The sequence below is a fragment of the Podarcis tiliguerta genome (assembly GCF_965153285.1).
Source record: "Podarcis tiliguerta genome assembly, chromosome: 7".
In the NCBI taxonomy this organism is placed as follows: Eukaryota; Metazoa; Chordata; class Lepidosauria; order Squamata; family Lacertidae; genus Podarcis; species Podarcis tiliguerta.
In genome coordinates, this window is record NC_139540.1 from 19228041 (window position 1) to 19300129 (window position 72089).

General features: G+C 42.6%; 2 long non-coding RNA genes across 2 annotated transcripts; one reads left to right on the top strand and one right to left on the bottom strand.

The window, feature by feature from the left end:
• Positions 1 to 24753: 24753 nt before the first annotated feature.
• On the bottom strand, positions 24754 to 26600 carry LOC310681085. The gene is made up of 2 exons (XR_014513106.1): positions 26476 to 26600; positions 24754 to 25039 (listed from the first exon to the last, which is right to left on the bottom strand). It is a non-coding gene; the product is annotated as an uncharacterized lncRNA (long non-coding RNA).
• A 145-nt stretch (positions 26601 to 26745) lies between these two features.
• On the top strand, positions 26746 to 37219 carry LOC310681804. The gene is made up of 3 exons (XR_014513636.1): positions 26746 to 26816; positions 34998 to 35093; positions 37097 to 37219. It is a non-coding gene; the product is annotated as an uncharacterized lncRNA (long non-coding RNA).
• The last annotated feature ends 34870 nt before the right edge of the window (positions 37220 to 72089 follow it).

Below are 72089 nucleotides of genomic sequence, written 5' to 3' on the forward strand. Positions count from 1 at the left end.
GCCGCCCTCCCCTTAATGCAAAGGACCACAGTGGAATGGCAGAGCATCTATCTGCCTTGAATGCTGAAGGTCCCACATTCAGTCCTTGATGTCTCCAGCTGGGTTGGGAAAGGTCCTACCTGAAACTCTGGAGAGCTGCTGTTCGTCAGTGTAGACAATACTGGGCTAGATGGAACAATGGTCTGATCTGGAATAAGTCAGCTTCCCAGTTTTCTCTCTGCCTCTATATCCAACCCCTGCCTCTCCATTCAGACAATTACCTTCCTTGTGGCTGGACAGAAGAAAGGCCTCTTTCTGCTCTCCCTCCTCATCTTGCCCCTGGTATGTTGCCACAATTGCTTATCAGGAGCCAGAAAAGCAGGGGAATATCCAGTATTACCAGGAAGACTATACTTGTAGCATTTCTTCTGCCAGGCTCATAGCTGCAGCTCATTAAAAAGGAGGCAAGGACAAAGGGGTCTGGTGAGAATCTGGTCTAAATTCTGAGTTTTGGGGTAAACAGTTCAGATTGCCAAGCCAGATTCCAGGTACAATTGGGAAGTTTGCTCCATCAGCCTTGTTCTCAACCTCACCAATTCCCTTGTTGTTGGCCTCATTAGTGCCCTTCAAGGATACATTTCAGCCAGGCAAAAGGAGGGACTGCAGCAGACTCATTGAGAACATTATTTTTGTTGTTATTGATTATTAAATAAACAATAATTTTTCTTTATTACATTTCTATATTGCCCTTCACCCAAGGATCACAGGGTAGTTTACAATATAACAACACAAACACACATAACATGTATTTGTTCTGAGGAGATGTTTTGTGCCTGGGGGAGCTTCCAGAGTACCAGATAGAGAGATTTGGAGGGCTACATTCATTCTCTGGACCTGGGGCTCCCCACCTCTGATGAAAACACACAGAGAGAGAAGAGGAGAGAGAGAGAGAGAGAGAGCAAAGCAAACAGAAAAGCAGGCAGAGCATTATTAAGAAAAAGAAATGCAGAACTTCAAATGCATCACAGATATGCAAATATATCAAACCTGTATGAGGGGATCCTCATAACTTCAGTTCAACTTTTATTTCATTCTACAAAGAAAACCCCTCACATACCTCAGACTTTGAGAGAAACCAAATCTGCTTTGAAAATTTTATTTCCCAACATCAGCCCAGCAAAATCCTCAAGAGGAGGCAAACCCTGCGCTGAACAACACATAAAAACAAGACGGGGAAATATCAGAAGCCTTAAAATACATTTTAAAAAATGGGAATTCCCCAGTGGAGAAAACTACAAGAGTGCTTCAGAAAAAAAAAAGAACTTTCTAGCCATAAATTACACAAGAGCATTACCTTCCCCCTCATTCCCAGAGGAAACATTCGTATTACAGCCCAACAACTGTTTGAAATCCACCGTCCTCCTGACTCCCTCCAGCCAATTAAATACAATGCATTTTAATAAATAATAAAGCCACTGGATTTATAGAGAAAATAGACTGTTTACATGACTGGAGAAAGAAGCTGATGCATATGAAATGAGAAGCATTAGAAAGAAAGTTATGGGATCACAGAAGATAAGAGAAGTAGTTTGATAAAGGAAACAGTATTTGCAGAAGGCACAGGATACAAATGGGCTCTCTTTGCCAAAGAAAATACGTTGCAAAGGTTGGGCACCACCCCCTATCTCTGCCAAGTAGTAGCAAGACTCCAGGGGTTCCAGGGTTGTGTTTCCTTTGTGGGTTCACAAACAGCAGAGGCTTCAGCATTTTAAGATATTTGGTTTATTTTCCATCTAAAGTCTTCCATGGAGGGGGTGCAGAACATTATACCTCAAGTGTCCCTCATTGTCGCCCTCACAGCTTCAGCCTCCTCCAGCCAAAGATTGTTCTGTCTTGGTTCTCCTTTCTTGTTCCCAGCACACCTGTCACCTCTCACACATACCCCTTGGCAACGTCTGTCTACCCAGGCCCAAGGTTTTGTCATGTTAATGGCTCGGCTTATCCCCAGCCAGCAATGTGAAGCTGCCTGGGCTTGCGATCCTAAACTGAATGCAACAACGTTCATCAGTTTGCTCAAATTCTAGCTTTTTTACTGACTCTAGAGATTGTAGAGAGTCTGCCCTGCACCAAACTCATAACCATACAAACTGATATTGGACACTGATATCCCGCATCTGTTGCCTTGCAAAGTAGTAGTGGACACTCCCCTCCCCCCACATTTATACTAGAAAGCCATTGCATTCTAAGCCAGGTGCAAGTGTCATGGGCCAGAATCCATTTCACCTGCTGCATGGCAGCCTGAAGGGGGAGAATGCAGAATGACTCCACCTGCAGGTGATCAGCCTTCAGGGACAGGAGGAAAAGGCACTTATGAGAACCAGCTGATTTCAGCTTTCTTAAACTGAACTCTCAGCAGCTGTCAGATGCTGGAAACAATGCCTGTGGTTCCTGGCCCTATCTGGGTGCTTCCTGTTCACCATTTGGGCCCTTGGCTCTGTGATCATGTGGATGTTAGAATTCCTGCTCCGTGGCTGCAGTCATGGAATTTTTGTCTATCACATGACGGTGTATGTTTTGACTCCACAAAGTGGGAAGTGATGGAGACAGGATGTTTGTGTTACTGTGTTCCGTGAAGTGGGACTATTGTCCTTTGTTCTTTCCTTTTGCTGTCTGATGCTAGAGAGAGGGAGCCATGTTGCAGTGCTCCGTGTGTGTTTATATGTAAATAAAGTAGATTAGCCAAAATGCTGAGTTGCATTACACAAGCTGCGAAGCCTCTACGGATCCCTAAGTGTGCCGATGTCTGTTGGCATCAGTTGCTGTGATGTTTGGGCTGAAGAAACTTTTGAAGCTCCAGAACAATAGACCAGGAGGGAGAGAACATGCCAGTCAGGCATGTGTCTCTGCCAGGGTCCTACTCGAGTGTAGGACAAGCTCCTGACAGTGGATTCCCTGACTGCTGAACTGGACCCTTGGGTCTGTGGCCATCTGGGTTCCCTGACCTCTGGACTGTCTAAACTTTGTAGGTGGATTCTACTCTCAGGCAAATGTTCCTCAGCAATGAGACTCAGTTGGGGCTTCAACACCATATTGCCATATGACAAGATTACATAAAATATCCATTAAATAGACCAATGAAATCAGATTCCAGAAGCAATCTGACCCTCCCCACCAAAAGTGTGCTACCTTGGGTCCAGTGATGAAGGATAGGAATGTTTGAAAGCAAGGCTTTTACATCATCCGATCTTTCCATGGCTTGGTGCTCTCCAAATATTTTGATTAGAACTCCCACCGTCCCTAACCATTGGTAATTCTGGTTGGGGCTGATGGGAAATGCAGCCTGGAACAATTGGAGGGTACTTGGATTAGGAAAGGTTGTCTCAACTGAAAATGCCCGCATGAAATTTACCACTGAGATAGGGTTTTGTCAGGACAGATGAAGACGGTACTTCTTCATGCAGTGCATCATTAAGCTACAGAACACACTCTGAGAGGCAGGGATGACCACCAACTTAGATGGCTTTAAAACAGAATTGGATAAATTCATGGAGGAGTATACTATCAATGGCTGCCAACCAGGACTCTGCTCCCACAGCTGGAAGCAGCAATGCTTCCACATACTAGTTACTGGAAACCACAGGAGGGCAGAGTGCTCTTATACTCAGATCCTGCTGGCTGGTTTTGCACAGGCATCTGGTTGGCTACTATAGAATAGGATGCTGGAGTAGATAGGTCACTCGCCTGATCCAGCAGGCCAATGCTCTTAAGCTTTTCTAATATTATGTTCACTGTAGCACATTCCTAAGTTCAAATTTAAGCTTGTTAATTTTCTTATAATCATGGTTCATCAACAATGGAAGATGAAATTAATCATTACACTGCATCACAAAGCACCAACGAAACATTCTGTTAAATATGAAGGTTAATTTGGACATTAAGACAGAAAATGAGCTTCCACCTTTTTCTAAGCTTAAAACATAGCAATTAAATCAAATTATCATTAGTATAAGACTAACACATTTATAAAGAATTTTATGTCACAACAAGTAAAGATGTCCTGTTGGTGACACATTTATCTTGATCTTCAAAGCAAAACACAATTTAAAACTCAGAAAGAACTCCAACTACTTTTTTATTTTTAAAAAAACAGTTATTGCCTCCCCACTAAAAACAGCAGTTCTTGGCTCACCATATAATGGGCAGAATAATAAATAAAGTACAATATCCTCTGTTTCCTCCCTGCTATAGCTACACAAACTTTGCTCACGTTTTATTTATTATTTGCTAAAGAAACGCAGACAGCGTAGCTTTGAAGTGCAGCCTTTTAAAAGAGATGCGTTGGGTTGGAATGTAAGATAAGTTTAAGCATGGCTGTTCAATATGGACAGAGTTAATGAAATGATATTGCAAGGAAAACTGGGAATTAGAAATCACTTCAGTCCAAAGTTGTGAGCCTTCTCAAAAACTGTCTCATTAATTTTCCTCTTCTGAGTCATCTTATCAAGTGTGCTATGAAATTCCAAGGGTAAACCATACTGTGAGAGAAGAGTTTCACAATTATAGGCTGCTCTGACAGACAGAATCAATAGAGGATGGTTTGGTGGGGTGGCAGTTCTCACCTGACTTTCCAACAACCAAGTTACTGCTGCTTCCTGGAGGGAGAGAGAAAGGGGTATGGTAGCAGGGAGTTCAATGTGGTGAAAATGCACCAGGAAGAAAAGAGCCATATGCAGCATTATTACATAACAACCAGAAGACATTGTCTCTCTATTGGAATATATGAAAGCTCCCAAGAAAAGCATTATCCTTTATCTTACAAACGAAAATGGAAAACCTTCCCTTCCGATTAGGGGAAGGGCTAGAGAGCATTTGCCTTGTATGCAGAAGGTATCAAGTCCAATCCTGCGTAGGGCTGGGGAATCTCTTCTGTCTGAAACCCTGGAGAGTTCCTGCCAATCAGTGTAGACTATTTGTATTTGGGACCGTGTATAATGAATGTGCTGCTCTACTAAGCAGTGTGCCTGACCTAAAGTACAAAGGGGAACTGTGTGGAATTTGAATCTCCCAACTTCGTAGACTCAAGCCTACCTGGAATGTGAGAACTCTTCCACTGAAACATATTAGGTGGCTAATGTGCATTAAAGGAAGATATGCTGGCCAATAAAAGATCTGGGGTTGATGAATGAGGTGAAACAGGGTGATCTCCATGCCCCTGAAGCCTAATGCCTCTCCGTTTCTGTACTTTCCCATACCATATGCAATTCAATGTTATTTCTTATATAATAGTCTCTAGCAAGCAGTGAGGCTCGTGAGTGTGTGTGATTGTTTGTGTGTGCACAGAAACACACACAAACATTGGGGAGTCTGTAAAGTTTCCTGAAACATCTCAGATGAACACTTCTTTTTCAGGGTGATCTATTGCAATTTAATTTCTTGAGTTGTTCCATGAGCAGAATTTGTTACCTTGCCAAATCAAACAGTCCCTTACCTCTATTGGCTTGCAAAGGGAAGCCCTCCAGATAGATATTTTCCCATCAATGTCTGTGCTGAAAAATGAGGCAAACCCTAATCACAGAGTCTCCCAGCATCACTTTATGCTTTCAGATTGCTCTCTGCCTACTACAAAGACCTGGTGTGTGTGAGCTCATGGCTCATTTTCTCCTGGTGAGCTATCATTCCATTTGTCAATTCAGAAGGCTTCCGCTACATTTCAGAACAAAGCAAGGGATCTCTGACTGACTGCTCATTTCCTTATCTCCATCTTGGCAGAGATGTAATGCTGTTCACCTGTATTATAGCAATCAAATTTACAACCACAATTGGGGGGGGAAACCGGAGTAGATTTGCAGGATAATTTTTGAGGTGGGAGTTCCATCACAAAGTTATCTTTACCTGAATATAATGGAGCTGGTAGACAGCTGCCCTGGATGCAGAATTAACCTCCACCTCCATGGGCAGCTGTGAACCCCAAACAACCCCCTGGAGTCTTCTGCAATGCAATGCAAATGGGCTTCATAGCCGACTTGGTTGTTTTCCTCCCTAGGCATGAGAAATGCAGAAAGCATTCCCTAAATAGTTTCTTTTCTTTCTTTCTTTCTTTATTTTGAAAACCACTATATGAGATGATCTGCTCTACTCTCATAGACATTAATGAACAGGAGAAAGAATTTGCCCATGTGAAGACTATCAGGTGGAAACTCTTACACATATGGTTCTTAAATGTAAACTATATGTTGATCTCCACCAGCAGTTCCTAGATCTACTCTGCATCCCCAAATGGAAACCAGAGTTAGAGGTCATACATTTTCTATTATTGGGGGGAAATCAGGAGCTCACCAAGTTAGTGGCTAAAGATCTTTATCTGGTTTTTTGTCGTCGAAACACATTGCAGATGTCTGATCTCCCTGGAGACCTAGAGATGTAATGTTAGACTGCTTTGCCTCTTTCATTTGACAAATGTTTTGTGTCACTGGGAAGGCGGTAATTCTGTATTGATTTGCTATGGATCTTTGTATGTGATGCCAATAAAAGGTTTGATGATGATGACATTAATGAACACCTACGTTACAAACATGGGAAGTGCCTGCTGTAACAGACCAATGGCCCATCTAATCTAGCATCTTGTTCTCACAGTGGCCAACCCAATGCCTTGAGAAACCAGAAGGAAGGACCCGAGCTCCCTTCCTATTTGTGACTTCCAGCCACTGGTATTCAAAGGCATGCTTCCTCCGGCAGAACACAGTAGATGCAGAACACAGCCACCATGACTAGTAGAAAAGGGCGGGCTGGTGTAGGCATTAAGTCTGTGTATCTTGGTGTTGTGAGATATTTCTGTTCTGTTGGATCCAGTGCCCTGGAAGCACACATACACATCCTGGGAAAACCACAACTGAACAGAAGCATGGTATTGAATAATCCCTTCAGGCAAGGACTGCCTCTTATTATGTGCTTCTCCTTTCCTGCTCTTGATGTTAATTGACTCAATGTACGTGATCACCCTACAACAAAGTGAACAGTAACAAACAGCAACACCAAGCCTCAATGACAGTACGCTTAATATGTCCTCAGTGGAATTCCCCTCAGACCAAATTCTTTTAAAATGTGAACTCATTTCCAGGCTTGCTCTCATCTCCTCAGCTTGAGATAATAAAAGTCCCCCCCCCCCCAAAAAAAAGATAAATTAAATTTGCAGCTGCTTGGGGTGAATTTAGAAAATATTGAATCAGGCAGGTTTCCAGCTGGGCTACAGCTGCAAGACAGCTATTCCAGTCCTCCTGTGGAAAAAGCACACTAATCTGCTTCTCTAAACTGCAGTAATCTACCCAGAATCATCCATATGACACATTTTAAAAAACAACAACAACCTTTGCATACATACAAACAGTTGTTATGCTGGAAATGTATTCTGAACACAGTGCTCCCCCATCCTGCCAATGCAGTTATGTTCTTAAATGCAAGCTGCAAAGCAGAAAATGACCCCACAAAAGTTTTGTATTCAGGACTCTGCAATATTTGGGATGTGCTCAATGGCATGCAGATGGCAGGGTGGAGGTGAGAGAAAGAGCTATTTGCCATCAAGATTACCAGAAAGAACAAATATACTGCCCCTTTTTATTGTTAACATGCACGTGCACTTTGATTTCTTTTTTATTATTATTAAAAAAATTCTTGATTTACAAAAGTGTGTGCGATGTCTCTCTCATATTTCCCACCCCCCATGTAACATTTTTACAAATCAGTTTCATTTGTTGAGACATTAGGAAGAAAAGGGGGAAAGAGGTGGGGGGGAGATAGGTGGGGGGTGAGGGCGGGTGGCGATATTTCTATTTTACTTATTATATGCAGGGTTTGGTCTCAGCGTTGCTTGTGCAGGTTCTCTGTTGTTCACTGAGAGCCAGTGTGGTGTAGTGGTTAAGAGTAGTGGACTCGTAATCTGGGGAACCGGGTTCGCATCTCCACTCCTCCACATGCAGCTGCTGGGTGACCTTGGGCCAGTCACACTTCTTTGAAGTCTCTCAGCCTCACTCACCTCACAGAGTGTTTGTTGTGGGGGAGGAAGGGAAAGGAGAATGTGAGCCGCTTTGAGACTCCTTCGGGTAGTGATAAAGCGGGATATCAAATCCAAACTCTTCTTCTTCTACTACCTGTGTTCCTTTGGTGGTGAGAGAGGTTGGGATTGGCCTATGGTGTGGTTATTCATTTGTGGTTGGTTGTGGTGGTCTTTGTTTTCATGTGTAAGTGGGTGGGTGGGTGTTTTGGATCAGGTTAGCCGTATTGATTCTCATGCTGTTGGTGGATTTTTGTTATTGTCTTGTTGGGCTGTGTATGTGATAAAGGGGAGCCATACCAGGGTGAAGGTGTCTTCTTCTATTTGTCCCCGTGTCAGTTGCATGACACTTTGAAACTGCACAGCACTGCTCTCCTGCTCTTGAGATACAGAGAAATATCATTAAGTTTGCATTTGAAGGTGAGCTTAACTAATTCACATTTCCAAAATAATATGTGTTCCAAAATAATAATCCACACTTCTTCTATATAATGAAATGAAGGTGTTTAAATGGGTTATTCACAAAAGGCCCAAAGCTTTTCTTATGGGGATAATAGGGACAGATGTTCCAAAAAAGATAACCAAATTATTTATGTACGTGACTACAATAGCTACAATGTTATATGCACAGAAATGGAAAGAAGAGGAATGGCTTTTAAAAGTAATGGACTATGCGGAAATGGCGAAGCTGACATCAATATTAAGAGATCGAAATGATGAACTTTTTAATGGAAGAATGGAGGTCTTTTTTTGGACTATTTGAAAAAGTATCATAGCCAAATGAAATTGCAGGCAGGATTCGAGATAGGAGCGACAGAAGAAAAATTCAGGGATTTTTGTAATAGATGTTTGATATATAATGTGGTAGAAAAAAGTTGGAACACTCTGGAGGTGGGGGCAGGGAGTTAATATATAAAATAATGTAATTATTTGAGTTGACCTCAATATGTGAAACTTTGGAAAAATCTAATAAAAAATTAAAATACGAAATCTTCACTTGTTTGAATTTTGCAATGCAGTCCTCCAGCCATATAATGTCTATAAAATGCATTTACTAACCCAGTAGAGTCTTACACATGCTGCAGAACTTGTTGTGTTAAAATTAAAGTGAACCTAGTCAACTATATGAAACATGTCTTAGCATGTTGTTCCATGTAAGGGCACAAGCTGGCATCCATGAATGATTTACCCATCTTACAAAGTGTGCCAAATGCATTATGTTGCCAAAATAAACCAGAAACTATATTCCATTATTATATAATACTATCTGTTATTTTGTATATTATTATAGTATAATAGCTGTCTGCTTGGCATTGACCCATGGCAGGTGGTTCCACATTTATGGAATGCCTTCCCTAGTATTAACATTCAAGAATTTAAAAAAAATTTCTGTTCACCCTGGCATTTAATGGCTGAAATATCCTGTTCTGGGAAATCTTGAAATTATTAGCTGTGAGAACAGGTATCAATTTTCAGCTGTTACTAATTGCTCAGAATATTTAGTTACTTGGTAAGTTGGTTAGTTAGTTATGGTTTGTTGTTTGCTGCTCTGGGCTCCTTTGGAAGAAAGGGTAAGATCGAAATAAAAGAGATGCATAAATGAAACATTATTGTTAACATTAGCATGGGCCTTAAAAGACAATGGGAGAAAATTTCAATTTCGTACAAACCTCTTACATTGGTAAAGACATACTGACTTCAGTGGAACTACACCAAAGGAAATGACTTCAGAGGCTCACTGCAGCCAAAGTAAAGCTTGATATTGGATGCAGTCCAAGAGAAAGTAATATAATTTTTGTTGGGAGATAGGAGTCCTTTTATTATTGCTATATCTGCTGTGGTATCTGTTATGACTAGTGCACTGACAATTCTGTAGTATATTAAAAATTTTCTTGTGTGATAACTTGATTAGGGATATAGAAGGGCTGTGTTGTAATATAGCTTCTCAGTTGCTCCTTTCCAACACAACACACACACACACACACACACACACACCACTGTTCCCTTTTATGTAATGATAAAGTACTCTCGGTTATTCTCATAGCAAATGCGGTAGGGAATCTAATTTTTCTGAATGATGGTGTTTTGCAGCATCTCAAGTAAGACATTTCAGTTGGACTGGGAATATATTGAATCCTAAATCTGCTTGCCACTTTCCCTTTCGGCTCAGCCTGGTGTTCCTGGAAAGACATCTGGAATTGATTTAACAAACTTCATTGTACTCTCGTTTCATATGTTATATAGTAATTTCAAATAAATTTAGAATGAAAATTGCAAGTCCATGGTGCAATTAGATATTGAAGAAATAATAGGAATACCAATGGAATAGCAATCTTCCTGAGACATTGACTGCCATTATTCCCTTCTCACTGAAGGTCTCTAATCGAAAAACTCCACCATTTCTCAAAAAAAAAAAAAAAAGTGTGGAAAATCCCTACGCAACAGGATCTTTTCCTCAAATTCGCAAATATAATTTCCTGTCAGTCTGCTTTCTGGAATTTCTCAAGGCAAAAGCAAATGTTAGGGACCCTGAATTAATCCATTATTGACACAATAAAATGAAATCTATCACCATGACAATATACTCCTTCCACATTTTAAAAGTGTTAAGCTATTAAATTATGCATTTAGAAATGTGTGTAAAATGCCAGGCATATTTTATTTTTGAACTTTTGGTCCCTTTGTGTTGAAGTTCTTTTTCCACAAGTCCCCTGCTGACACATGGTGTCTAAGATGTACCATCTAGTTCCTTAGTGTGACAGGGTAAAGATTGCTGAGTAAGTGAACTTTGGCAGGAAACTAAAATAGTACCATAGTAGTGCAGGTGGAGCTCAGGGAGAAGGTAGAGAAGCCAGAGGGTTGGTCGACTCATGCCACAGAAAGATGAGATGATAAAATAGATTGAAGCACTTCAGCCTACAGATAGGAATCACATTCTTACTTGCTCCCCTACGGCAGTTGTTCCCAGGGCCAGCACAAAACATTTTGCTGCCAGAAGCAGAGTAGAAAATGGCATATCAACCCCCATCTCCCACCCCAAAATTAAAGGGACATAGTATTATTCATAGTATTATTCAGGGATGCGGGTGGCGCTGTGGGTTAAACCACAGAGCCTAGGGCTTGTCGATCAGAAGGTCAGCGGTTCGAATCCCCGCAACGGGGTGAGCTCCCGTGGCTCGGTCCCAGCTCCTGCCAACCTAGCAGTTCGAAAGCACGTCAAAGTGCAAGTAGATAAATAGGTACTGCTCCAGCGGGAAGGTAAACAGCGTTTTCATACACTGCTCTCGTTCTCCAGAAGCGGCTTAGTCATGCTGACCACATGACCGGGAAGCTGTATGCCGGCTCCCTTGGCCTATAAAGCGAGATGAGCGCCGCAACCCCAGAGTCGGCCACGACTGGACCTAATGATCAGGGGTCCCTTTACCTTTTTATTATTCAAATGCAATCAGTCTTAAGAATGCAAGAACATATGAAGAACCTTCTGCATTAGGCCAAAGGACCATCTAATCTAGCATCCTGTTCCCACAGTGGCCAACCAGATGCCTACAGGAAGTCTGCATATAAGAGAGAAGAACTGCCAATGATGATTTGGAAACATATATCTCTCCCCACTTGACATTAATGGAAACCATTTTGCTTGTGGTTTTTGATGTTCCGCTGAACATCCATGCAAACACCACCTTTTGTTTTCAAAAGCCTGATTTCAGATTAGGCACCTCCATATTTCTTTGGACCTGAAAGCAAGTTTAAAATGGAAGGAAGGGAAGAGTTGTTCAATAATGCTCTCTATGGATGGCTGCTACTGATGGCATTTCAGTGAGCTTTGAAGCAGAACTCAGTGCATGTGTCCTGTTGGGAGCAGGTCACTAGAAATCATCTCATATAAGGGCTCCAGCACCTACAGCTTGCATTCATCCTATAAATAACTGAATAATAATAATAATAATAATAATAATAATAAATAAATAAATAATAATAAATTTTATTTATATCCCGCCCTCCCCACCTGAAGCCGGGCTCAGGGCGGCTAACAACAATAAAATAGTACAACATTCTAAAATCATTTCATTATAAACTTAATTCAACTCAAAATGATGGCAACCATTAGGCTAAAGTTCTGTGAAGATTACCAAAGGAGGGAGTCAAGCTGTGCCCTGACCAAAGGCCTGGTGGAACAGCTCTGTCTTGCAGGCCCTGCGGAAAGATGTCAAGTCCCGCAGGGTCCTAGTCTCTTGTGACAGGAACTGGTCGTCACCTGTAAAGTTCACCATGTTGTAAATTTCTCAGTTTTCCAGTTTTAAGTTCAGTTCTCCACATTTCTTTATCTGTTTGTGATGATGATGATTACCATATTTCACTGCATAATCGTCACCACCACATAATCACCACACCCCTTTTTCCTGGCCCTAAAATTGGTCCCAAAGCTTTTACCACAGAATCGTCGCAGGGTATAATTCTCAGTGTGCACATTCTCAGTACGTGGTCAGGTGGCAGTGGCAGCGACAGAGAGAGAGCACAGCAGCACTACCAAGCAGCCTACCAGCCCAACCCCTTCCCCTTTTGCTCCCCACAAGCCAGCCAACTCCACCCTGAAGGCCCATGAGGGGTTTCCTCTGGGACACGCCAGCTTCCACCTACCTTTCGCATAATTCACAGCATCATGGTAACAACCCCCTTTTCTGAAAAGAAAAATCAGCATAAAAATGCAACGATTATGTGGTGAAATATGGTATTCTTACAAAGTCCCCATGAAAAATTCTTCTCATATATTTTTGTGTGTGATTTTCACTGATATTGTCAGGCTTTGGGGAATCAGCTTCTTCCCCCATGGCAGTAAACAAAGGATCAAATGAAAGGAGTGTCTTACCAGTTAGAATCTTTAATAATCACAGTGAGAGAACAAAGAACATGTCTCCTTCAATGGCGGTGCTCCCAGTTAAGGCTCATACCCCATTCCATCCCTATTAATCCACATCACTCCTACGTCTTGTAATCTGAACTAGTACACTCTGCGCTTTCTGTTCTGAGACTTTCTGAGCTCTTCACAACCTTGGGAAGGGGAGTAGAGGAATGCTGTCCAATGACCGTGAATCTGTTAACCCTCTCTCTTCCAGTGTTTCTTCTCCTAGCTGTTCCCTATCCAGTATTTCCCAGCTTCTGGCTTCTGAACTATGCCCCTCTGCAAACCACTGCTCCAAATCTATACTGCCCTCTTGCTCCTGGGAAGATTCAGGATCAGGATTAGGATCAGGGGGAGGGGGTGGCTCCCACCATTCCTCCATCCCTACACAGCAGTAGGAAAACTTCTAAAATTGCCCTTACTCAAATTCCTCACTCGATTGTGAAATTCCAAGTTACCTGAAATTATTGTCTTTGGAATTCTTGCTTTGAGATATGTGTGTCCCGTTTGAAGAAGCTTTCATGAAATAATTATGTGCATATATCAACTTGCTTTGAATTCTACAAGAGCCAAAGCCTGCTCTTTGGATCACTTTTCAATTTTAGAAGCTTTCCTCCTGAACCATTAAGGAAAGGTTATATGGCTTCCTCCTCTAGGGGTAGAGTCTTCAGTGAATTAACAGTCTTGCACCTTCACCTCTATATTCAGACTGACTAGGCAAGACAAAAGAATCAAGTTAATTAAAATGTTTTAAATGGATGCCAGCTAACGTGCTTTCCTTGTGTTTTCCTCTCCTTTGAAATAAACATCACTTGCCCTTAGAATGCAGACTTTTCTGTAACATACTCTGTCTTATTCCAGGTATGGTGGCGGCCATTATAAAATGAGTGAGCGGGATCTCATCAAAATTATAGGGGTGGAGAGGAGAGGAATGAGTTCAGAGAAAATATTCCTCTGATTCCAACCCCCCTCCCCTAAGAAGGGCAGTTCCCACTCACAGCTTGAACTACTTCACAGCTGCAGCCACTGACATACTTCCGGAAGCCAGTTCTGCACTTGCCCGGAAACCAAAAGAGTGTAAAACCCAAAGACATGTGTTTTTTGGCACCACATTCATCTGTTCCTGCTGTGCCACCTCTGGAAGTAGTCATGTGTGTGGTGTATGTCTAAGTGCACACATTAGCATGGCAGCGAGCAGTGGGTGGCAATGGTGAATAAAGGTGGTCAATGGTGAGATGGGGGGGGGTAGGGGAAGTGGCGTCTCCAGGCCAATTTGCCCTCCCAGGATGTTGAAGGCTATGAGTTATTTCCAAATTGGGCCTTTCTCCAACCCATCAAATTGTCAGGAGCTCAGCCTACACTCGAGTAGGACCCTGGCAGAGACATATGCCTGACTGGCATGTTCTCTCCCTCCTGGTCAATCATTCGGGAGCTTCAAAAGCTTTCTTCTGCCCGAACATCACAGGGACTGATGCCAACCAACACTGGCACACTTAGGGATCCCCAGAATTTGTGTACCATGCGCATGACAGAACCCCAGCAACTCAGTATTTTGACTAATCTACTTTATTTACATATAAGCACACATGGAACACTGCAACATGACACCCTCTCTCTCTAGCACCAGACAGCTAAGAGAAAAAGAACAAAGGACAATAATCCTACTTCACGGAACACAGTAACACAAACATCCTGTCTCCATCACTTCCCACTCTGTGGAATCAAAACATATACCATCATGTGATAGACAACAATCCCATGACTGCAGTCACAGAGCAGGAATTCTAACATAGCAAGGAGCTATGGTTATGCCCAGGCAAATAATTTCCAGATGATTGTGCAATATCTTGTGATACAGATTATGATATTATGTTGTGAACAGCCCTGAGATCTGTGGATGAAGGGCAGTATACAAATTTTAATCATCATCATCATCAGGCCATGATGACTCTTGCTGTGGGATGAAGATCCAATCCAATGTACAAAGGTTTTGACATTGCCCCAGGGAATGTGCCCGTCTCCACCTTTCCATTTATGTGAGCTGCAACGGCTTTTGACTAAATGTAGGTTAAACTGTCTGCAGCTGGCACAGGTAAAGGGGCATGATAGGGCTCAGAACAGGGTAATTAGATATTGCCAAATGGGCTGCCTTAGGAAAGAGTCTTGATAACTGCCCACTATACTCAGATCTAAGGATCCATTATCTGGAGCCCCTAACAGCATGTCATAGTAATCCTCTTTCTATTGGGTACAGATTATTAAATGTCATGCAGAAATGTCAAAATTGTTAAATAGACCGTGGTGAAGTGAAAGCTATTGACTTCATCCAAAGATCACGCAGATTAAAATAAATTCATTGCCCTGCTTTTGGGAGGGAATGCTTATAAACAGTATTTCATTGTCATGCATACCATATGTACCTACACTACTGCTTAGTTTTGCTTTGTGGTGTGTGTATTGGTATGAATATGTGTAAATGTGAGAGCTGGTTGTCTAAATAGCAACAAATTATTTCAGATTTCAGACCACCTTGAAGGTACAAGAAGCACGACAAAATCTATGTATCCCACCCATGTGAATTTCTCCGTATTTTTCACTCCCATTTCATAATTTTTGAAATTCTTTTCTTATAAATGGGTGAGGAATGGCATTTGTTGTTGTTGCCATTGTTTTTGGGTTTTTTCAAAAGCAGGTAATGAATTTTCAGCACATCACTCATCCAGGCTGAGTTTGCATGCATTTTAGTCCCATTGAAACCAATGGCTAAAGTTTTCCCATTGATTTCAGTGGGACTAAATCGTGACTAGCTGAGTCTAATTTCAGAGAATCATCTTTATGCTTTAGTTCATTGGCATACTCATGCTTTTCATCTCTTCAGCAAATCTTTCCCATAAATGACTATAATTCTCATTTTACGTGTTGGGGCTAAGAGTGGAGTAACTAACTATATTCAACCCCATATGGGCAAGTTGGAACTAGAATCCGTATCACTTTTATGGCCAAGTTGGAATTAGAATCTGTGCCAGTTTGGTGTAAATCCCACCAGCAGACAGTGTCGGCTCAGTGTTGGAAACAGTCAATAATTTTTAAACTCCTTTTTCATGCTTCTTTTCTCTGAACCTTAAGGGCATTCATTTATAAAAGATACCCTGGTTTCTTTATAACTAATGTTTGTGTGAGAGTGTCTGGAAGAGAATTTGGTAGAACGGACTGTAACTTTCCATGCACATTTCTTGGCACTTGGTATTATCAAGAGACCCACAAGAGTGTGCTTGGCTGCTGGATGCGAAATCATTGAAAGGACTCTGAGCTTCCTGTGCCATATTCTTCTGGGGTTTGTTAAGATACCATTTCCGTGGGTTGTGAGGATTTGATTTTCATCTAAGCATCTTTTCCATATGGATCAGGCTTGCAGTGGAAGAGCACTTGGCGGCAGTGAAGATTTGTACTTCGTGGAATGGAAGCTTATAGGCACACACACACACACACACACACACACACACACTTTTTGAACATACAGCTTGATCTTTTATCAACAAAAGGTATAAAACTGTTTTCAAACCAGCTCGATGGTAGATTACATTTGATGTGGTTGCAAGTACTGTCATGTAGCCCAGATGACCCATTTAACAAATAAATCCCTCACTATCTTTTCAAAGGAGGAATAACATTTGAAAAGGCAATGAGTCCCAATGAGTCCCAATGCTTAGGAAACCAAAGAGGTTTAACACATCTAGGGGTACTTCAAAGCCACTGCCTTTACACATGTTGGTACTGCAAACTGCTGTACTCAGGTAACAGAAGATAACGTATACAAACCTTTGTTTACTTTTCTTTTCTGTCACCTGGTTCCTTGAGGCAGTGGCATAGGAAGGGGGCTGCGGTGGGTGCAGACCTCCCTGGGTGTCATCACTGAGGGGGGTGACAAAATGGGAAAAATATGTGTTTTTGAAAAAATAACTCCTGCACCCACCACACGCCCCTTCCTACGCCACTGCAGGGGCACTCTCCCCTCAAGTGATTTCCAGAAACCAGAAGCATTGCTGCCTCCAACTTTGTAGGCAGAGCACAGCCTTTATGGCTAGTAGCCTTTGACAGTCTTCTCCTCCATGAATCAGCCTAATCCAGAGGCATAGCTAGGTGAGATGGGGGACCCTGGATGTCACACCACGGCCTAAGCCTCGCATCTCTCCTGAGGGAGAGGCGGCGGGCTGGGCTGCCTGCAAGCTCCACAGTGTGACGTCCAGTGCCCCACATTTAGCCCACTCATATGCAGGTGGGTTCCTGAAGAAAGCTTAGGAAGCACCTGTATCTCAGACCTTGCTGGTAGTACATACACAGAGGATGTAGCTTGTCTGTCACCACAGCCACTGGAACTCTCCAGCAGATATTAGTCTATTAGGGGGAATGTGGTATGGCCCCACCATGCTTCATCTGTCCTCAGGCAGACCCCACCAGCCTCCAGTGGCGTAGCATGGATTGCCAGCATCCGGGAGGGGTGGTGTGAGGGAGGGTAACAGAAGGAATATGCATGCACATTCAACTGCCTAATGCCGTCTGTGCCATCCAGAAGACCACAGCCACCGAGATAAGAAAAGAAGAGTTTTCTGTTGTCTGGAGAGGTCACTTCCTGGTTCGCAGGGAGAAACCATTTTCAACAGAGTCCAGCTCCAGAAGTGTGCAGCTGTATTGAGGCAGAACTGGGTGTTGAAATTTTGTGCCCCTTAACAATTTTGTGCCTGGGGTATCTGCACCTGTGCACCCCTCCTTAAGAGATGCATGTGCCCCTGGGCCTTAGGTTACCCATCCATGTTCCATAGAGAGCCAGTGTGGTATAGTGGTTAGAGTGCTGGACTAGAACCTGGGACACCAGGTTCCTAACTCCACTCAGCCGTGAAGCTCATTGGGTGCCCTTGAGGCAGTCACTACCTTCCTGCCAGACCTACTGTACCTCACAGGATTGTGGTGAGGTTAATATGGAGAGAATGGCAACCATGTACATCACCTTGAGCTCTTTGAGATGGGATATAAATGTCACAATAAATCATTGAAGAAAAAGGTATCTTGCTATGCGATCCCTTCTTCTCTATATGCTCCAGTCATCATCATCGTGTGCATTTTTCTTGTTAAGTGGTAATATTAAATGCTTCAGGGGTCCTAGGATGTTTGCCTAGGATTCTAAAAATCTGAGGATGGAATTCAAAGAATGTTGTGCCCCTCTAGTATTTCCTCCTTCTAACTACAGTTAAAGACCTCATCCCCTGATTTTTCATAGCTGCTTTTCTCTCTGGTAGCATGAGAGCTGTGTGAGAAGGGAGGGGCGGAGAAGCCCCACTGTGTACTCACAGGAGATTTGCCCAAGGCTTTGTGGTTTCCAGTCTTAGAGGGGGGATTCCAATTAGAAAAATCAATGACACATTGTAATTACATTCGGGAATGAAAAACCTGTCTTACATGGATGCTCTAATCCTCTGTCTGAAAATATGCTCTGCTCTTGCTTAGGGCTACTATCCTTTTCACATTTAACTGGAAATGGGTGTTTGCTATAATACATCAATGTCTAGGCTCGCATTAAAACATCTTCCCCGAGGGCACAGAAAAGACTGGGCTACCATTAACTGCTAACACCGGCATGGACCTCAATCTCAGCACAGTGTTTGCTACACCAAAAAAAAACACACGCTGCCTTGAAGGCCTCCTTTTGTAGCAGTTTTGAGGTGCAAGACCTCTTGAAAAATGTCTCCACTTTGTCCCTTCCTCAAACTCTAGGCTTGTAGGTCTCAAGATGCAATGAAGATTACAGGCTCACCTAGTCCAGCATCCTGTTCTCACAGTGGACCAGAAAGGGAGACTTAAGCTGAATCCTAAACTCAGTCATCTTGGTCAAGTGACCTGCCAAGGTAGAATATTATTATAATGGCTTGCTTTCCCTCTGCCAGGCTTAGGAAGAGCAGCAGCTGCAGCCCTGGTACTGAACCGGGTTACTTTATACTGGCTGAACTTAACACCAATTTGCTTTATGCCCACTGCATAGGATTGTTCCCTTAAATGAGCAAGGCATGAGGATACCTGCCTGATCTCTCCTGCTACAAACCAGAGGAAGATGTGTATCATGGTATCAATGGCTTATTCCCAGGTAAGCAAGAAAGAATAGGATTGAACTCTAAACGTATTCCATGCATATGAACATGCATGGTGGCGTGAATAAATTCAGTTGTGTAGAAGACAGAATCATTGAGTGAATCTATGATTCAGACTTAATCTTTGCTCCTGCCACCACTCTAAACAGAAGATTTCTCTCTTTTTTTGCCCTGTTCATCAGCCCTCCCAACTATCAAACTAAAATAAGTGGCAGGGGGATGCATTTCAGAAGGAGTGTTTTTAAGATGTGTCCCAAATTCATCTCAAACATAATTTACAGTTATTATTATGCAACTCTCTGTTTCACAGGCATAATATAATTGAATGGGGTTACAGTACACAGACAGTTCAGTCCCTGCCTTCTCATAATGATGCAATTCACTTTGGTTTCTTCTCCTGTCCTAGCAATTTATTAGCCTTTATTTGCTTTCCTTTATATTGATGAATGGTACCCCAAATGGTAACATCAAATTGCATCCCTATTTTTCTCAAAATGGCAAAACAGAAGAGAAAGATATGAGGATCCTCACTCAGAATGAGACATAAAGTCTTTCCCATAAACCTTTGGGAAGAATGTTAAAAGTACTTGCATGGAGGAGGGAAGAATTACAATGTAAAGAGTATTTGGAAAGCCTGGTATTAAATCTCAACTGCTGAGAAAATAGGATACTGACATTTTTGAGATGCATGCAGATAGCAACTAATACCAGAAAAAGGAGCGCTAAATAACATCAGAAAATATTAATGGATGCTAAATGTAATGGTAATAGTGAGCACAGCTTTTCAAAAAATGAAATGCAGTTTTGCAGCAAGACGTTAAGGCAGCTCAGTCCGCTCCCCACCCCATGGCTTTTTCCATTAAACACAGACACACACAGTGAAAATAGGGCCACAATCCTCAGCAGAATATTGTGTCTGAATTGTAAATGGGAAACATGGTTAGGGGGAGCTTGTGGCCCTCCAAATGTTGTGGGACTAAGACTTCCGTTATCGCTGACCATTGGCCATGCTGGAAGGGGCCAATGAGAGTGGGACTCAGATCAGGAGTAGCCATCAATGCACTTGGTCTTCTGGCAATGGAATGACGGCTGCTTACCAGGAGGAGGAGCGAGGCAGCAGAAAGGTTGCCACAGTGTGGCTGCAGCGGCTGAGCCCCATTCTGGTGTTCCCCACCACTTCACCTCTTCCAACCTCCTCCTGGTAAGTGGCAATGGTGACACTCCCAAGAGACCAGGTACATACCACCATCCTTCCTAGCAAGCAGCTCCTAACTCTATCTATATCTGTTATCCTAACTCTATCTATATCCTATATCTATATCTATATCTATATATCTATAGAGCTGTTATATCATCTCTTTAACCCTCCAAGCTAGACTCCTGTAATTACTTGACTTAATCTGCCTGTAGATTCATTCTGATAAGAAGCATGGTTTCTTCATCTTTAGAGGAGGCCCGGCATTGTGCTTGGAACAACAGTTTGGGTAGATTGTAGGTAGCAGAGTGTGGCTTGGCCTCTTCTCTATGCAGGCCCAGTCAATCAGAAAGGTGTTGTGAAGAACTACAAGTGATCTGGCTATGCTGCTAATGGCCTGGCTGTTGAATGGTTAAACCATAATAAGTGCCCTCTTCCTTTTCATCCTAATGTTGAACAAATGACACTGATTTGTAAATGATGGGGGGGGGGGATACGAGAGAGACATTGCACACACTTTTGTAAATCAAGAAAATCTTTAATAAAAATACATTAAAAATAATAATAATACGCACCCTCTTGAATGTTACCAAACCATTCACAGGTGATGAAATCGCCACTGTGGTGAGGCCTCTAGAGGACAAAAGATGTCAAAAGCTGGTCATACAGTAATTCCTGTGGTGGGTGCGCTCCCTGCAGTCTTGGTGGCAAGCGGCTTTTTCACTCAACTATCTCCTAAATTGAGGACAGGAAGCATTTTTTCTCACTGTAATTGGCTCAAGAATGCCATGATGCTCAATATAGAATGCCATGAGACCTCTTCCAGGTGATCCACTGGCATAAACGGAAACAGAGAATGGTCCAGACATGATTTGAAGAGTCAAATATTAGATCATGCAAAGAAGGACATGATATAATTTTAGAAAGCAACAGCCCTGAGAAAATTGCATGATTGTATATCAGAGGTGAGTGAACAACAGTGTCTCATAATGTGCTTTATCCTCTACCTAGCTATATTAGTGCCAAAAGCCCTCCGTTTGTCTGGAAGAAATCCATAATTTAGCATATTGGTTTCACATTTCCTGGCCCAGTTATTCTCTGTAGATTTTAGCAATCTGCTCCTAATATAGCATTTCTTTGGTAGTCTCACTTCTTCCATCTGCTGTGACTTCCACCAATATGAAAGCAACACTCCTTGTGTTCAAGTCTTAATGGACAGAAGAGAATCAGAGTAGGTCATTTGTTCTTACTCTATCTCCAAGATCAATGTCAGCAGAGAGAGTTTTCACTGAGATCCCTTACTGATATCCGCATACTGTAATTTAAAACAAAGTCCTTCACTGTCAACCAGATGAAAGGCAAGATGCAGAAGGAACATAAAATTGTTGTTGTTTCTATCACATATTTTGATGGTTTAAAATGACACATTGATCTATGGTGCTTTTTCCTTTACAGAAGACTGTCTGTTTTTTCCTTGTTATCTTCAGTTTCTGCCCCTTCACCCAACCCACCAACTTTCATAATGGAATACATTTTTGAGAGAAAATCCAATAAACATGATATGGGGGGCCTTTTTCCACAACCTTTGAATGTATGACAGTGTTGTGAATAAATGAGAATAACCAGGTAGAACAGGGTCCCTCCATTCTGAACATTTGCTGAAACGTTGGCAGGCAGAATAAATCTTCTATTGCAATATGTGGCATATTAAAGATGCAGCAATAAAACAGCTAGCACATTTGCAAAGCAAAGCAGGGTCCGGTATGGTTTTCAATTGGATGTGGGACTGTGTGTTGCGCTCTGTGCATTGCAGGGGGTTGGACTAGATGGCTCTCGGGGTCCCTACCAGCTGTACAATTCTGTGGTTCTATGACAGATGCTGCAGGTGTTAGTGCCCCTTGTGGTGAACCATTGACCTGCAGGCAGCAGTCCAGAAAGGGGAGTATAAAATGGTCTCCTGTTCTAACTGATATTGGGGTTCATCCACACTTAACTTTTGCCCTGCAACAAGATCTTCCTGATCTCTGGTGTGTTCCTGTATTAGTTATTCTTAAGCTTGTCTGCTGACTTGTCCCACAGCCTCTGCTTCCTGACTTAGCTAAGGGTGGAATTTTCTGAAAAAATTAGGCCTCAGTTTACCCATGTTGATTCCCCCCCACCCCATTCCTGTCTCACTCACTGAGCTTGACAAGAAGCAAGATTTTATTTTTTTTTACTGGTTCTCCTAAAAATACAAATACTTTCACATATTATAAACATTTTATATGTATAATATCATATGTATATACATTCCAGGTGTCCTAAAGTAACCAGCATACGTACAAAAAGGCACATAGCAGTATAAAAACATTTGCATATTAATACATATAAAATTATGTTGCAGAAAGATAGTACTTCATAGGGCTTGACTCTTTTATATGCTGCATATGTTGAATATATGTGCTTTTAGGTGTACAATTTTACACATCATTAGTGGACTTAAAAAAAAAACCCCTGACAATACACAGGAGGCTCAAAAACAAGAGAACACTCAATTCAAGAGTTAGTCAATGCAAGATGAGAACAGTTGGGTTGGAACTGCCAGATACCCTGCATGAATCTATCAAGAATTGATTTTTTCCTTCCATCTCTACTCCTGGTTCACTTCCTACAGACTTGGAATGCACTGATCAGCTTATTCTGTCCCATTTCAGTCGATCAGCCGTGGGTCCATTCTGTTCTACTTTTTTGCGGATTATTTCAAAAGAATCCACAAAAATTTGATTTGCCCACATGTTATATGCACTTTTTACAGAAATACACACTTCACATTGCTTTTCAATTCATCCATTTTGTATCCTGTGGGTTCTGATGCTCACTTTTTTGCAAAACAAAGATACGGTGTACATAAGAAGACATTGCATTCCTCCAGCAACTTTGGGAGCATTGCATTGAGTTGATTTGCTCGTTTGCTAGGTCCGCTCACCTTTTCCCAGTGGGCAGCGTTGTGGCAAGGCAGCCAGGTCCCTTCCTAACGGTAGAAGGTTGCCGCCTCTCTCCTGCGTCATGCCGGCCGCATCATCATTGCTGAGGGATCTGCCCCTTGTGGGACAGCCCCCAGCCAATCAGCTTCCAGAGTATGTGTGGCTGCGGGAGATTTAACCACGGTGCTGCTGGCTGACACCCACTCACTCGCCCCATCCCCGGATCACCCAACCCACCCACCCTCTTTTCATGCTTTGCTCAGATATGACCTTGCTACAGACAATTGTCGGTCGCCATATTGTTGGGGCCGGGTAGGAATTTTTCCACTTGGCAAATTGGCACTGGCCATTTGGTTTTTGCCCAGCTAGTAGCAATCATCACAACTTTTGTGAGGTTAGGCATTGGAAAAGCCTTCGTTTGGATGGAGGGGAATTTGTACCCTTCCCCAGTAAGAGTATCCTGTTAAAGGGATCTGGGTGTGAATCCTGTCCGATGCCTGAACATGGGCTAGGGCCATGTCACAGCCCCTACAGGGACCCCTTGGGGTGCCCCTATTTGATGTAAGTCATTGGGTGCCACCTATTGGTGGATGTGGCATTTGCCTGTTCTTTTTTAAAATGTCTGTACAGGGGGAGAGAGAGAGTTAATAGGGAGACCAATAGAAAAGCCAGTTTATAAAACCTGTTTATAAAACGCTTTGCCCGAGGTTTTAATTGGTTGGTTGATTGGGAAAGGCAGTTGGGAAAACAGTCGGCAGATAGTTGGAAATAGATGGAGAGTTAGTGCTCTTGGTTCTTGTGTGAGGGGAGGTAGAAGAGTTAGAGACAGGATAAAATAAGACTAAGAAGGTAAAGAGTAACAACCTTTTGAATGCAGTTAAAGTTTATTTGTGTTTGCAATAAACTACACTCTTCTTTGTTAACTTAAGAACCTGACTGAGACTAAGTGATTTACCGGGGAGGACCTGGTTGGTGGCAGCGGATTAGTGGTATATGGTCAATAGTCGGTGAGACGACCGGGGGCTTTGTACAAAAACCACAGTGGTTTACCCTTAAGTGGACTCCCTGCAGATGGACAGGAGTCAAGACATAGCTTGGCTTCACCCCAATGCCTAAGCCAAACTGCTCACATCTGTAACCAATAAAGTTGAACCCATAAACCATAATACTTTGGTGTCATTCTAGTTCCCCTGATGCCACCTTGGCAAAAAAAGAAGGCATAAACTACAGGAGTGGAAAGCGCTCCTGCTTGTGGGTTTCCTGCAGGGATCTGGTTGGCCACTGTGAGAACAGGATCCTGGACTTGATGGGCAATTGGCCTGAATGATCCAGCAGTTCTTAGGCTGAAGAAAAATGGACCCAATTTCTCCTCCATCCCTATTCAGATTGTGTCAGGGCTGGGCTGCGAGCAGCAATCAAAAGCCAGGTTTTCTAAATGCCTGGTTCTAAAGGATTTCTCTGGTGGTTTTGGTAAGGGCATAGTTTTGAAGCTGGGGATTGAAGGTGTTCATAATAAATAAATAAAAGGATCATGCCTATATGAAACTGTGTTGAGAAATAATGGAATCTAGTGTTGCATGAATAGAAAGGTCAGCTGAAGTGTTGTTGTTGCTGTTTTTATGCTGGATAAGCATCCTGAGAATATAAGCCATATGCTGTGCTGAAAGGTTCTCTGTTTGATGAAAAAACAAAGGACTGGCGGGTCTATCCATGCTCATCCTGCCATTTAGGTAGATCTCTTCAAAAATCCGCTTGTCCTTTGGAGTGAATTTGGTCTCGTTCATGCGACATGCATCTCTGCTGAGGAAGCTGTGCCTGGAGATTAATTAAGATGTTAATGGCAGAGACTTAGTTGTTTTGTCTAAAAGGACAGTGTTGGTGAACTGTCTCTGGGGAGAAGATGAATTCCCCTCCCCTTTTGAAATTCTTGCTTTAGATGCCAGACACAATCAACAGAAGCTTCCCAAGAGGAGACATTAATATTTGAATTAACAGGAGGAAATGCACGTTTTCCAAACCATCTGTTTCTATTCTGCTTTTGATCTGTATCAGATATGATGTTCCATGCTTCAGACTTAAACTAGCATTTGAATATTTTTTTAAAATCCTCAGGAACATTTTATGAAACCTGAATTTTTATATTTTGGAACCAGTTGTTTGATATAGGGATAGTGCCAATAGCTACAGAAATACACAAGCTATAAATTGACTGTGTGCTACTTGTAATCCTTCCTGTATATTGTCAGAGGTGCTGGGATGTCAATAAAATCTATCAGTTTTGTTGGGTTTGCCTCCTGGGATTGTTTATGGATAGGGATAGAGTGGGCACTCAGGTCCATGCACTGACAGCCTCAAGGCTGGAGTACTGAGCTGCATTTATATTTAAAGCACTATGATACCATTTTAAACAGTCATGGCTGCCCCCAAATAATTCTCAGAGCTGTAGTTTGCTAAATGTGCTGAGAGTTGTTAGGAAACCCTATTCTCCTCCTGAGAGCTACAATTCCCAGAGTTCCCTTTGAAAAGGGATTGGTTGTTAAAACACTTGGGGAATTAATGAGAAATTCGGAACCAGAGTTTCATCACTCATCTGTATTTACATCCCCCTCCTCCCAGAAACATGACTCCATTTGACAGCTACTGAGATGGTTAAGGATTTAAAATCACAACAACAAATCTAGGCTCAGAAATGCAGTTGCTTTTCCTATCCACTGAGATTAAAGTCTCTGTTCACTCACACGTCCATCGTCCCATTTTTCCTCCAAGTGTCCTCAGCGGTTTTGCAATAGGCTTCCAACATGGGAAGGTGGGAGGGAACAGCATGCAACCCCTAATAATTGATGCATTAATTACAGTGTTGCAGAAAGCCACAGTCTAGCATACGCCCAGCAAAAAGAAAAAGGGAATAGAAAGGTCAGCAAGAAATACCACTCCTTTGCTTGCATTGTGTCTGAAGTCCCAGGGCTCAGAGTTATAATTAAGTAAGGACCAAAGCCAGCACTAGTTCATCACTGTTAAGAGTAAGCTCATTTACAATGGTTGCTTGTGGTGAAAGAATGGCAGTATGGATTATGAAGGAAGTGGACTTTGCTTGTAGGGACTGTTGTGCACTATATGAGAAAACATTTCTTCTCCGTTTTCTGTTTGTTTTGGAATTATGGGGATCTACTCCAAAGAGTGACCTGGCATTCTGAGGAACCTCAAAGTGTGTTGGGGGCTGTATTCTCTCTTGGTCCCATCTACAAACTCACCTCCTAGCAGACACATCAACTCCTAGGGGCTGAGGCAGTGTCAGCCCCCCCCCAAAGTATTTTTGAGGGGGCCAAGTCCCCTCAATATTCAGGGGGTGTTTGGCTCTGCCCCCTGGCTCCTCACAGCATCACATATGCCATGTCAGGGTGTCATGCAATGCCACACATACCTCATGACATTGCACAGAGGCGCACAGCACCACATGCGTGATGTCATAGTGGTGTGCCCATGATGTCATGGGGGCAGTGCAGGGTGTCACACATGGGTCCCCTCAATCCTCTTAAGAAGATGGCGCCTCTGCCTCCTAGAGAAATGTGTAACTTTCCTCATGGTTTTTCTGGTACTTTCCCTGATTTTCTTCTTCTTTGTAGCCTTAATGTAGTGAAAATAATTCTGCTTCCCATTTTGAGATGGATTCTAACTATTCTTAATGGCTCTGGGAGATAGTGATAAAGTAATTCTATCAATTAGGAGCTAGAATAGAGTTTTGCATGACCTCCTAAGGGTAAACATATGGCGTACCATTCCCAGCATGGAGACCCCTGGGAATTCTTCAATTACACTCTGGGGAAATAAAGGTAAATTACCACAGTAATTTCAAAAATGCAAAGAAGTCTCTAACATACCTTAGGCTTGTTTGCACATTATGTTGTGATAGCCATAATTCTGCGTCTCCAGAGAAATCCTACCTCTCCCTCCCAAGGTAGGATGTTCTTCTTAGGACAGATGGAGTTGTGTAGCAATTTCTAGGGTTATATAACACACCGTTCCGTAGGTAGAAACAAATCTGCATGATATTTCAATGCAGCAAGTTCATGACCAGGGATTGTATCCAGAGTAGACCCATTGGAATTTATAAGTCTATGAAATGGACCTGCTGTGCATAGGGCAAAATTTGGATACAACCCCCTACATCCTGTCAGCATGTTGCATAACATATAAAAATGCCCACTGAATGAAAAATTCAGGTTCATTGCACCTCCCATGCCAGAGTCGGGGAGCCTTAGGCTGTGGGTGGGGTGTGAGCAAGTGTAGCACTCCAGGCTTCTATATCTGACCTAAGAGTTGGCCTTGCAACTACAACTCTCTCACCACAATAAGAATCATTTTCTACAATAGCACTTACTGTGATCAAGTGTCCCTGCCATAGCCCCATATCGTCTCTGGTTTTAGCCTCTGAGATATTGAATTGCTTTTATCTCTAGATTCAGGTAGGTAGCCGTGTTGGTCTGACACAGTCAACCAATTTTTTTATATAAAATAAAAAAATTATCCAGTAGCACCTTAAAGACCAACTAAGTTTGTTCTTGGCATAAGCTTTCATGTGCATGCACACTTCTTCAGATACCTGAAGAAGTGTGCATGCATACGAAAGCTTATGCCAAGAACAAACTTAGTTGGTCTCTAAGGTGGTACTATCTCTGTGTGAACTTCAAGAGACTTCTACAAAGTCTGCTTGGCTTTCTGCATCAAGTTCAGATCCAAGGGCCTAAGACCAAAAACAGCTTTCTATTTTACACATCTGTGCACAGATGGAAGAAGCTGGTGGAGGGGGGATGTTTCCGCTTTTCAGACAAGGGAAACAGAAAAGGTTAATCCATCACTGCCACCCTTCCTTCTGCGTGTTGACATTAGACCTCCTCGCAACTGCAGAGTATGTCACAAGGATGTAGCCTTCCCATTCTCTTACTCTTTGAACTCACATATAACTGGCACATTATGCTGACTCAAAGAGCTTATATTCTAGCTCATGCAAAGTCTCAGCTTTGGAAAAGTGCTGATGAGGGATATTGAAATGACTCATCTCACCAGAGTCCTGGTTCAGGTGTACTTATTTTAATAGGTCTTATTTAATGTGAAGTACGATACCTGGCCCACTTTTGGCCCAGACCATTAAACGATCCAATTACAAAACAGCCCAACCTTTCCCCCATTGAAATACAAATGTCTCCAAGTTTTTGCTTTTTTACAGGAGAAACAAATTACATTAATTGTCTGTAATATGAACAAAGAATGCTTCCATTTTAAGAACTGAAAATAAGAAGGACAGCCTAGCACAATGAGAACACTAGATCTGATCTTCCTGCTTGCATACTCTTATAATGGTTGATGGAGCTATAGCTCACTGGAAGAGCACATGGTCTCAAGTTCAATCATTTGGAAAGTGTTTTATATAATGAGTTGGACTATTGGTCTGTCTAGCTCAGTATCGCCTACATTGAGTGGTCACAGCTTTTCAAGGTTTCAGGAAATGCCGGGTATTGAATGTGATACCTTCTGCATGCAAAGCAGATATGATATGTCCTTTCCCGCAATGTTTCCAGTTAGTATCTCCAGTTAATGGATCTCAAGAAGCAGAAGAGGGATGAGGGACATGGGACAAAACAGGAGGGACATAGGACATCACTTTCGGATTTTGTAAGCAACCTCCTATCTGCAGCTGCTCTTTCTATTTCAGGAAAGTCTCCATAGACACCAATGGAGACTTCTCTTGAAATGCAGGCACAGTTTAGTGTGCATTTGTAGTGTTCATATGGAGCCCCCGGTCATTTCATGGAGTATTGACCCGTTCACCACTAATCCGCTGCCACCAACCATGTTCTCCCTGGTAAAACACTTAATCGCAGGTGGGTTCTCGAGTTAACAATTAAGATTGTAGTTTATTGCAAACACAAATAAACTTTAAATGCATTCAAAACACTGTTACCCTTTACCCTCTTAGTCTTATTTTATCCTGTCTCTAACTCTTCTACCTCCCCTCACACAACAACCAACAGCACTTAACTGTCTATCTATTTCCAGCTGTCTGCCTACTCCTTTTTCCCAACTGTCTAAACCTCTGGCTAAGCCTTTTAAAAACAGGTAGGCTCCGCCTCTGGGCTTTTCTATTGGTCTACCTATTAACCCTTTCTCTCCCCCTGTACAGACATTTCCAAAAGAACGGGCAAACGCCACAGCATCTCTCCTAACATGCACATTTTTTGCAAGCAATTTCCCCTAATATTGTGCATTTGTATATGTTACTTACACATGCATTTTTAAATACGTTGCCCGTAACATATGCATTTTTTTTTACATGTTATTTGGTTGGAAAACTGCATTGTAAAAGATAGACAAGTGTGAATTTCAAATAATTCTGACCTCATTTTATCTGCATTTTCAGTCCTCTGTCATTTCAGGAAGTGCAGATTTGTTAGATTCACATTCAAATTATTCACATTCATATTTTGAATATGTATTTTGTGGTTTTAGATTACGATTCTATCTTGAGAACTGAGACCTGCGGGTATAGGCCAGTATACAAATTTAATAAATAATAAAATAAAAGGTGCAAGCCAAGCCAAATTTCTTATGATTGGTGACAAAAGTACGATTCAGAATCTTGCATGCAACAGGACTCTGGATTGCTTTAGGTGTTAATTCTACTTGTTGGAAGGAGCAGACATGACTACTTTACACCCATTATTTTCATTGGGTCTAATCTGAGTAGACCACAGTTCACCATAACTCCCAAAGTACTATGAAGCATTGTGACGTGACAGACCATGTTAACCTTTGATAAGGGCTGTGGAAGGAAAACCTAAATACTTAGAAAGCCGGCAGAAGTTTATTTACAGAAATGAGAATCTCCTGGGCAGGGAAGGGGTAGCAGCATTGCTTAGTATTATGGGAGGAATATCTTAGTCTTGTGCAATATTTTAACTGCTCCACAGAAGCCTATGAGCAAAGCTTTCCAAACGAAAGTTGCAAATGCTTCAGCAGCGCATATCACCAAAACCCCTGATTAGGTTTCCGATTTCACAAGAGGCACGAGCTTGAAGGTGAATCTGCTTCCTCATTTGCAGCAGGATTAGAAAAGGCTTTCCTAACACTGTGACTTCAAGGAGGGGGCTTAATGATGCATTAAGAGACAAATTTGTATGTGAATTGCACAGTGAGCATTTATAAATGAGACTTTTAACCGAGGAAAACCTGGCTTTCAGACACACAGTAGAAACTGGAGATGCTGTGGAACACGACAAGGTGCCTTATACTGAGTCAGACCATTGGTCCATGTAGCTCAGTGCTGTCTGCTCTGACTGGCAGCAGATCTGACAAGCCTGTAGCCTGATAACCCCCAATATATGTAATGTGTGGACTACTTAAAGTCAATGGCACAGGGTTACAATTTTCAAGAGATTTGACACCTTTGTTACAACCATGCAGCCCAAGATACCCTGTTTTCTAAAGAATATTGCAATGTTGCTGAGGGATTGCTATGGTTTTTCTGCTTTCTCTCCTATTATATATTATATATGGGAGTTCAGGATCCACGTGTGTGTGTGTGTGTGTGTGTGTGTGTGTGTGAAATGGAAAGTGGAGTGGCAACTATACAGATGGAATGCAGATGGGCCTGGTGTAAGGAACTACCTGGAAAGAGAAAATGTGAAGAGAAATCTTTGCTTTACATGAAGGTTAGGTATCTAAATAATGGAATCTTCCAGCACTCCAGAGCTAAACTCTTGTGTTCTCTCTCTCTCTCTCTCTCTCTCTCTCTCTCTCTCCCTCTCTAATGAAAGTTTTATTTTTATGCTCGCACATATTGTTCCATTAAGCATTGCTTGTACCTCCTGAAAACGATATGAATTAAATTACATCTTTAAGACTATATGGAACATTTGGTTTTCCTTGAAAATGCAAATTATGCTATTACAAAAGCATGTCAACAGGGACAATAATGACTCCAAGGTGTTTCAGGCTTACAAGGTAGAAACCGTGTCTTTCAGCCTACAGGCTGAAATGTTAATTCATTAACTATGCACATAACCCTTTGTCCACAACCTGATGGTTTCCAGTTTTATTATACAAGAATTATTATTGCTAACATTGAAATATACTCTCCATGCTTTTAGTGGCTTTGATCAGCACAGTGCCCAAATATCCTCAGCTACCTTCCTCGGCTTCTAGACTCCATGTAGCATCATACTGAAACAATGGAGCATTGCAGCAGTTCAGGGCCTCTAGCTTAGTCTCAAAGCATCTACTTTGAATGCAGAGGTTCCAAGGTTCAGTCCCTGGGAACTGGGAACCCAGGTAGGGCTAGGAAAGATTGTTATGTGAAACTCTCCCAGTCCCTGGGAACTGGGAACCCAGGTAGGGCTAGGAAAGATTGTTATGTGAAACTCTGGAGAGATGTTGCCAGTGAATGTGAACGTCTGAATCAGACCATCTAGTCCAGCATTCAGTTATCACAGTGGCCAACCAGTTGCCTATGGTCAATTCAGAATTGGGACATGCATGGCAAACAGCCACATCTCACAGCACAGGGGTGCCAATTTGAATAAAATATTGTTGGGGCCCAGGTAACCCCTGCTCACATAATTGATCACATGACACAGTGCACACACACCATGTGAATGGGAATGCCCATGTACTTTGTGGGGGCCTGCCCCCTGCAAATATTTTCTTGTGGAGGCTGAAGCCTCCGCGACCCCCTAGGAGTTGGCGCCTATGTCACAGTAGGTCATAGGGACCACTTAAGATTAAGCCATAAGAATGTAAAAAGAACCTGTTGAATCAGGCCAATGGCCCACCTAGTCCAGTATCCTGATTTCACAGCAGCCAGCCAGGTGCCTATAGGAAGTCTAGAAGCAGGAGCTGTTGTAGATATTAATTTTGCACAGCTTGAAGTGACTGGATGCACAAGAACTGACTCCTTTGGGGATAAATCATTGTCCAGACCTATTCAAACTTTTACTGGCAGAACTCTTTAAAATAAACCAGAATACAGTAAATGATTCATCCAAAACATCCATACAATGTCTTGTGCTGTCCAGCACAGGCTCAGCATCTTATAAATTTGGGAGAGCTTCATTTTACGTCTTCAATCCATTATATTGGGAGAAAAGACTCAAAAGCAATTCCCTTCCAAATGGAGATTTTGCAACCTAATACCTCCCACATGATCTAAAGTTGCAACACTGACATGTTAGCTACCAGAGAAACAACCATCAGTTAGTTAATCATTAACTCAACAAGAGCTGAACAAGAGCTCTCCTTGGCTTTAATATAGCCCCCTGGAAAAACGCCATGTCAAACTTTCTGCAATATGTCTTTAGCCATTTTTCATTTTTGTGTCAAACCATTATACTTAACGGGACCTGAGCACTGATCATTTCCATGACCAGCTGTTCTACAGCAACAGTCATCTCAGGTATCTAGAAATTGTAGATCTGTGTGCATGCATGTACCCAGTCTAGATAATCAAGGTAAAGGGACCCCTGACCATTAGGTCCAGTCGCGGACGACTCTGGGGTTGCGGCGCTCATCTTGCTTTACTGGCCAAGGGAGCCAGCGTACAGCTTCTGGGTCATGTGGCCAGCATGACTAAGCTGCTTCTGGTGAACCAGAGCAGTGCACGGAAAAACTGTTTACCTTCCTGCCGGAGCGCTACCTATTTATCTACTTGCACTTTGTGCTTTCGAACTGCTAGTTTGGCAGGAGCTGGGACCAGGCAATGGGAGCTCACCCTGTCACGGGGATTCGAACTGCTGCAAGCCCAAGGCTCAGTGGTTTAGACCACAGCGCCACCCACATCCCTATAGTCTAGATAATACTGAGCTAGATAAACCAATGGCATGATTTGTAATAAGGCAACTTCCTACACTTGTCGATAATCTAAGGCAAACCTTTTTATTATGACTCCCAGTTTGATTATGGCATAAGCTTTTATGGACTACAGCCCACTTCATCAGATGCAAGATGAAACAAACACAGTCATGCCTCTGGAAATGGTGACAACCCCTACATGCAAACATTTCCCAGGTGCTTTTTTCAGCTGCAACACTTACCCTGCTGGTATCAACCTCTTTTAAAATTTACCATCCAATTTATATGTACAGTGAGAAATCCCAGAGCAATGTTTTGTGCTGGAGCAAAGAAGCTTTATTATTTTTGTACAGAATCTTGGAGAGGGGAAGGGTTCGGCCTTAGGTAGAAATTCTGAAGTCTAGTCAATCAGTGTATAGATATGTGCCCTCAGGACTACCGAAACCTCAGCTCTGTAATGAAAAGCCGACTCTCAGCCAAGTTGTAAAAGGCATTGCCTTGTTGGGAAGTAGGCAAGCCTCAGATGACCCAAAACACATGATATGGTAATCTTGAAAAGCAGGTGCCTGTCTCAGAAATCCTTTATTTTTCAAGCCTACCCACTGTGCAATAAGATACTCTGCATTATGCCTCTGGGTACCAGCTGCTGGGAGTCACAGGTGGACAGAGGGCTCTTGTGATCATATCCAGCTTACAGACTTCCTACAGGTTGGCCACTGTGAGAATGGGATACTGGACTAGATGGGCAACTGGTCTGATCCAAGAGGCTCATCTTACGTTCTTAGCCTTTCAAGATGAAGAGGATGGATGCCTCTGAAGTCAGCAGTATTGCCAATATTAATATTGCACAGTTTGAAGCATAAAAGCTGAGTCATTTTGGAATAAAAACATTGCCCAGGCTGATTAGCTATTATTCAAACTTTTACTGGCAGAACTTCGTTTCTTCAAAACAAAACTGAAACATCAAAGATACATCCAAAATGTCTATAAAATGTCTCGGGCTGTCTTGCACAGGCTCAGCATCTTAGAAATAAAATAAACTTATAATCAGAGCTGACAAACATAGCTCTCTCTGTGTGTCTTTCCGAGGGTCCATTGCCTGCATTTCAGCCTGCATCTTGTCTTAGGCTGCTTAGCTGGAGATCTTGATTTATATCCTCACTCTCAAAGAGCTTGAGAACAAAGAAACTAGCCACCACCCTTCTAAGATGGTGAATTAGCAATTCAATACTTCTCACATGATCTAAGGTTAAACACTCACATGTTAGCTGCTAGAGAACAACATCAGATAATTATTAACCAGTTAAAGCTCAGAGAGAGAGAGAGAGAGAGATTCTTGCTGTTCTTTAGCTTCAATGGAATCTTCCAGTTAAACCCTTTCACCAATTCATACAGGCATTCCCATCTCAGAAGCAATTAAACCAATTATGCTTAACAAGCAGCTTGGACCTCTCAAGCATAGAGCCTGAGCTATCTTCTCCAATTACCTGCAAATTCTCTCCCCAACATCCCTTCTCCTGAGATAGCAGCAGATTCAGAAAGGCATCATAATGGAAGGTTTGGCCCTTTAAGAACCTTCTAGCATGCAGCTGAGGTGCAAATTCTAGGTAATCATCAGGGCTGTCCTTGTAATGAGCAAGTGTAATGAGCATCACTTCAGACCTCTGTCAAGAGCAACCTGCCCCTTCCCTGGCAGCCTGCTGGAAGGGAGACAGAGAGAGTTGGGGGTACAGTGGCAGGGAGGGAACTTAATATAACAAAAAAAATTCTCTGCTCACTGAGAGGGAGGCCTGTTTTATCTTATGACCACTGAAATACTCTCCTAGGGACCATAAGACCGCAAAGTAAATGTATTTTCTATCCAAGTACACTATTCTAAATGTATATTCACTTAAAATATGCATTTTACGTGCATGCTTATCCTTCTTCTTAGCTGACAATTGAACCAGAACATCTGGAAAGTTCAAAAACAGAAGATAGCCAAGTTCTGAATTCCAATCCATACATTTGTCTGGGAGATGACACTCAGGTCAGTTTGACTCAGAATTTGCAGTGATCTAATCCCTTGAGCATTCTTTATGCAGCGCCCAAAATTATACCTGGTTGTTCTGCAGTTGATCTTTTGGAACAGGCCATCAATGAAGTAAACCATCTTCAACTGTTATGCATGCATTTTATTCATCTCCCATCCTGTCCCTTTCATTTCCCTTAACTTTCATTTTCTGATTAAAACATTCTTTATGTTTTAACATTCACATTATGGCTGCAGCATATTTTATCATTCTGCCATGGAGTTGTTTAAAAGATTTTGCATCTCAGAACACGTTTGGAACTATAGCAATGGGCTTCAACAACTTGAGAGATTTGTCTCTAATCCCACATAGGATTTTTCACTTATTAATACTTTATTTACGCTTTTTCTTCAATCCAAATTATGACTCACCGGGGGGGGGGGGTAGATATTGTTCTTGCTTTAAGCAAAAACAAAGCATATAATCTTACCTGATGTGACACTTCTGCATTTGTTTACTAATGTTTGCTTCGACTCCTGTAGAGGAGATTAAGTCAAGTATCGACCACACACGGTTTTAATGTCTATTCCTATAATGTGCACCTTAATTATAACCATTATGAATTTTGATAAGATCAAATCAGTTTTGCCCAAAGATTCTGGGCAGGAGATAAACCATTTTCTACAAGGAATAGGAAAGTTAAGCCGACAACAGAGAATAATGGGGAGTGAACGCATACATAATTCACGGTGAATTTTCAAAAAAGCCTTTTACAAAGCTCTTCATAAAATATTTTTAAGGGGAAGAAACAGTTGTGGGCACGAGGCACATTACTATCCAAGATTAGTCACAGATCTCTATTTATGAATTTACTTATTGAAGATAGAATGGGAGAGGCTTTCATTCACTTTGCATTTGTGAACAGACTCGCCTTATTCGCCTCACCTGGATGTGAGTGCACAGATCAGAATACAGATATGTGGAATGGCCCTCATAGCTATGAACTTTGGGGAGGGGCATCACTCAACTGTTTTGCCTGCAGTAGCTCCCAGGTTCAATTCCCAGCAACTCCAGGCAGGATTGGGAGAGAACCCTGGAGAGCCAGTGTAGAGTAAGTAGACAATACTGATAGGGATGCGAGTGGTGCTGTGGTCTAAACCACTGAAACACTTGGGCTTGCTGATTGGAAGCTCAGCGGTTTGAATCCCTGTGATGGGGTGAGCTCCCGTTGCTCTGTCCCAGCTCCTGCCAACCTAGCAGTTCAAAAGCACGCCAGTGCAAGTAGATAAATAGGTACCACTGTGGTGTGAAGGTAAATGGTGTTTCCAGGCACTCTGGTTTCTGTCACAGTGTTCTGTTGTGTCAGAAGTGGTTCAGTCATGCTGGCCACATGACCTGGAAAACTGTCTGTGGACAAACGCTGGCTCCCTTGGCCTAAAAGCGAGATAAGCGCCACAACCCCATAATCGCCTTTGATTGGACTTAACTGTCCAGGGGTCCTTTAACTTACTTTAAAAAAAAAATGATCTGAAATCCCACAATACTAAATCTTTCTGCACACAATCCAACAACTAAGAGTGATTGTGAGGCGACCCAAAAACTGCTTGTTTATGTATTTCTTGGGGGATAGGGGGGACAAGCTGCTCTAAATGCACCATATGAGAAAAATAGATATATATTTAAATGTTCCAACAACTGGCCATTTTGTGCAATCCCTTCCTAGGGAATTGTATGAGGGGAAATAGCTGGTCCCTTGAACTTACGTGTGTGGTGGCGAGGTGAGTAATCTATCTTTTTCTCTGTATAATTCCCCAGGAAGGGTTTGCTTGTTATGATGTATGGCCAGCTCCTGGAGCATTTATGCATTTTACCTGTGTGGGCATTGTGTGAAATTTAGAATGGTGTCACACACACTCCTGCCACAATAGCTGAGGTCTATCCTGCAAACAGGATGTTGGACTAGATAGACATTTGGACTGATCAACTGCTTTATTCTTCTGTTCCTCTGGTTCCCACCCAGGTGACCATTCAGAGATGCAGAGAATAAAGTACCCATGACAAAGTGAGAAGGAACGCCATGACAGGCACAAATAACACAACACTTTCCAACGCACCTTTCTATGTGCACAAGGTGACGCAGAAGACATGGTGTTCAGCTAGCGAAAGTGTACATTTACATGGTTAATAATGAGCCAAGTGCAATTTGCTTCTAGACTAGAATTTCAGACTGGGTGGCATTTTCAAAGTAGGCAGCACAAGCTCTGCTCTGCAGCAGTCTGACACCTATAATAAGGAATGTGCCATATGTTAGTTATTGTGTCAGGTTTTAAAGTTGCAGAGGACTCCACAGAAACACAGAGTGCTTAAGACCTGTCAACTAACAATGCTCCGGATGCTGTAGAAATCTCACAGTTATTCATTGCACTTAAAATAAAATCAAGATGAAAATAACTAGGTTAAAAAAGCCATACCTGTCTTATCTGTTAAGTGAAAGGAAGTGTCACCTTTGTGCAACGAAATTCACTGGAAGTCTGCCCTTTAACTAAAAGAAGTGGGGGGTGGGGGGGGAGTCATGGTATTTTCAGGTTGAGGGAAATAAGCTCTTTGACAGGAGTGATTTGACAGACTGCTAAAACAGTGAATGTTACTGTTGCTTCTTCTGCCATTTCAGTCTCAGGCAGAAACTAAGCTATGGACTGGTTGCTAGATGCAGTGATGATTTTGAGAGGACTGTGATGAAATCGATGGCACAGAAGCTTCTTTCAAAGAGTGCTTAGTGAGTCAATCTCTCTCCGGAAATCTTTACTGTTGACATTTAATCCCCTGATGGTGTAAAATGAATTGTTATAACATCTAACCAGGTTTACTCAAATGCAACTAATTTTTTTTTTAAAAAATTGGAATTTTATTTACAACATAACACAAACCCCCACAACCCAATACACAAATCCACCCTCATTAAACGTGAACATAACATACAGTGAGCATAACATACAATAAAAACAACCAAATAAAAGACTTCCTTTATTCTGTATCTGGCCTCCTTATTTACTTCTTATAAACTGTTTCCTTTATGAATAATTATTAAGTCCCCCCCCCCTAATTATAACTTAAATATCCACAAAGTCTCCTGCAGACATTAATCAAAACAAACCCACGTATTTATTTTAGGGCATTGTTTTGTGAAGTATTCTCTGCATTTTCCCCATGCTTTTTGAGACTCTTGTCTAGTGTGATCTCTAATTGCCGCTGTTAATCTAGCCAGTTCAATATACTCTAACAGTTTATTTTGCCATTCCTTTTTTGTTGGCACAATCCCCCCCCCCCCCCCCAGTTTTTAGCAATTAGGATCCTTGCCACTCCTGTGCAATAGAGGAATATTTTCTGATCTTCTCTGTGTCCGTTATCCCTAGTAGAAAAGCTTCTGTATTTTTCATAAAGTTATACTTAAACATTTTCTTATGTTCATCATACACTGTGTTCCAGAAGCTTTTGATTTTTTCACAGGTCCACAACTAATTTTTTTAAAGAAAAAAATTGAAGTGATATATCTTGACCCTCCCCTCTCCTCTCTACCCCAAAAGGTGTGTGAGAAAGAATGAGTCTTGAAAGATGAGAAAAGAATTAAGACAGATTCCCAAACAAACCTACCTTCAACAAGTTTCATAAAAGCCCCTACCCTTTCATGATTTTTACTCAAAAGCATCTTACCAAGATTAATGGTGTAGTGGTTAAGAGCGATGGACTCGTAATCTGGTGAACCGGGTTCACGTCTCCGCTCCTCCACATGCAGCTGCTGGGTGACGTTGGGCTAGTCACAGTTCTCTGAAGTCTCTCAGCCTCACTCACCTGACAGAGCGTTCATTGTGGGGGAGGAAGGGAAAGGAGATTGTTAGCCGCTTTGAGACTCCTTATGGGGAGTGAAAGGCGGGGTATCAAGTCCAAACTCCTACTCCTCTTCTTCTTCCCAATGTGTATGCTTAGGGATGCAACCCCAAAATTGTAGTTTGTTTATTTTATTTATAGAAATATTATTATGCTGCCATACCATTAAATATAAAGGTGGTGCTCCTCAGACACTCTTCCTTCCCAGGTGGATCACTCAGATGCAAAGGCTGTCCGAGAGCAAGTAATATGCAACATTGAGAACAGCCAGTCTGAGCCATGGCAACAGGTCACTCTCCTTTTCCTCCTCCTGCTCCTGTGGTGACCTGAGCTCTTCCTAGTGCTTAGCTATGGTGATTGAGGTCTGGCTGAGGGAACAATAGGTGCTTAGGTGTTAAGGTTGGGTGCTGAGCAAGTGCTCAAGCTCGGCGAAGGGATGTGCTCCAAGAAGAGCAGCACAATGGTCCAGCCCCAGATCCCTAATGCTCCATAGAGACTCATGGCAAAGGCCTGTCACAGAGGGAAACCTACTTGCCCTTGTCTGCACCAACAGAACTTAGAGAAGGGCCTCACAGTAGTCCACAGCCTGGGGCCTCTTGAGCAAATTCATACCCCACTGAGGGGTTACTTACTCCATCATGGCAGCAGCGATATTCCAGCCCATAGATTCTTGAGGCTGAGCTGCCTTGTCCAGCAGTCGAGACAGAGGCTTGGCTAGTGGTGGAGACAGAAGCCCCCCTAGCTCAGGCTATCTAGTTCTGCTGGCATTAGGATGTGTGTCGTGTGCAGGTGTTCAAGTCAGTAATTTTCTAGAGTAATTTTTCTGTTCACAGGGAACTCTGGGAACTGCAGCTCTAGGAAGGGGATCTATGCCTCCTCTCAGCACCCCTAACCAACTGCAGCTTTCAGAATTCTTTGGGCGAAGCCATGACCATTCAAAGTGCTTTAGATGTATGGTGTGAATGTGGTCCTAATAAAAAAGGCTGCCATGGAGCTTCAGTTGATAAGAAAATAATGTGTGAAGCAACCTCAGTTACTTTCTTGTTCTCAAATATATATTTCTCTTCAATGTCCACCTCTCTCTCTCTCTCTCTCTCTCTCTCTCACTCACACACACACACACCCTTACACCAGCTTTATGTTGCAATACCTTTCCAGAAGTTTCAGAAGTTTGTGTTTTCCTGGAACACAGCCTCAGGGGAGCCAAGACACCAATTGTTTGTGACAGATTTCTAAGTACAGACGATGCTATCTAGGTCTCTGCTTGGGCTCATATGATCTAACATAGTCTGATATTTTCTCCTGGCTGTTAGTCCCCATGTCTTTGCCCATGAGGTATTTATCTATTCTGAGGTTTTGGTTGCATGGAGAAAAAAACTGAATGCATCCCCTCAAACCAACAGAACCTTATCCTTTATTTCATCCTGTTCTTTGTCTCTGGAGTCATGGATATAGAATTGTTATTACTGGAATCCTACTGTTATTATTTTTAAGGTCCCTCAACACAGCTTGGTGAGTTAGATTTCAACTTCATAAAGTTTTGCCATCACCAATATTATCCAGCTGCCACCTGTTTTTGATTAAACCTCATTATCCGATTACCGTCTCTGCTGTCTAGAGTGGTTCAGAGACACTTATCACTTTGATAATCTAAGCACCTAGTCAACATGATAAACAAACCATCGTCCTAATGATCTTGACTGTCAAACCTCACATACTTACTGACTGCAGTAGGCCAAGTGGGAATTGATTAAATATGCCTTAAATGAAGCCACAGATCTACTTGGAAAATAATGATGCAGCCCAGTTCATAACATGTGGATCTGAAAGATCTTCTCAGTGGTGCTTCCCACGTTAAAGCTTTAAGACCTGAGACCATCCGCACAAGTCACTCTTGCAGCTGAAGATGTTTAAGGATCCATCTCCACTTCATAAGTGGCCTATGATGCAGCCTACAGTTCAAAATCACACCCCTAAATTAGCTATATACTCATTCAAAGCATGTGTTGAAGGGAGGTCCTACCAATGTCCTGACCCTCTCTGCCAGACAAAGAAGTCAAACTCCCAGCTCAGTTTCTTCCAAAGACCTCATTGCATAAATCGGATCAATACATAGGCAAGGCAAAGGTTAACAAGATGCAGATAGAGGGATGAATGCCGAGTTAAGACATTGATCCAACAAGCAACATGCCCCCTGCACCCTTCTTTCAAAGAGTGGGGTGAGCACAGCTCTTAGCACAGTAAGTGGCCAAAGTCTCAGGACTGGGCAAACAAGCAGGAACGTTTTTGAGCAGGTTGGGTCTGTGAGGTTTCTTTGCACCAGCCCTGGTGTTTCTGTGTCCTTGGAGATGGAAGCGGTGCTAGTGCTGGAAGCAGTGTTAGAATCTGATTTACTCTCAGTCACCCAAAGGAAGAGGCTCTTCACTGACAGGAGGAGATGTCAGGGGCAGCTCCACAACAGGAGGTATCTGACTAGGGGTGTCCAATGTCACAGGGTCAGAACATTCCTTTGCCAACCCATTCCTAGATCCACAAGCAGGGACGCGGGTAGCACTGTGGTCTAAACCACTGAACCTCTAAGGCTTGCTGATCGGAAGGTTGGCGGTTCAAATCCCCACAACAGGGTGAGCTCCCGTTGCTCTGTCCCAGCTCCTGCCAATCTAGCAGTTCGAAAGCACACCAGTGCAAGTAGATAAATAGGTGCTGCTGTGGTGTGAAGGTGAACAGCATTTCCATGCACTCTGGTTTCCATCATGGTGTTCCATTGCACCAGAAGCGGTTTGGTCATGTGGCCAGCATGTCTGTGGACAAACGTCCTCTCCCCCGGCCTGAAAGCAAGATGAGCACCACAACCCCATAGTTGCCTTTGCCTGGATTTAACTGTCCTTGACCTTGATCTTGACCTTTAGATCCACAAGCTCTATTCCACAAGCTACTAGTTTCCTCCCCAGGCTCAGACACCTCTTGGGATCCCAATTTCACCTCCCCAAGCCTACCAGGACACTCCCCAGGGTCATCAATCTCCAACCCCCTGAGCTCCTCCCATCAAGACCCAATCAACCCCATCCATAACACTTCCATGGGACTCACTTGCAAGCTCTATACCTTCACACATTGGGCTTCCAATCATGTGGACTAACCTGGGCAGATTCAACCTTCAGACCTCCCACCCAAACATCCAAAGTTCCAGGTATAAACCAGCAGGGATAGTGATGTGTGTGGAGGGGAGGTCCCTTCATACATCCTCTGACAATACACAATCTAGTTTCTGAAGAAGGGTGGTAATGTAGAAAATGTTCATTTAAAAGCCTGTCTGTGGGATACTAGCAAAGGAGTGTTCCAGCACAGCCTTATTGCTGCGCTAGTCTTTTACTTGCATAGACTTCTTACAACACATGACTTGCTTCTGCTGATTAGGGCTGCCCCGATTTTTTGGGAGGTTCATTTTTCTCGATGAAAGATGACATTTCTGGGAGTACATTTTTCTCTGCAAGAGTAGCACTGCCCTAGAAAACACTGCCTTTTGCTGCAAAATCACAATGCCTCCCCCCCTCCCTTGGCAAAAGGTCACCTTTCACTGCAAAACAAACCTAGAAACCACATGAAAATTTGGTGTAGCTCTAATAATCAAGATGTATTGGGGAGTGGGGGACGGCTTCCTGCATTCTATGTAGAATATTCCAAATATATAGGGCAGATATAGCCAATGTGGTGCTCTGCAGATGTTGCTGGACAACAGCTCTCATCATCCCCAGACAACATGGTCAATGGTCAGAGCTGATGGAAGTTGTAGCCCAGCAGCCTTTGAATGGCACCATGTTGACTACCCTAAAATAAGGTGATTGTGCTGGTCCTGGGGGGGGGGGGTTACCGTGTGGCGTGGTCTAAGTCCAGTCCTAGGTCAAGGGTAAGGAGGCTGTCCGTCAGGAGCGAAGCAAGGTCCAAGGCGAGGATTCGGGCGTGGTCAGGAACTCAGGAGAGCAGTGCCAGGTTACTAGCGATGTTGCTCCCACAGCCTGGGACTGGGCTGACTGACTTTATCTCCTCTGAGGCCTAGGGCGATCCCGGCCCATAGATGACTCGCCTCTCCTGGCCTTAAGGCAAGCACTCCTCCTGAGAGAACTTAGTTCCCTCCGCCTCTCTGCCCTGAGCCTCTGCAGCTCAGGAGAGGCTGGAGGGTTACTGGACCCAGAGCCAACCTCACCTTCCCCTGACAGGGCTGGGAGAGGAGCACCTGCAGGCAATGGGTCCTCAATCACCTCTGGAGCCAGAGTGGATTCATCTGGTGTCTGCTCCTGAGGAACTGGCACAGGTGTGGGCCCTTCAGATTCAAACCCCTGCCCCGGCTCAGCCGGCCCTGGAGGCGGGGACTCCTGTGCAGGCTGGGATTCCTCCAGTTCAGCCTCTGAATCAGATTCCCAGGCCATCACAGTGATATTCAACCTTGATAGAGCAGGTGTAATGGGGTTTCCCTCATCCTCTCCAACCCTGGAAGCTTCTGGTGCCTCCCAAAATCTGTTCTGGAGATTCCCTCAACTTTTCAAAGCAAATTTAGGAGGCACAGTGCTGAGGCACAGTGCAGAAAGAAGATGAAAGAAGGGGCTATCACGTGGTGATGTCACCTACAGTGTCCTCACATACAACCTGAAATGGCAGAATATGCATGAAAGCTTTACCACTTGAACCTATTGAACATACCTTTTCATGCATGTGGTCCGCATACAAAAGGTTTGAAAAAGAAAGAACTCAAACACTACAGAAATACAGGAAAATTCCAATTAACAGATCTGTGTGAGTAAAACCAAATATGCTTGGATAATCAAGAGCCCAGATAATTGGGTGCAGTAGACAGGGAGCGAATAGGCTAGGGAAGCTGATGTTAATTTGTTAGAAAGAGAAACTTAGTTATTGCAAAATCATCAGCAAGCAGAGAAATGGATAATTGGGTTTCTTCTAATGTATAAGCATATGATTTCTAAAGAAAAAAAAAGAAAATCTGAGAGGACATTTTCCTATCAAAATATCAGTTAGTTTTGAAAAGTTACCAAAGGGTCAAATCCCCAATTAAAATACTGACTCTTCCTTCTTGATCTCTAAGGAAGTATCTTTTCCAATTTTTGAATCTGAAAGAAAGAAAACACGGTAGTAACAAACACCACTGTGCTTTATAGTATAATATATTAAATGCTTATCCTTACTGGCTTAACTACTGCAAGACATCCAGAGGGAATTGCTACATATTTCTCCAGCTAATTTCATTGCCCGTCTGTGTGATGTTGAACTGCAGAAGCCAGGGCAATTAATCAGGGATAGATCCAGCTGCATGTAAAGTTTCCTCTCCAAAATAAAATAAAATAACTCTACAAGTAATATATTCTGGACTGCCAAGAAATAATAGTTGCTGGGTTCCCAGCACCCCCCCACACAGTTAAGTCCCGAAGGTCCATAAATGATAAGTAATTGGTGCTGTGGATGTCACAAAACCACTTGTGCTTTTCAGAGGAAGTACACATCTTACCACGGGGACTTAATTCAAGATCCAGGTTGCTTTTAAGAGACTCATCTAGGTGGAAAGGAGCTGAAACTTCACATACGGTTGAATCTAGATAATTTCTAATCTTGAAGCCCATCTCAGGCAAAAACTCATCTGTATCTCTTTGACATCCTTGACAATAGAAGGAATTATTTTTTTAAAAAATGTTTTTGAGGGGAGCCAAACACAGATTTTGTTATAATTCTCCAGGAATTCACGTACGTCCCCAAAGTATGTCAAGACTGCAGCTATTCTCCCCCTTGCCTCGCTGTTCCCTTTAACATTTAAATGGAAATTTTCTACATTTATGGCTATTTCCATTTTATTGCTTGTGTTGTTTAACTTTTTGCCTTGTCCTCCTCTCACATCCCTTATCTGTGCAGCGTGAGCTGCCAGTTAAGTGTTTCTCAGAAAGGAATGGCTCGTTTCTTCAGTGACTACGGCATATTTCACAGCTATGGTTTCCTTACGTCATAAGCAGGAGTGGGTGAATCGGTGAGTTTTCATTTCTCTCTGTTTCTAATTTTTCCAGTCTTAAATTTAGTTCTCCAGATTTCCTCATCAGTTTGATTTTTTTAATTAAAAAAGAATGTCCTCCTGAAAAGTCATCAGTGTTTTAGTATGAAATTTTACCTAATATACACATTTTCGATAAAAGCAATTTTTGGATTTTTGTATGTTATTTTCACTAATTTTTTAATTAGGTGCGTGCTTTGCCCAAGTATATGCACATTTCTACACTTGACTGACAGCATTGTCAAATTCAGATGAGTACCAGTTTTGAAGGATGGCTGTGCTTCCGTCCTGGAATTGTTTAAGAAAATGAAACAAAGGTAAATTCTCCTTTGATTGCAGACTGAACCAAATATCTGTCCATTTTCAGATAGGGATGCAGGATAAACCCATTTTAAACTGACTTATCTGTAGAATTTGCCAGCTTTCCTCTCATCACATGGGGCCACTTGGCATAATGAGAGGAAACTAATTGCTGCAGAAGTTATGATTGTCAAAGTGACAGTGGAGGCATGAGTAGCTGTGTGACTTTAAGTGTGCTGGACACCCACAGCTGGACACCATGCTTATCTTATTTAAGTGATTAACATGAACAGAATTGGTGCCTTAGTAACATCAGACATTATCCCCAATCTCTGCCTTCACCTCAGACCTATTTGCATGTTTAACAACCAGCAAGTTTCACCCTAAGGGAAGAAATAATACCACAGTGCTTGTCATGAGAAGCTGAGAGAAACAGAAGCTGAAGGAAGGAAAGCCAAGGTTACAATCTGATATCAAACCATCTTTATAGCTATGTATGCAATGCTGCTCCCATTACTGGGGAAGGCAAATCACTCGTGTAAGAGTCATAGTATGAGGGCTAAAAGTGTGATGAAAGAAGTCCTTCAAATCTCACTTCAGCCAACCACTGTATTCTTACACCCAGTCTGCTTTTTGTGATGGAGAAATAATAAAACTGGCCTACCATGGAAGGCTTATATAGTTACTGAAACTATGTATAGTGGTACCTTGGTTCTCAAATGGCTTAGTTGTCGAACAAATCTTCTCCCAAACACTGCAAACCCAGAAGTGTTCCAGTTTGCAAACGCTTTTCGGAAGCCAAACATCCGACATGGACGCTTGGTTTTCAAGTGGTTTCGGGAGTCGAATGGACTCCCGGAATGAATTAAGTTTGAGAACCAAGGTACCACTGTATGTGAAACACTTGGAATACTTGAAATGCGCTAAATTATAAGAGCTAAAAATTAGGGCGGTAAGATGATCAAATAATTTTTATCAGTTAATCACATGAACTTTCATTGATTAGCATGCTATATGAATTTGCCTGTCTGCTCCCTCCATATTTTTTTTTGTTCCAGCAGAGGTCTTGTTCATGCCTCCATAGGAATTATGGAACCATTTTTGTGGTTTTTGTAGGAACGAAGTTGATTTCTGAGCTAATCCAAGAGGGAATTGGAAGAGCTCATCCATGTTTTGCCCTAAACTACAGACCAGATGTGCCTAATTTAATCTTGCTGCTATGAACTCAATAGATGGTCTCTGGAAAGCCATACATCTTCAGTTCTCCAAACCTCTATCTGCAATATGGGGTCAGTAGTACTGCCTACCTTATAATCTCACAGCAAGATCTAGGCAAAACACCAAACACTCTGAAAAGATATATACAACTGCTTATTATTGGCCTTGTAGCTGTATGTTTATCAATTAGGAACAGACTGATCTCTATTCTTATAGGCTTATTATCTGAGTCCAATTTGTGTAGGCAGCCTTGTGTCCTGGTTCTAGGAGAAAGGCAGTTTATACATAAATATACACACATAAATATACATAAATATATACACATAAATATATACATAAATGTAAAACAGCACACACCCCTCAAATCACTAAAGACTACCCCAAATCACCTCAATTCATCTCATTATTCCACAGATCTGATGTACATTCTTACATTTCTTATTATGACTTTTCTAAATTTTATATATCTATGTATGTATGTTTGGTGGTTGTTGTTGCTTTAAAAAAAAAATCCATCTAACTAGTTTAACAAACAGAGTTAAAATTCTTGACTTCTGACAGGGTTTTCTACTTTGAGAATCTGTCTGATAATGCAGCATGAATTCCACCCACTTGAAATTTACATGGCCTCCAAAGGCATTTCAGCTCTGTATGTTCGTAATATTAATGATTGATGTTTTCTGAAGTCTGAGGGCCTACATGTGACTGATATTTAAAAATATATACAGGGTTTTTCTTTTTTATATATGATATCAAGTTACCAAGCTTTACAAATAAAGGGCTTAGAAAATATGAGTGGGGAGGGAAGGACTACACCCCCACCCCAGGAAACAAAATTGAAGTTAAATAAGATTTTTCTTCAATGTAACATAATGATTCATGTTTTTGGGACCCAAGTTCAATAGGTTCTTCCTAATTAACACTGAAATCTTCCTTGGCCAGTTTGGCTGTGAAATTTAGTCTTTGAACAAAGCAAAGAGTCAAGACCCTTTCACCTGCTCCAGTATTTCATTTTACTTTCTAAATAATGAGATCTGAGCCTGTTTTTTTCCACTGAGCTGCAGGAAGAGATTTCCTTCAATTCAGTTGTGTGCTGGCCCTACAATGAGGCAGGTTGATTTGGCCCAGCTTCACCCAATTACACTATCTTCATCAGTGTATTAAACTAGGTAGCCCACTAAATCTACTTTTAAATATTCTTATTATTACTATTATTTACCAAAATGAATGGGGTATGGTGGCCCAGAAGAAAATTGCTTAGGGAGACCTTATCAGGCTCCTAGTCTGTAGGTTAGTCACACCAATCCACAACAAGCCCCCACATACCAAACTCGAGCAAGAAGTTCTTTCAGTCAGGGTAACCTACCGGTATATAACTTGATATGATTGCCCACACTGCTGAGTACAATGTGCCGATGACAAGGAAACTCTGAAGCTTTCCCCATTATTTTCCTGTGGTGGCACTATCGTCTATGAATGCACACCCATACATTGAAAAATATTAAAGCACATCCTGAAAAGCAAAGGAAAATTAACATTTCCTGAGATGTGGTTACATTACTATGTGGAGGCTCATTCAAGAGAGAGAGAGAAGAAAACTTTGCTATAATTCAATCGGGAATAATAACGAGCCTTCCTGTGCTAGTGCGATAATGCAATGGTCAAAATTGCTGGCTGATAAAAAAAGAAAAGGTAAAATATTATCAAGCCAATATAGTCTCCAGAATCACTTGATGTACTGAATCCAGCTGTTTTAAATTAAACAAATATCAGTCGTCTGGAGGCAGTAGATGTGCTCTAATATTTGAAAGATAACAGCAGCAAAGTAATTTAAAAACAAATGAAGTTAACAGAAGGGTAGGATGAGAACGGGGCAAGATAGGAGATTATGGCTGAAAGTATTGTTATGCTCACCCCCAGTTCTCTGAGTGGTGAGAAGATCTAGCAGTTCAGTGTTTCACCAGGCTTCCTTTCCTTTGAAAGGAGGTCACTGGAGATTCTTTGGCATTCTGAAATGTATATATACTGTATATACAGTGGTACCCCGCAAGACGAATGCCTCAGAAGACGAAAAACTCGCAAGACGAAAGGGTTTTTCGTTTTCTGAGGTGCTTCGCAAGACGGATTTTCCTAAGGGCTTGCTTCACTAGATGAAGCGGCCCTGCCTCTCGTGTCATGGCGACAGTCACTGCACGCATGCACGCACGCTCGCTTCCCCGCTCCTCCGGCTTCCTCCCACCTTCCCGCTGACGGCTCTTCCGGCTCCCTCCCACCTTCCGGCTGACGGTTAGTGCCTCGTGCCGCTGCCCACCCCCCTCGCGCCCTCCCCTCAGAGAGCCGTTGCCGCCAGCGCCTCTCTCTCCCTGGAGTCGCGCTCCTGAGCCCTGCCGCCCTCCAGCAGCCGCGTCGCACGGTGGCCACAACGCGCGGGTGAGTCTGAGGTACCAGCTGCGGCAGCTGTCCTGCTTCTCCCCACCCCTCCCCACCGTTGTCAGTGTTTAAATGCAGTGGTGCTTTGCAAGACGAAAAAACTCGTACAACGAAAAAACTCGCGGAACGAATTAATTTCATCTTGCGAGGCACCACTGTATTGACAAATATACAGGAGGCATGGCTTAACTATTGCAACAGAGAGCCAAAATCCATGGCTCCCAGCTCAAGTCTCTAGGAAGACAATTATGGATTTCAGCTCCACGGGGGATCGTGATGGCCGCCATCTTGGTTGGTTTAGGATTAAACAAATTCATGGAGGATAACTCAGGAATGCTAACTATTAGCCACAGTGGCTATGTTCTGCCTCCATGGTTGGAGAAAGTAGGCTTCTGAATACCAGTTTCTGGAAACCACAGGAGGACAGAGTACTCTTGAGTTTAGGTCCCTCTGGCAGGCTTCCCATGGGAATCTGGTGGGTCACAGTGAGAAGAGGATGCTGAACTACATGGGCCATTGGCCTGATGCAGCAGACATCTTTTTATGTTCTTATGAGAATGGGAGAGATGGTGGAAGCAAGAAATCCCGACGAAAGAAGAATGGCAGATAAAATTAATGGACTACACAGAATTGATAAAATGACAAGAAGGATTCGAAACCTGTGGGACCAGAGATTCACAGAAGATTGGAAGAAATATATGAACTACTTGAAGAGCAACTGTAAACAACAAATTACGCTAGTAGGACTACAAGAAGTTTTGTAAGGAGAAATATATGAAACATTACAAAATAGAAAAGAAGAGAGATATTAGTTATGAGATTTAAATGTAATAGTGAAAGTAAGAAATGTATATCAAGTGATTAGATTGGAAAATTTTCAGATGTGATTGATGGAAGTCAAAAAAAACTGTATAAGATGTAAAATTATGTTGAAATATTGCTGAAAATGATATGATAAAAAACTAATAAAAAATATTTTAAAAAGAGAGAATGGGAGAGATGATGGAAGTGAGGAGAGGGAGGAGACCAATGACACAATCCCATCTCTGGTAGCATAATGCCTTATTCTGGCCTTGATCTTCAGTCTGATTGAACAGGGCACTTATGCTCTTTAGTAAAGCAGTGCAATAATAACCACAACTCAGTTCAGTGTCGTCTCTAAGAGAAGAAGAAGAGTTTGGATTTGATATCCCGCCTTTCACTCCCTTTTAAGGAGTCTCAAAGCGGCTAACATTCTCCTTTCCCTTCCTCCCCCACAACAAACACTCTGTGAGGTGAGTGGGGCTGAGAGACTTCAAAGAAGTGTGACTAGCCCAAGGTCACCCAGACGCAAACCTGGTTCCCCAGATTACGAGACTACTGCTCTTAACCACTACACCACACTGGCTCTCTGCTACCGGCAACACCAGGCAAATGCCAGTCCGCAAATTATTCAATGTGATTTGTTTCCTTATATTGCCAGACAAATATGATCAATGAATGACCTGAGAGGAAAGATGAGGACACCTGGACTTACCCCCAGAGAAAAGAAAGGAAAGTCCATATGTGCGTGACATAGGAATATAAGAGCCTGCTGGATCAGGCCAATAACCCATCTTGTGACTAGTCTAGCATCTAGCATTCACACTGGCCAGCCAGAGGCCCATGGGAAGCCTGCAAACAGGACCAGAATGCAATAGCACTCTCCACACTTGTGATTCCTAGCAACTACCATCCAGAAGCATCTTGCTTTTAAGTATGGATGCAGAACTTAGCCATGGTGCTTCGTTCAGAAGAAGCTGAAGATACATCAGTTTTGGATTTGATTCACTTAGAGTCATTTGTTCAGTATTTCATTATTCTGCAGTCCTAAGATTTTTTAAATCTGCATCATGTTTTAATGATTTTACGGTACACTGCCTTGATATTTTTGAGGAGCTGGCAGTCTATAATTATTTTTTATTAAACAGACAAACAAATGCATAAATAGTCAATCAGTCTTGATAACTCGAGGTCTTAGTTTTGGCTGTTCTTCTTACTGTGATCAGGCCCTCTTTCTGGCTTCATTACATCACTGCAGAGGGTGGTATATTTCATAAGACCATATACTTGGCTATGTGTGTGTTTTTGGCAAATCAATTGTGTTACAAAATGGGGAAAGGACAGATTTCATTATCTAGGAAATGACATTTGGGACTAGTTCTCCCCCCTCTTTTTTTTCTACACCAGCATTATCTCAGGGAACTAGAATGATTGCATTGTCAATTGGGGAGGATAGAACACAAAACCAGCATTATTTGAACTGATTTTTAAAAGCTAATATTCCCACTGGAGAAAGAAGCAGTTTCATATTCTCTCTCTCTCTCTCTCTCTCTCTCTCTCTCTCTTTCTTTCTCTCTCTCTCTGTCTCACCATCTCTCTCTCTCTTCCACCCACCTCTCTTGCAGCCTAAGTAATGTTGTATTTCTGTGAATACTGTTGATACCGTCAGGGTCTCATAGAATTGAGTTATGTTGTGTGTCACAATGCCTTTGTGCTATTCAGGCATTTTCAAAGCAAGAGTCAAGTGAAAATTACTACTATCAACAGGTTCACTTGGAAAAAAACAACAACATGATTTAAACAACACAGATAGAGTAAAAACTTTTCAGTGCTGGTAAGGAATCTTCACGAATCTTGAAAAGTACAGTGGTACCTTGGTTTATAACCATAATCCGTTCTGGAGGGCCATTTGTAAACCAAGACAGGTTGTAACCCAAGGCGAGCTTTCGCCAATGGGGCTTCCAAAAAAATTGTTTGTAATCCAAAAAAAATGGGTTGCAATCCAAAAAAAGGTTGCAAACCGGGACATGCACTTCTGGGTTTGACGTGCTTGTAATCCAAAACGTATGAATCCAAGGCTGTGAATGCTGTGGGCTGCGAATCTGCCTCCCGCATGGATCATGTTCACAACCAGAGGTATGACTGTAATCCAAAACGTATGCAAACCAAGACGTATGCAAACTAAGGTACCACTGTATGTATGTTAAGAAATTTATTTCTTCGGAAATAATTTAAACAGTGTGTTGTGCACTGCTTGTTTATTTAGGAAATGCAAAGTGGGTTACAATTTTTAAAATGTATATAAAATCATACAAAGCCACTCAATCAGAACCAATGTAAAGCAATAGTACCAAGATAAAAAGTAGTCCAAAATCAAATAAAATGAAAAGTGACCCATAAAAGTTGTTGTTGTTGTTTAGTTGTTTAGTTGTGTCCGACTCTTCGTGACCCCATGGATCAGAGCACGCCAGGCACTCCTGTCTTCCACTGCCTCCCACAGTTTGGTCAAACTCATGCTGGTAGCTTCGAGAACACTGTCCAACCATCTCATCTTCTGTCGTCCCCTTCTCCTTGTGCCCTCCATCTTTCCCAACATCAGGGTCTTTTCCAGGGAGTCTTCTCTTCTCATGAGGTGGCCAAAGTATTGGAGCCTCAGCTTCATGATGTGTCCTTCCAGTGAGCACTCAGGGCTGATTTCCTTCAGAATGGAGAGGTTTGATCTTCTTGCAGTCCATGGGACTCTCAAGAGTCTCCTCCAGCACCATAATTCAAAAGCATCAATTCTTCAGTGATCAGCCTTCTTTATGGTCCAGCTCTCACTTCCATACATCACTATTGGGGAAACCATAGCTTTAACTATACGGACCTTTGTTAGCAACAAAGGTCCCATAAAAGTAACAGCCATCAAGTCACACTGGAAGAATAAAAAGTCTTAGCACAGAGATGGTGAACAAAATGGTATTGGACTACAACTCTTATGAGCCCCAGCTGCATGACCAAGAATAAAAGCAGATGGGTGTTGTAATCTAGCAATACCTGGAGGGCCACAGATTCCCCATCCCTGCCTTAGCCTTTACCTAAATGATAAAGCAAACGATACAAGTGTTGGTTTCTGCCAAACATGCTTAAGAAGAGCATTCAATAAACCAGGGGAAGGGAACTGGATCTGGCTGGCTGGCAGGTCAGAGCCTTGTCTCCCCACCACCATGGTGGGTTTGTTCATCACCTGGTGTCACAATAGCATCTGGTGATCTGTTTTTTGGCCTCGTGGGTTGAAAACAAACCATGTGGGCAAAGGTTCAGGGCTTTGCAAGATGCACCATGGCTCATGTGCCAGGGTTTGCAAGCCCCAATGACCAGCTGATCAGCAGACCCTGCAAACCCCCTTTTCACCAAGCCTCATCTTTAACTGTCCCTGCCTGACATTACAAGGCAGGTGGGCAAGATGGGCATCACTTGGCTGAAACAATGGTTTCCAGAAAGTGCAGATAGAGGGTGCCTGTCAGATTTCGACAGGACTGCTATCCCACCAAACAGGGGCAGCCCCGTTGCTCTGAGTTATTCTGGGGTGGTCTTCTGATATCTTTGGAGGAAACTCTCCCAAAGAGTGCAGTGACCTACTGGGCATATAAGGGATAAGGAAGTCTCTCAAGTAACCTGCCCCCAAGCTGTATAAGGCCATATATGTTAGTACCAACTCCTTGAACTTTGCCCAGTTGTGGATTGGCAGCCTGCGCAAGTCCTGCAAACAGGGTGTCATGTGCTCGTGGTAGTTTGCCCCCGTAAGCAACCTAGTCACCATATTATGCACCAGCTGCTGCCTCCAGACCAACCCCAAGGGTAGCCTGCATAGAGCACATTGCAGTAATCCAACTGTGAGGATAACAGTGCATGGACAATTGTGGTCAAACCGGTGCTTTTTTTCTTTAAAAAAATAGTTTAGAGGTACTCTTTTTTTTTTGGTACTCATATTGAAATACCTCCCCTCAATGAAGCCAAACTTAGATTCACAAAATGTTTAGGGGGTATGCGTACCCCTGTGTCCCCGCAGAAAAAAAGCACTGGGTCAAACTCTCCCTAATCAGGAATGAATATAGCTGTGTTAAAGGTAAAGGTAAAGTGACCCCTGACTGTTAGGTCCAGTCATGACTGACTCTGGGGTTGCGGCGCTCATCTCGCTTTACTGGCCAAGGGAGCCGGCGTATAGCTTCCGGGTCATGTGGCCAGCATGACTAAGCTGCTTCTGGTGAACCAGAGCAGCGCACGGAAACGCCGTTTACCTTCCCGCTGGAGCGGTACCTATTTATCTACTTGCACTTTGACATGCTTTCGAACTGCTAGGTTGGCAGGAGCAGGGAACGAGCAACGGGAGCTCACCCCGTCACAGGGATTCGAACTGCGACCTTCTGATCAGCAAGTCCTAGGCTCTGTGGTTTAACCCACAGCGCCACCCGTGTCCCTGCATAGCTATAAACTGGTAAAAGACATTCCTAGCTACTGAGGATACCTGCACATCCAGTGACATAGCTGGATTCAGGAGCAACCTTAACCAAACACCTGCAACAAGGAGAGCATGGCTCCATCCACGGCAGACAATTTACAACTCCTGGATGGTTTTCCTTTGGCAGATTCTGTCTCCACCTTTAAGCCACCCCTCGGTTTTGTTTTCACATACCATGAAATAATAACTTTTTGTGTGTTCAAGTTCTTGATTTTGTTCCTATTGGAAGACACCCTACTTCCCACCCCCCCACCCCCCAAAAAATGCTTTTTAACACTCAAGGTAATTGGTTGGTAAGCCATAGCCATGCACTCTCTGCCCAAGATTTACTAATGCAAGAAGTTCAGCTGATTTTATACTAGCAGGATTATTAATTAGAAAAGTCTTTCCTCAACCTGCAAACTTTGCTTTGTGTGATCTTGGTTATCTTTGTCCTTGAGAAATCTGGAATTGAGTTACAAAGCAGTCAGCGCAATTTTAGCTGTTTGAACTGCATATCATCCTATCATGGGTCTCCGGTAGTTCAAAGGCAATGTGGTGAGTGCAATGCCTTTTAAAAGATTGTACTGAAGAAATACTCATTATGGCTCATTAATTTATGATGCCTTTTAAACACAGTCGCTTTTCGAGTTGTGAAATTCAGTGACCCGGTCAAAGGAGAAGCTTGATCAAGAAGTTGAATCTCATTTCCTGTTTTAAAAAAAGGCTTTCTATATAATCATTATGTAGCAAATAGATACCAAATATTGGTGTTTCTGATGAACACACAATCATTTCTTCTCCCTACAGTATTTGTACATTTCAACCCACTTTACTCAGTTAATTCCTTTAAATATTTTTCTTACTGAAAACTTTGCACGCCATAAAAAATCTGTCGAAACAACAGGTCACTCCTGGTGTAAAACTCCAGCTTTAATTGTTGAACCATTTTCCTGTGTGTAATATTTCTGAGCACTAGCTAGGAAGCCAATTACAGTGCAATCCTAAAGATGTCTACTTGGGAGTAAGTCACATTGAATTCAGAGGGGCTTTTTCTCAGTTAAAAGGGTTAGGAATGCAGCCTGCAATATTATTAAAGATTTTTATGCTCCTTTCTACTGAACCTCACAGAAAGTTTACCCCCCAAAAAATATCTTTTTAAAAGTATCAGAAAACTATATAACAAAACTGGAAAACTAGGGTTCCCTCCAGATTCGGTGTTGCATGTCAATGCAATAATAATACACTGGTAGTGAATTTACACTAGACCATCTGTAGACTGGTGATGGAAGCTGCCCAAGCTATCTTGTCTTCTTCCTCTTCACGCTTTTGTGCAAAATGGTCCTATGGCCCTTTGGTGGCAAATGAAGGAAAATGAGGCCCCTTCACCATCAACATTACCAACTAGGTGGTGTGTAGTTCCTCAGGCATACATAGGATTTTGCTGAGAACTATCAAAGATGGCCACCACAGTAGCCCTGCAGAAAGTGAGCAAGTCTGGGTCTTTTCAGGAAACCACTAAGACAACGTTATACATGCCCGCCCCATTCGAGAACCGGCTCTGCCCCTGTGGAGCTGGCTATGTAGAGAACGTGTCACACATTCTCTTGTCTTGCTCCCTATATAAAGATCTCAGGGACGAGACCATTACGCCGCTCCTATCTGCCATCCCGGGCCGCTCTTGTGAAGCCAAATTGTTCTCACTCCTAGCTGACCAGAACAGCTCGATAACAGAGAAGGTTGCCAAATTTATCAAGAGAGCAATGAGACTGACAGCTGTTATCTGAATGACACCAGTGTCGTCACCCGGATTCCTCGCCTAGGATTTTATGATTATTATCATTACGTTTTATTATTATTATTTTATTACTTCTGCCAAGTTTTAAGTACTGAGATTATTAATTTACCTAGGGTTTTAATAGGTCACAAGATTTTATGGTAACTATATCTGTAATGTATTTCTGTTGGTGTTTGTCCTTTGATGCTATGGCCTGTCGGCTACGCAAATAAAGTCTACTACTACTACTACTACTACTACTACTACATGCCCGCCGTAATCCTTAACAGCAGCTCTGTAATGTAAGCAAGTTGTATTATCCCCATATTGCAGAAGCAACACTGAGGAAGAGTGGCTTACCTAAGGCTAACTAGTGAAATCAAGATGGGGTGAAATTTAAACCAGGGTCTTTCTGATCTGTAGCTCATTTGCTTAGCTGCCATGCTATCTCAGTTTCTCTCTTAAAAGATCTAGAAAGATTCCAACTGACTATAAAGATTTAATACCATGTAGGCAGGATGAACACTGAAGAGCAAACGTATTTTAAATTAGATTTATTCTACAAATAAGCTGTTCCTCCTCCCCTTTTTAGGGGAAAATTGGCACAGAATGACCGCTCCTCACATCAAATGGGGGGCACCTTTTGCGTGGTCGCACGCAGCCCCCTCGATCCCAGTGTGGCTCCTGGTGTTTCAGGCCTTGGCCAGAATCCTTTAGTCGCTCTATCTTCCTAAATGGGGGGGGGGCATGAGGCGGTGACCTATGCCCCCCTTGCGGCGGTGATCCAAGGGTTCCCCGTTAAAAGGGTCTTGAGGGGAGGCATTGGCCATACACCGAGAGGTTGTCATTGCTCTCCCCTGCGATAGCAGCAAAACGGGGGGTGGGCTCTCTGCTTGAACATAGGTTTTCCAGAGCCAGCCCAATCCCAATTCCAGAGCCAACACATTAAGGATAACCCTGATGTCTCCCAGATCCCCGGCTGGGGACTGGGAAGGATAAATGCCCAATGGCTGAGCCAAGGTCTCCCTACATCTGAAACTTAATAAAGTTGTGGCCAATTTTAATCCCATAGCACGTTGTCTTGAGTCATTATTCCGCTCGGGGGTCGCCTGGGGTTGGGGGGATTCCGCCTGTCCACACAATTGCAGTTCTGCTTTGTTCAGAGGTTCCTCAACAAATAGTGCAAAGCAATCCCAGGAAAGAATTTACCTGCACAAGTGACTTCTTATTATACTTCCCTCCTTTCTCAGTAGTCCTGGTTTCTGCATGAAAAAGAACTAGAATGAAAACACTTTATCTTTTCTGATGCTTGGTATTTTAAAAACGAAAGGTGGGGGGGGGGGGAGAGAGAGAGAGAGAGAGAGACCAGAAACACAGCAGATGATATTTCAAATTCAGAGAACATCTTTTAACAGGTGGTCTCTTATTCTGAATATAATGAGCTTTAAGAATTCCCAGGAAGAATGACACTGAAGAATATAAGTCCATGATTAAGAATCTCTTTGGACATTGCTGAGGTCCCCCCGCCCTGCCCGTCCTGTAGTGAGAAAACTACCCGCATTTTGTTCTTGAAGAAAAATTGGTACCTGATGATGCAAGGAATTCTGTTAAAAGTGTCAGGTCATGCCTTGCAGTCAGCTTCTATGTATGTCTAAAATGATAGGTGTTGAGTCCTAAAGGAACTAACCTTCATTGGAGGCAAGAGGTATATGGATGCAAATATAACAGCTCTGCCCTGAAGGCCATCTATGTTGTTGAAAGCAAAGAGCATAGATTAAAATTTACTCTTGGAGGCTAAGGTGACATCTGGAAAATGAAGAAGAGTCTGCTTCTATCCCCCTGTACTTTCATTGTAGAGTTAAACTTGCATTATATGGGGATGCTTAGGGAATGTGACTCTGAGGTGACTTGACTGGGTCCCAAACCTCCTGAACTAATATGCAGATCAGAATATAATTTTCCTTGGAATTCAGCTTCTCCAAATTTTCCAGTACAGTTCTCTCCTACAGAAATCCACAACTCACCCTTAACAACCTGCCTTTGAACATGCACATTTCAAGACAAAATACATTTAGAAAGGCACAGTGCTATTTTTCTAGAAAAAGAGTTGCCAGAACCCATCACGAATGCCTCCTTTGTTCTCTTATAATGGCGATGACACCCACGTGAGATGTGCCAGAGCTGAGTTCCGCCTGGGGGGAAAAAAGCCCTGGAAATGGAGATAAAAAATAATTTATAAATTATCATTGTTATTTGATTTCCAGGTAACAAGAACAAACAACAACAGAGCAGATATAAAGATGATTAGTTCCATGCCCAATAAGCATGGGATTTTGCCCAGTATCTTCTCTGTGTGATGGGCTCAAGAGAAAAAGCTTTCCCATGAGCCATTGCTGAAGAGTGAAGGGGAAAGCCTATATCAGGTTGCTTCCCCTGGAGCTCACAGCCATTATGAGCCAGTGTGGTGTAGTGGTTAAGAGTGGGAGTCTCGTAATCTGGGGAACCAGGTTCACTTCTCCGCTCCTCCACATGCAGCTGCTGGGTGACCTTGGGCCAGTCACACTTCTTTGAAGTCTCTCAGCCCCACTCACCTCACAGAGTGTTTGTTGTGGGGCAGGAAGGGAAAGGAGATTGTTAGCCACTTTGAGACTCCTTAGGGTAATGATAAAGCGGGATATCAAATCCAAACTCTTCTTCCCCTGGAGCTCACAGCCATTATATAGGCTTTCCCCTTCACTTTTCAGCAAGTTTTCTGCCTGCCCGCCCGCCCCCAGGTTAGAGCCTTCACTGAGCAATTTTGGGTCATTGGTTGACAGGGCCAGAAAATATTTTGTTCCCTTTTCAACCTGGTTGGATTTTTTTCCACCTTTCCCCCAGTGAAATTATGGCTTTCCTTTGTTAAGTGGAAGAACATTGTTTGTATGAGGGCAGAAATGGCATTGGTCAGGATCAACATAGTATGGGGAGGCATAAGGGGCCTCAGGGGAGGATTGACCACAGCAAATCCAAGCATCTGCCTGGTTGGAATCTGCACCCTCGTCCCCCAGTGAGGCCTTGCTTGCTTGGCTTGCACCACAGCAAGGTTCAGCATTAATTTTGGAGGTGGTTCTCCAAAAGGACAGGCAATGTCTTTGCAATGCTGAAGGCAATGCTGATCTATGAAGCATTGCCCTTGCTCTCTGTTGCCTTCATGACACTATCATATAGACAGACTTAGGTGGTTAAAATACTGTGGTACATCAGGCACATTTCATCGTCTGTTGCAATCACTATTCCTGCGATGAAAACAACCCAGTATTTGAACAAAATACTGTATTTAGTATTTAGCAAAAGTTTTAAAAAAATGAACAGAAAACAAATAAGGTGACTGGGGAAGAGGATAGTTCAGCAAAACATTTCATTAAAAAAAAAACCCAAACCTTTACTGACAACTATTTCAGTCAACACCCCCCCCCCAAAAAAGAAACCCATTGCATTCACAGAATTTACCCCAAATGTCATCCAGAGAACTGTGATGCTAGAAATTACATGTGACTGAAATTACATGTGTTCACAAGATAACATTACAATTGATCTGGAACCTTTTCTTAGGGTGATCTAGTTATCTGGTTATCTGGTTATTTAGTTAACCTGCGTCTTTGGAGAGCACGACTTGGTTCCCCACTTGATGTTCCAACAAATCATCCCTTCCTGCCCCTAAGATGCTTATGCCAAGGAATGGCGGGGTGCTCAAATGTGCCTCTACCACTGCGTAAATCAGTTGAGGGGAAAGCTGCTGTTCCAGAACAGTTCAGGGATTATATTGCCAACGCTAAAGAAGGAAGACTTTCTACCATTCGGCTGTGACAAATGGGTCAAGAGAGTCACTTCTCTGTGTGACACACACCTAATTAATGCTAGGGTAGGGTACGCTTCGCGCGGGACAATTGTATCAGCAAAATGATGTGAGGCGCCGTTAAATCTTGCCGGGGGGGGGGGGAGAAAAGCAGGCCCTATTTGGAAAGCTAAAGTACCTCCCTCCATTTCTATGAGCATCGCGCCAGAGTGGATCCTATATCACTATAATGGCAGAACATTCGCCCCAGAGGCAGAAATACATCACTCTGCTTGCAATGGCTTCAGAGGAGTGAGTTTCTACAGCTAGTGTTTCCCACTCCTTGCCTTATCCGCAAGTTTCTCTTATCTGCAGCGAGACAAAGCAAAAAGTCCCCGTTCTGTGAGCCTCTGCCTCGCAAACAGAGATGTGCAGTTATCATTTTGATTAATCGCCGCTATTGTAAACATTATTTATCTGAAGGGCATGTTATAAGAAGGTAAGCTGAAACATGTTCGGCTTCCCAGCGAGGCATTAATTATTATAATAGCTCCGGAGACCTCAGCGGGCCATTTAAAAGGAAAGTCATTAAAACCTTTTCATCGCGTCTCTTTGGAAATATCAAGTGAGTGACATTAATTATTAACTAGGTATATTCAAGGAAACCCCACCAAAATGAAGGCAGTGATTAATGCTGCTGGCTCCCTCACGCTAACTATAGTTCTGAAGACCATCAAACTGAGCATTCTTATATGGCAGGGGTCAGTCGGTATAGCACAACATTTCCAAGTCTTGGAGCGCTGGAGGTAGCTGACAATGCCAGTACCTCCCTGTCAGAACTACATTTCCCTCAACAAATAAAGCATAGGCCCACAAGCACACATCAATTAATTTATCTTTAAAACCCTATGTGGCCTAGGACCCATGTACCTACGGGACCGCCTCTCCTGGTATGCCCCGCAGAGGACCTTAAGGTCCACAAATGACAACATTTTGGAGGTCCCAAATCGCAAGGTGGTTGGATTGGTCTCCACTAGGGCCAGGGCCTTTTCAGTACTGGCCCCGACTTGGTGGAATGCTCTGTCACAAGAGACTAGGACCCTGCAGGACTTGACATCTTTCCACAGGGCCTGCAAGACAGAGCTGTTCCACCAGGCCTTTGGTTTAGACTCAGTCTGACCCTTATGTTTCCCTCCCCTTATGGTTTTGATCTATGGGCTACTTTTAAAATGAGGCTGCATTTTAAATTGCATTTTAACTTGTATTTTAAATTGCCCCCCCCCCCGTTATTTTACTGTTGTTAGTTGCCCTGAGCCCAGCTCTGGCCGGTGAGGGTGGGGTATAAATAAGTTGTTGTTGTTGTTGTTGTTATCTTATTACAGTTATATCCCATCTTTCCTGCAAGGCATTCAAAGGGATATATAAATAGTTCTCTTCACTACAACCCTGTGACTTGCCCAAGGTCACCCAGTGAGCTTCAAGGCTGAATCTTTGACCCCTGGTCTCCTGGTCCTAGTCCAGGACTCTAACCACCACTCTTCCAAGCCACAGCTTGGAAACCACAGATCTTCCATTCCTGCGATTGGGCCATGCAGTGTCCATGGGCACATTCTCTATCATGGGACATGGAAAGTCCTGCTCTCAGTAAAGATTGTTATGTTCACTACCTCTAGAGCTGTAGGAGTGAAGCTGGACAGAGGCGGGAAGGAGGAAAGATGACGGACTAGCCCTTTTTCTCCCAGATGGTAATGAAAGCGGCTGGTAAATGAGGGAGGCGTGGAAAGGGCAGAGGGCGAGCACAAGAGAAGAAGCAACAGCTCCTTCATTGTGCTCAGGTCCAACTCCATGACCTGCTGAATTGTTCCCTGTCACGAAGATGTGAAGAGAACAGAAAGTTAAATTAGTCTAAACTATATCTGATACAGTGTGCTGCTCAAATGTATTAAAAAAAAAAATTCCCGTTCTTGCAACAAAGATTCACAGATGGATGTACTGGACCATCAAACGAGGTGGGCTAGTGAGGGCAAGGGAAGGTTTATGGCACAGTGGCCATCCCTTCTGAAGCTGCATATTATGGGGTCTGTATATCCAAAGGGAAGACAGGAGTGCCTGGCGTGCTCTGGTCCATGGGGTCACGAAGAGTCGGACACAACTAAACGACTAAACAACAACAACAACAAATATCCAAAGGGGCATGACCAAAATTTGTAAATGGGTGTGGTAAGAATTAGCGTATTTTTTGCTCTATAAGACTCACTTCTTCCCTCCTAAAAAGTAAGGGGAAATGTGTGTGCGTCTTATGGAGCGAATGCAGGCTGCGCAGCTATCCCAGAAGCCAGAACAGCAAGAGGGATTGCTCCTTTCACTGCGCAGCGATCCCTCTTGCTGTTCTGGCTTCTGAGATTCAGAATATTTTTTTTCTTGTTTTCCTCCTCCAAAAACTAGGTGCATCTTGTGGTCTGGTGCGTCTTATAGAGCGAAAAATACAGTACTATTCTCAAGGCTACCTTCCAAAACACTTTATCATCAGCTATTCTAGTTCTGTTTCTTACCCTCTTCAATATTTTTATGTGCTTATATATCTCTACTCATAATACCCAAATGTTTATATCTGATCTAATAAAAGCCCATCAAAGGAAAAGTGGCCTGAGAATGAGAGTTGTTTCCATATAAATTACTCTGGTGAATTTAACAGTGATAATTAATTTTTAAAAAACTCAACCTGGGACAACGTAAATGAGGGCTGCAGGGACTGGCACATAGCACCTAGGTACATGAAGGGATAAAATGGTAAAAATGAAATTAGGAAAACCAGGGGCTGTTGGCCAGAAAGCCTTGGGGATGTAAAATTTATAGATCTTTTGTCTATCACATGGCATATGCTAGTTGTGCCTTCAACTTCACCACTGCATTGTAACCTTCAAGAGGTAATGGGTTAAAAAGTTACCAGGGCTGAATATCACACATTGATTTGTACTCAAACTCACCAGCTAGCACCATGGCATAGGCTTCTCGGATGAATTCATTGTGGAGGAGCGATAGCTGACTAGGAAGCTGCTTGTCACTGTGCTACTTGAAACAAAAGAATAGCAATTGCGCTTCCGCTGGAACAAATTAGTTCCATTTTAAGACAAAGAGTGTGCACACACAAAAACATTTAAAAAGCACATTGCAGCATTGACAAAAGGCACACACATCCGAAAGTGGCATGCTCATGCATAATGAATGAGCTGGGTCTCAAAGAATGTGATTCATTGTTCATATCACTTAACAGAAGGCATAGCACATGGTAAGCCGAAAAATTAAATTCTGATTTCCATAGGCCTTCAGTCACAAGTACCCTCTCCCTTTTTTAGGGAACATGGTGGAGAGAGTTGTGGCAAGACGTCTGCAAGGTAATCTTGGAAGGCAAGGGTTATCTAGACACTTTCCAATCTGGGCTCAGCTCCTTTGCTTTTCAGCTGAGGAATCTGCTCACATTAGTAGGGTGGCGCTGTGGGTTAAACCACAGAGCCTAGGACTTGCCGATCAGAAGGGCGGCGGTTCGAATCCCTGTGACGGGGTGAGCTCCCATTGCTCGGTCCCTGCTCCTGCCAACCTAGCAGTTTGAAAGCATGTCAAAGTGCAAGTAGATAAGTAGGTACCGCTCCGGCGGGAAGGTAAACAGCGTTTCCGTGCACTGCTCTGGTTCGCTACTCTGGCTTAGTCATGCCGGCCACATGACCCGGAAGCTGTACGCCAGCTCCCTTGGCCAGTAAAGCGAGATGAGCGCCGCAACCCCAGAGTCGGTCATGACTAGACCTAATGGTCAGGGCTCCCTTTACCTTTAATGCTTCTCTCCAAACTAGGAACAACTTTGCGGATTAATTTCTTCTGAAATGAGCAAATCAGGTCAGACGTTTTGGGACAGGTGACACCTGGTCTCATGGGTGGGTCAGCTCTGACCACAACTGAGAATGTCCTTTCCTTCCTGCCATCATCCATCTCACTTGAGATGGTGGAGTAGCCACAAGAGTACCCTGAAATACGATCTCAGTGTCCAGACAGAAGCCTGATAAAGGAGTGACTCCTTCATATATGTAAACATGGGGCTATTCCAGCCAGGGAGACAGAGGGGAAGTGGGGTAGCGGTTTTCACTTTTTGAAATATGGCAACCCTAGTGGTGGTGGGAGTGCTTTAAGTTGGACTTTACCTTCTTTATGAATGGAGAGTTCAACAGTGGAACACATTCCACGGTGCCTTATCACCTGTTTGGCCTTAAAAAAAAACTTCAAATAAGTGAAATAGATCTAGATTAAGACTGCAGCCCCTAGCATACTGATTGGGGAATAAGCTCATTATGTACAATGGGACTTGCTTTTGAGTAGACAGGGAAAAGCACAGAGCTATTTGTGATGCACCCAAGTATTCACATGAACAGACACCGTTACACAACAAAAACAAGAGACTTCATAATGGCTTCACCGCTTATTTATTCCTTCAGATTGCCCTCTCAGCAGTTCATCTGAGTCAAACTTTGATCCATAGGAGATGTTGTTTATCTGTGATACTTAGCTCAGCTTCATTGATTTCCTTTTACCAGAAGATGAACAAACCAAGAGAAGTTCACGTTTGCTCATCTTTATTCATGAAGAGATTTAGCCCTCCTCTGGACTGATACATTTCTCTGGAGAAAATTCTCCCTTAGTTTCGAGCAATCCAGGAAAAATGATTCCCCTAGTTTCATTAGAACTAATCCATTTACAGTGGAAAAATTGTCCCGAAAGCTTTCATTTGTCTTGTTAGTGTGCTTTGCTATATGCTATGTTTTGCAATATTGATTATTGCGATTTGTTGTTGTTAATTACATTGCCTTCTCTTTGCTGCTAGCCACTTTGGGCTCCTCTCAGGACCAAAAAGCAGGTTATAGGCAATAAATGGGATGAAATGAGTATTTAAATATTTTTATATAATGCAACAGATTTATGTTCCTATAATTGTTGTTGTATTTATTTATTTATTGTATTTCTTACTCCCCCTTCACACAGTCCCAGGGTGAAGGCTGCAACAATATAAATGCACAATAGTAAAATCAATTAACGCAATTTACTAACCACCTTACCCTTTCTTTCCATGGTGCAGAACTGCAAGAAAAAAATGTAACTTGTGAACTGATCCTGACAAGATGCTCTGACATGAGAGGGCGATTCCAACATATATATTAGAGTGATACCTTATTTGGGACAACCAAAAACATTTCATGATGTTGTATAAGCTTTCAAGTTGTCCAGAACTCTTCATCAGACTAGATCAGTCTTCACCAACTTGGTGCCCACCAGATGTTTCGGACCATAACTCTCATTACCATGTTGGCCAGGGCTGATGGGAGTTATAGTCCAAAATATCTGGAAGGCATCAGGTTGCTCAAGCCTAGGCTAGATGAAGGTGTATTGGGGGAGAAAATGTCATACATGTCTACATCTGGAAAGAATCTTATGATGGAGGGTGAAAGGAGGTAGCACTCATTCAAATGAACTCTGTTCGGTGCTGTGCAGAAAAAAAAAATTGAATGTAGTGGCCTAATACTGATTTGGGTTGGGGGAAAATTGTTATAGACCAATATGGATACCTTTACTTTTTGTGAGAGAAGGATATATCTGATTGGCTGGTCAGCCCATATCTCCATGGTGATAGCTCCAATGTTCTCCTGTGTTTGTGTATTGATCCTCTAGCCTAGTTTATATTTTATGGTAAGGGTGCTTCTCAACTTCTGGCAGGGGAGAAAAGTTGCTAATCTAAAAACTTATACAAGTTTTAGCCCAATGACTTATTGAGGCTCAAAGGGAATGAATTACAATCTTTTGAAATGTATCATTAAATGTGTAATGGAAACTCTGGCAGATCCTTATCTCCAGTTCAGGAGAGCTTTTAGGAGCTACTAAAATAATCTCTTTTTAGCACCAGCTGCTCTTAACAGGGTGGTTTTTACTGATATTGGCCATATATCTTCTATGGTAATATGCACTTTCAGTGAAGAGTATTACACAGTTCCAGATTGCATGTCCTTCATTGGATGATGGTGGCAAAGACCTGAAGGAACATATTTCATCTAAACAAGAGGCCAACTCTTCTCCTCAAAGCTAAGAAGAAAGAGCTGCATGCTCTTGCTTCAGAATATACAGAATATTTACTCATGGGCAAACCCTCTAGAGTAGATGCTACAGGACATTTGATCTAGAAGCAGAACCTGAAACAAACTTTGTTGTAGATTTCATAATGAACTGCTCATCTGACACCCACCCATTATCAGCAAGTCCAATTACTGTATTTTTCCATGTATAAGACTAGGTCCCCCCCCCCTAAAAAATGTCAAAAATTAGGGGGCATCTTATACTCTGGGCCATCTCTCCCATTTTCTTAAATCAGAGTCCCCAAAAATAGGGGGCATCATATACAAGGGGGTGTCTTATAGAAGAAAAAATATGGTAATTTACCAGACTATATTCACAGCAGTAGTATCATCATACTGTAGCACTGGGGATTGCAGCTTTAACAATTGCAAAAAAAAGGATGGGAAAGAAGAGCAATGAAAGGTCAATAGATAGACTCCTTTAGCTCCAGGGCTGAAAACAATGATGCGACCTGAATTGGTTCTGAGCACATTCCATCAGTGCCCCATTTAGAAAGTTACTAGGCCAGCAAGGATCTTTGCATGGTAGAGAAGCAAATCCAACATTTCCCTTTCACCACAAACCTAATGTCACATGAATGCTCCTTTAAACAGGTGTCAGATTTGAACAGATTTGTCTCTTTTTGGAGAAGAAAGGATCACATAAGTTGAGCATCTTCAAGTACTTGCAAAAAGCAACATGTGGTTGAAATTGGTGCATCAACATTAATTTGAAAAGGCTGATTTATACTTCTTTCATACCCCCCAAAAAAGCCTATGGGGGAGCAACCCTACCCATGAATACCTTCTTGTTCCAAGATTAAGCATTCATGACATTGAGCTGCAAAGTCCTGTGTTGCTGGACTACAACTCCCACCATCCCTAATCATTGGCCTTGTTGTCTGGGGCTGCTGGGAGTCACAGTCCAAAATAAATAGAGGATACCAAGTTATCTTAGATCAATGCAAAGTTACAGACCTTGGGGGGGGGGGATATTACAATAGTCAAAACTGAAAAGAAGTTGAAAGGTAGGTAGAGATACAATTTAATTATGTATAATAATGGGTAGAACCACCAGGTTTGAGTTTTGAAAGAGACTGGGTGCTTTTTATTCTGTACCATGGAATCCAAAATGGTTTCTACAATTCATTCTCTTTGACTAATAGAGCATGAATAAAACTTTCACTTGTATGGATTAGGGATGGAGGGAGATTTTGTCTTGGAAACCTAATCAGGACACAGGAGCATTATATAAGAATATCAAAAGGCACAGGGAATAATTAAACCAAGCTTTTTTGCTCTCGACACAGACCATCCAATGAAATGCACTGACATTTTCAGGCCTGACACAACACATAATTAACTTATGAAATACATCACCATGAGGTGCTTAGATGACTTTTAGACAAATGCATAGAGAGTAGCAGCTAGGGGTGGGGCTGGAAGCCAGCATCCTACCATACATATGGAGAAATGCTGTCTGTCACATTTTGGGTTCTTTGGGGTCCAAGTTGCTACAAATGCTGTGAGCAGAAGAGAAAGGGTGATCAGAATTAAGTCCAGCAGGCCAGTAGGCATAGCAGCTAATGTCGAAGCCTCCATCTGGTAGGAGAGTTGCAATCAACTTGTAGGCTTTAATAGGAACAGTGCACTAAAAAGCCACTTTGTTTTTAATAGCCATACAAACTCCAGGCAACCCTACTAATGAGTGCAGTTTCTTGGCAGACACCGAGTCCCAGGTGCACCTAATGAATCCAGCTGACCATCTTGCCCCTCTGCGAATGGCCTTTGTGGTCAGGAGCACAACAGCAGTTAGCAGCCCACCAATATGTTCAGCTAGCTTCCAAATGCACAGATAAATGTTTGGTGATGAGCTCCCCATTGCTAATGAATTTTGATGATTTGCTGCTGATGAATACTTCATTGAGGATTCCAGGGATCGTTAGGGCTGCGTTCCTGCACAACGCCTCTGGAATGTGCACATGCCAAGTCCAGTGAAACTAAAATTTTCGCTCCCACTCCTATCTGAACGCTGCCATTTTACAATGGTTCGTGAGGGATTTGACAGCTCACTAGTGATGAACAATGCCACTGGAGCTCTTTTCACTCACTTGGGGTGACCAACAAGACTCAAGGAGGTTAAGGGGTGATATGATAGCCATGTTCAAATATATAAAAGGATGTCACATAGAGGAGGGAGAAAGGTTGTTTTCTGCTGCTCCAGAGAAGTGGACATGGAGCAATGGATCCAAACTACAAGAAAGAAGATTCCACCTAAACATTAGGAAGAACTTCATGACAGTAAGAGCTGTTCGACAGTGGAATTTGCTGCCAAGGAGTGTGGTGGAGTCTCCTTCTTTGGAGGTCTTTAAGCAGAGGCTTGACAACCATATGTCAGGAGTGCTCTGATGGTGTTTCCTGCTTGGTAGGGGGTTGGACTCGATGGCCCTTGTGGTATCTTCCAACTCTATGATTCTATGATTCTAAGGTGGCTACTGTGTTTTTGTGGGAGTTGCAAGGGAAGGGGTCAAAAAGTAAATGAAATTGGTGGCTGCCCCTCTAACTCATAAAACCCTATACCTGATGCTTACTTTCCTTATCCAAAATATTCTTAGCAATAAGACACTGGTGGCAGTATAAGCAATGAAATCTCTTTCTGTGCCTTCTCTTCCCCTTCCTTCTTTTAATTCTTTTAATTCTGCAGTGGTAGCATGCCAAGCACAAGAAATCGGGAGTCCTGGAGAACTGTGCTCCAAAGCACTCCTTGTTCCTCAGATGATGCTATTGGAAAGTTTTGGGAAGCTTGAGGAAGATACTTTGTTGTTGCTGCCCTGTACCAAAATGAGATAGATTTAAGATTGACGGGTGTGAAAAGGAACTGAGTCCATAGGAGACTGTGCCTGAATTTGGAAGGCAGGCTCACCTCATATCGCCATCACCTGCTTATGTTGTCTCCCTGGGATTTATTTTTTTTAAGTGGGTGGGTGCATCAAACATCTAACATGACTAGTGGGTATCTTATTGGGTTAGAGGTTGTGCAGGTTTCACACACAACTAACATTAAGGAAAAATACTTTTAAATGGCTACCATTAGATGCCACAAATGCAGCAAGGACATCCAATATTGTACATCAGAAGCAGTGAAGCAAAGCTTTTTCATGTATTATAACCAATGATCTGGGAACTTAAGGTATTTTTCTTCATACTGGGGAAAATATTGATCATATGGCCTTCATTTTTTTAACCTGAGAACTGGTGTGGCTGAGTGTATTATGGTTAAAAGCAGTGGACTTGGAGATAAGGTAAAGGTAAAGGTACCCCTGCCCGTACGGGCCAGTCTTGACAGACGCTAGGGTTGTGCGCTCATCTTACTCTAGAGGCCGGGAGCCAACACTGTCCGCAGACACTTCCGGGTCACATGGCCAGCGTGACGAAGCTGCTCTGGTGAACCGGCACCAGAGCAGCACATGGAAACGCTGTTTACCTTCCCGCTATAAAGCGGTACCTATTTATCTACTTGCACTTAAGGGTGCTTTCGAACTGCTAGGTGGGCAGGAGCTGGGACTGAACGACGGGAGCTCACCCCGCCGCGGGGATTCGAACCACCGACCATGCGATCGGCAAGTTGTAGGCGCTGAGGTTTTACCCACAGCGCCACCCGCTGGGTTCAAATCTTTCTTCAACACAGATTCACTTGGTGATCTTAGGCAAGACACTTTCTTTTTTAGCCTCTTCCCCTGATCTGCAACATGGGATTAATAGCTTTGGTGTGATTTACAGGGCTGTTGTAATAAAATTCTGAGACAAAGTTTACGCATATGAAATCTGTCTACAAATGCTAATTGTACCAGAGGACCAGAAAACGGTCTGAAGGCACCTGACGTTCTTCTAAAGAAGTTTGGCCTCATCAGCTGCCTGGAGGGGAAACCATCTGGAGACTGTATGCAAAGTCCTCTCCTTGCTTTGGAGGAAGAACGCAAGGCAGGTGTAAGAAATAAATTAAATATTGCCTTTCTGTAAAATCTGGCTGAAAACAGGGGTCTTGGTATGTTTCCATTCTTTTGTGCTGACAACAGCTCATTCAAAAAAATGTTGACTCTGTACAACAAGCATGGCCACTGTGATATATAATTCAGAAGTCACCAGATGCTCCCATTATGCACAGCCTTTCATGTTCTGCTGTCCTTTATGGAGAACCAAATGGGTCTTGCGGAAGGGGGTAGGACGTGACTCACTTTGCCTGCAAGTCTTTTGGGAACAGTTAGCAGATCATAGTAGAAGCCGATTCTGTCCGCATTTGCTTCTGTTCTCAGTCACAACATCCAAGAAATATTTAGAAATATTGTACATTTCTTGAGCACCAACTATTTATTACACTAATATTTTGCAGCCGTGAAGAAACTCAGTTGATGAGTGATAAAGTTCACTGGCGGGGTGGCAGATCTCAAATTTTATTAGCCAAAAGCTTGTCAAGGAACTTCCTGCCAAAAAACATGTCATTAATCTGTTGGCATTTTCTCTTGGAGTTCAGCAACATCTCTAGACACATCAGAATCTCTATAGCTACAGTAGCTTGTAGCAGATCGGGAATGGACAGTGCATGTTTTGTACTGAAGAAGACTGTAGGTCAGTGGCAGCAAGCATGGCCAATGACCAGGGATGGTGAAAACTGTTGTCCAACAAAGGAACAACATGCTGGCTACCCCTGAACTATACTAGCCCTGGAGAAGACTTTATAGATCTCACACATGCCTAGAGCACTGTTGTTGCAATGACCTCTAGGTGTCTCAGGGAAGGGGAGAGAGAACGTATGTGGCTTGTTTCCAAGTAAACAAGTTTAGGATGGAGATGTTTGTCACATGTATGTGTAGCAGGTGGAAAAGGGTGTTGGAAACCGGGGCATATCACATCCAATTACCTTCTGTAGTAAGTCACTATGGTTTCTCCAGAAGTTAATTATTCTTTCAGTGATTCTGAATGCAACTTTTCACATGGTGACTCACTATAATCCAACACTCCCACTGTTAGACAAATATATCCAATTTCCCCTGGTGAGGACAACCTGCAATCCAATGATTTCCACTGGTCATCTTTAATCGACCTTCCCTCAAAAACTAATAATCTAATTATTGAAGACTTGGAGTTACACTTCACTTTAATTTCTTCCAGCCCTTTTACAACTTTAAACCAGATCATTATCCTTCAAGACTGCTTGCCTCTTCCTAATGATCTTTTTTTTTAAAAAAAAAGAAAAGAAAAAGAAAACCCACAAAGTTTCTAAGGCTCTTTTAAAACTTCTGAATCAGAGGCTGTATGATTTTAAAATGGCTGTTCCCTTTTAGATATAAACTCAGTTCAGGAATATAAACATGAAGACTAGGCAAACAGTTCAATTTATTTGGATGCATTTGGTTGTTGTCTATAAATGATCAGTACAACATTGTTTGAACTCTTGTTGCTAATAATATGTGAGACACATTTGATGGATAAAACCACATCTTGGGAAGGAGAAGGCAGCAATGAGCTACTGCTATCCCCCAGAGCCTCCATAGAAAAGCTGACATCCTAGACTTCAAAGCACATCTCCCACATGTTGACTTTGTTTGCACAAAGAACAAAATAAGTGGTAAAAACGTTACTGATTTCTACCTTGGACTGTACGTGGAGAGTTGTATAAGTGAAGACTTCACTATGAGAAACCCTAAATATACCAAACTAGTACATTTGGAATAAAGTTGTCATGAACTCTTCTCTCTACCATCCATCTTTTCTATTTGCAGGCAGATTTTCAATATTGAGGATTATTCCATCACTTGTAAGAGCTGATGCACATCTGTAAGAGGATTGCAAAAGGATACAAGTAAATTTTGTTTACTGAAAAATTCAGCTGACTAATAATAAATAGACAGTGGCAGCTGCTATGGAATAGGGCAAGATTTTTACACTTATGCATATGCCCTGCTCGTAGGCTTTTCTTAAGCATCTGCATGGCCACTGTGAGAAACAGGGCTTTGGTCTGACCCAGCAGGGCTGTCCTTGTGTTATTTGATGGATCAGGCAAACTACTCTGAAGCAGCCTTGACCAGAAGAGCTAGGAATTAAAGCCTTGG